This window comes from Sciurus vulgaris (genome assembly GCF_902686455.1).
Source record: "Sciurus vulgaris genome assembly, chromosome: 5".
Lineage (NCBI taxonomy): Eukaryota > Metazoa > Chordata > Mammalia > Rodentia > Sciuridae > Sciurus > Sciurus vulgaris.
The window spans coordinates 130378413-130450501 of record NC_136465.1 but is presented as its reverse complement, the minus strand read 5'-3'; the positions used below and the strand labels follow the sequence as shown (position 1 = coordinate 130450501).

General features: G+C 37.7%; 1 protein-coding gene across 1 annotated transcript; it reads left to right on the top strand.

The window, feature by feature from the left end:
* Window positions 1–20523: 20523 nt before the first annotated feature.
* On the top strand, window positions 20524–53338 carry MDM1 (Mdm1 nuclear protein). Its single transcript, XM_079142811.1, has 15 exons — window positions 20524–20663; window positions 21644–21758; window positions 25089–25459; window positions 26523–26657; window positions 28842–29009; window positions 30161–30264; window positions 30343–30442; window positions 35850–35879; window positions 36206–36381; window positions 37489–37794; window positions 38555–38664; window positions 38756–38865; window positions 47488–47740; window positions 49683–49742; window positions 50972–53338. Exons 1-15 carry the CDS (start codon window positions 20646–20648, stop codon window positions 51082–51084), a joined length of 2169 nt encoding a protein of 722 aa, XP_078998937.1. The 5' UTR covers window positions 20524–20645; the 3' UTR covers window positions 51085–53338.
* Window positions 53339–72089: the final 18751 nt, after the last annotated feature.

Sequence of the window (72089 nt, the reverse complement as noted above, 5' to 3'; positions counted from 1 at the left end):
CGACAAAACACTGAAAAAATGCCAGTTGCAAGACAAGTCATTCATGGGAAGATGGTCCAGCAGTCTTAGATGAAAAAATTTTGGAAAGTAGCGCTGAGGTGTTGAAAAGTTGGAAATTTTTGTTTTTCTTTTTTTCACAAAGGAGAAACATAAGGCACTTCTTTGAAAGTTTTTTATTTTTTATTTATTTATTTTTTTATCCAGTGCTTCAGTGTACGGTGCTACCACTTTTTCCAAAAGCGATTAGCTTGAAATACTCAATGTGTTATTTGCTAGGAGCATCAATAAAACAGTCTTTATATCAATTGACAGTTCCCATTTTTGTTGCTTAATCTCTAAAATAAAATGGATAATTCTCCATGCTTCTTAGGTGATAGGAAAATTAATGAATAAATATCAAGATCTTGGGGAGGAATTGAAAAGGGAAATGTTAGGATGTGCTACCATTATATCTTCAGTTCTATTCTGAAGTCATAATGTTCTGATGGCGACACTCTATGCATCACCATGGAAACCAATGATATATGCCATCTCTTTCTCCAGGGCCTCTTTCCATCCTCCTGACAATTTCCACAGGCTGCTGTAAAAGTGATTTGCTCCTTGTACTTACTGTCTTTAAGTTCCTTCGCTAGTTTGCAGATGCCTTCACTGCTAAGCTCCCCTTGAATGTATCCCTCTACCTCCCCCTACATTTTCCTCTCTGTACTATCCTCGGCCCCATCCCCTCAGCTGAGGTTCTGCAAGGCATGTCTTTCCATTCCTCTCTCCTACCTTCTTCCTTCCTCCTTGCATGTGGGAACAATCTGTGTTTCCAGGTCAACAAATTGTTCTTTATCCCTATTAATGTCTGCATGGAGAAGCCAAGCCAACTTGGTGCTATTGGCTTCAATGCTGCTTCAATTACTAAGAAGTCACCATAAGTAGGTTTTTGTCACTGTAATTCCCAAAGACAGGTGACATCAAATCAATAACACTAATTTCCCATCTATGATGTATCAGGTGAATATTCTACTAGGTTGCCTCTACTAGTAAACATTTTGTAACTGAATTCAATTAGATTTTCAAAAATCAGATACTCTTCATTCTCTTGAGATATTTTGCATGTAAAGATAACTTATTATATGAGCAATGAAGCATATTCATTCCCTAATGAGTGTTTTAAATAAGTTTTTCTATGTTACCAAGTATTATTCCATTAAGTACTGCAGTGAGACCTGATCCCACAGTAACAAAACTTTCTCTCGCCTTGAAGAGAACATTCCAAATCGATTCTCTGGTAGTTGTTTGCAGTTATTTTTTCAGCATTGAAGTGTCTCCCATACTTCTTCCCCTTCTTTTGAGTCACTTAACATGAAAAATAGTGGGTAAAGTATGCTCTTTTAATGGTTTTCCCATTCTCCAAATAATCCCCTTTGAAGCATTTTTCTCTCACTTTAGTTTCTCTTTCCTAGTAGGAGGTTAAGCATTGAAGCCTTTGACGTTTCCTTGCCATGAAGTGGCTGCCAGCCTGTGAGAAGCACTGTGGATTTGTAGGGGTCATCAGTAAGCCTCTTTGACAGGGAGAAAGAGCTGGAAGCTGGATTGCAAGATGGGTGTCCTGGGGACAAGTATCTTATCTTTAGAGTTTGTGCCTGATGTGGTTCTAACTGGGACTGGAGCCCCAGTCTGAGTGGATATCTCTGCCAGTTCACATGTCTGTGCCAGGAAGTTTTGGGGCACCACCTTTCACCTTAATGGCTGAGCTGTGGCTCAAATTGAAGACCCTTGAGTTGACATCTGTCTGTGGGTAAGCTCCTGGGGTCTATAGGCACCCTTTCTTCCCCCTACCAAAGGATCTCCCCGTCACTCTTGGTTCACACCCCAATGCCAAGCTGGAGAGAGAGCAAGCTGTTGTACTCTTCTGTATCCCAGTATCCCAGCATTAATAGGTAGCAGATGACCAATGCCAGGTTGGCTGAAGCCTCATTTAGTTCTTGTGGTTTTAAACACAGAGGAACTAGAATAGGTTGAATCTGAGTCTCAGTGGTAATCTTCCCTTTTAGAATAAGGGACAGAGGAGTGACTGGGGTCCCCAGATCCTGCAGCGGCCCAGGCTCTTTCAGCATTTCCTCCATTACCCTTCTGCCTCCCTCATTGGCTTGCAACCCTCCAGACCAGACATTCTGTTTAGTGCTGTGCATGCATTACTCAATTGCATGCAAACTATGATCCTGTTATTACTGTGTTATCATTATATTTCTGCAGATAATTCTACATAGTACCACAATTTATTTGTAGTTCTGGTGCTGAGCTCAGAGCTTGATATATACTAACGGCTCAATAATATTGAACTGGAACTTAACCAGTGCTGAGTAGTAGGCTTTGTTATGGTGGAAACTCTGGGCTGGGATCAAGGAAAGTATTTTTTTTTAAGAATGTGGAGATACTGATTCATGATTAGTCTCTAGGATGTCTGTGAGTCTACTTTTGTCTTCGATACCATAACAGATCAGTCTTCCTTCCTTTGCTGCTGTTTAATTATAAAGAGGCAGGAAAAATTCCTCTTGATTAGTCTGTTATGCTCAGATATTTTAGGCTCTATTTCAGCACACCCCATTATATCAACAGGTATAGCTTGTAGAGAGGCTGTCTGGCCCAATACACTGGCCCAATACACAGGGAAGATGGTGTCTTTACTGCATGACTTACTTCCACCTTTAATATGCTAATGTGCTTTGGGAATCCCTGAGAGAGGGGAACAAATATTTCATCAATTCTAAGCAGCACTTTCCTTCTTGTTCCATCACCTCTAAAGCTATGATGCCTCTTAAGGTCAATGGTGTCTTACGGTGGCTGTGGGTCAGGCATGTGACTGGTCATAGATGTTCCTATTGTCATATTAATTGAGTTAGATGCATTCTGAGCACAACATATCATGATGCTTATTGCTATTTAAAATGTCTTCATAATGATCACACCATAATTTGGCACTGAAATGAAAAATTACTATATACAGTTGTTTTAGCTTTTTTGCCCCTATGACCAAAAGACTTGACAAAAACAATTAGAGGAGGAAAAATTTATTTGGTGCCTTCAGTTTCAGAAATCTCAGTCCATAGATAGCTGTCTCCATTGCTCTGGGCCCAAGGTGAGGCAGAACATCATGGTGGAAGAGTGTGTGGTAGAGGAAAGCAGCTCAGGACAGAGCCACAAGGAAGGAGAGAGAGACAGAGAGGGAGAGGGAGAGAGAGAGAGAGAGAGAGAGAGAGAGAGAGAGAGAGAGAGAGAGAGAGAGAGAGAGAGAGATTAAGCTCTAGTTACCAGCAACAAAACAAAAACCTCAAAGGCACACCCCCAGTGACCCCCCCCCCTCCTCCAGCCACACCCTACCTGCCTATGGTTACCACAGTTAATCCATTCAACTGGATAAATGCACTAATTAGGTTAAGGCTCTCATAACCCAATCATTTCATCTCCAAATTTTCTTGCATTGTCTCACATATAAGTTTTGGGGGGAAACTTAATACATAAAGCAAAACAACAGTGAACATCATGGAAACAGAGCAGTGGGGTAGATGTGTGTTGTTACAGCAGTGAAAACTCCTCATTGCAAGGATAGCTATATGTCTCACTCTGTTTAGGCTGCTATAACAAAATGCCATAGACTGAGCACTTAAAAACAACAGAAATGCATTTCTTACAACTTGAGGGATGGGAGAGTCCAAGGTCAAGGTCCTGAAAGGTTTGGTGACTGGCAATGGGTACAGGTTTTCTGGTTCATACATGGTGACTTCTGGTTGTGTCCTCACATGGTGGAAAGAATGAGGGATTTCAGGGTGAAGACTAGTAGGGGCATGAATTTCATTCATGAGTGCAGAGCCTAATTACCTTCCAAAGACCCCCAACTCCTAAAACCATCACCTTGAGGGTTAGAGTTTCAATATATGAATTTCAGGGGGACACAAACACTCAGATCACAGCACTGCAATTCCATATATTTTTGCACAACAATAGCCAAGTGCTTGGGAGAACTTTAAAAAGGAAGATACCCAGTAGATGAAACTGTATTTTGTTATTGAAGGAGCTGCAAAAGGATTGCCTACCACATGCCAAGGGGGCAATGAAACTAAAGTCAGGAAAATTGCCAAATCCCCAGGAAAGCATTGTGTCCTAGTTTAACTGCCACTGTTTATCTTTCTTGTTGGTATATAACTGATAGCTTTGAAGATTTGATAAAATATGTCAGTGTGAGGCTTTTTTAATATTTTGACCACAGGCTCTTATTTCCCCAGGAACATCTCCTAGAATTAGTGTTTTGAAGACTATGCTAATACTTAGCACTTATGATTAGCCAGCCACTATTTAGCTTTTTCACCTATTTTAGATAAGTGAATTCTCACAATATCTCACAAGGTAGGTGTTATTGTATCCCCATGTTGCAAAGGAGGAAACTGAGATATGAGGAAATTAAGTAAATTGCTTGCACTCACACAGCTAGTGTAGAAGATCTAGGATTCAAACCCAGAGAGGTGGCTGGCTCCAGAGTGTGGCTCTTCCATGCTTAGGTACCCACTTTGGGAAATGTGGGTCTAGCCACAGGTTAGAGCAGGGGCACACTGCAAATCTGACTCATGGTTAAAAAAATGTTAAGTGCCACAACACTCACTGCTTCATGAAATATTCAGCAGAAATTCCCAGGGGAAAATAAAGATTTCCCTGTTCTTTGTTTATGTTGTATACCTTATGTTGTGTACACCTGAGTGATTTTTGCTCCCTCCAGTTATGAAGATAAGAAAGGACTTCCCTTTCAGTGGAATCTGAAGCCTTGTAAATTTAACCTGAATAAAAATACCAGAAACAAGCTAGATCAATGTCAGCCCAACTCGGGCACTATCAGAATGCTCCAAAAGACTCCATTACCTTACAGGTTGCTGCTGAAAGGGAAGCTGTTGCTTTTATTTCTCACAAAGTTGGGGAGGGGTACTTATAGAAATGAGATCACTTTGTACCCTTCTTCCCATTTTTGGACTTGCTGCTCTTTGTGAGATAAATTTCAGGGAACCAGATGGACTTGCTGAGAGAGGTAACAATCTTCTATTAGCTCAGCCCCTGGGGAAGAAGCAGGTGACAGAAGGACTTAGGCAGGAAAATGAACCTGGGAACAAAAGGTGGTGTCATTGCTTGGAGCCACAGTGCTTCAAGTCCCATGGCTCAATTTCTCCAGGCAGGTGACCCATGAGGATGATTCTGCCTACTTTATATCCTTATGAGGTTTTGAACTCTGCAAAAGGGTTTCTCCATATGCCAGGTGCTTTTTGATATTTGTTTGGACTTCCTGAGAGATTTCTGGTCCTATAAAAACTGCAAGTAATACAACTAGCACCTTACAGTAATTCAAGGAAACTATACTCTTTTTCAGACAAAATGCTGTCAGTTGCTATTTACCTGTGCCAATTGGGTAAGAAAGGAAAATGACTCATAGTCCAGTCCAGTGGGACCAGTGAAGGTCTTGATTACACCCTGGTTCCAGGTCATCTTGTGGAGAAAATGCTTTGACATTTGTAGGTTCTAGGAGGACTATAATGATTACACTTACAGCAGGATTTAGTTTGGGAATTGACTTTTAAGAGAGAGAACACACAGGTGTTAGACTAGGTGTAGACAGGGACTTTTTTGTTCTTCACCCAAGATAAAGATATGGCTTCCAGTTTGCTATGTAAATTGCAACACCAAAGAAAGCAGATGGCCATGGCTATCTTTACAGCAACGGACTAAACAGCAGCTATTGAAATTAAAAAAAGAAAGGGGGGCATGAAATGACAATTCCCAGGGCTAAGAGAAAAGTAGGTAACATACAGAAAGTTCCAATGTGTTAAAATAAGTCACCCTTGTATTCAATAGCCACTCTTTACATTCATTATGGTATAAATGGACTAGCAATGAAGTTTTGACAGGGTTCCTTATGCTAAGTTTATAAATCAAGTTTCTGGGCTTAAGCATTCTTTTTTCTGGGAAAAAAGACAGTACTTGATAAGAAAGTGCTAGAAAGAGTCCAGCTGTTAGCTATTATCATGTTTCTTTTGAACATATTGTACAAGGCATGTGTACGTACAGAGAGAGTATCTGAGGAGATTAAAAACCATGGTTACGTTGGTGCACACCTATCTCAGGGGAACTGCACCGACTTCTTTCTCAAAATGCATGCACACTTCCTGCAGCTTCTCTGCTTAATCTGGCAGGCTGCGTTTGGAATCTGTAGGGCCTCAATCTCTTTCAGCAGTGTTGGAGGATAGAAACCATTAAGGCAGAATAAATGCTAGGAGCAAGACAGTTAATAATCTACTCGAATGTCAGTCAAGACTGTGACTTTGAAACATCCTCTTGCGCAAATATTTTGCTGGAGGTAGGATGACATGTAGGTAACTGCTGTTTTAAAGACATGTTAATTGAAGTCTTCCATCCATATGGAAATCATCTGAGTTTAGGAAAAACATCTTGGAATACCAGCAAGGTGGGGAAAATGTTAATTATATAGAAACATTTCTTAATTCTCATTTCACTTAAAAAATCTCTGTAATAAGTAAACATTATCATTTCAAGGGGTTTTTAATTGGATGGAGGCAAACAGGACAGAGACCCTGGAGAGATGGCCTCTCACTGGGTAGAGTTTTCTGAGGTAACAGGCCACTGTTTTCCTCTCCTTCTCTAGCAAAAAGCCAAGAGGCACAAATACCTACTTAGGTCACAGGAAAGTGAAGGATTTGTTCAGCTGTGTGACTCACCACCTCAGTCATTCACTGGAGACTGAGCGAATGACTGAGAGACTGTTGACTCTCCTTCACACACGGGAGGTAATGAGCGCTGGGCAGGAGCCCCATGTGGGGCTATTCCTTGGGAGGCTAGTGTACAGGCTGCTCAGCAGTCCCGGGGTCGCAGTCCTTTCACAGTGCCTTCTGAAGCTGAGACCCCAGAGCTCAGGTAGGTAAGGACAGGCTGCCATTTGTGGGGAATACTTGACTGATTTCAAAACAAGCACCAATTAAAATAGTGGTTCATTGTATATACACATCCCAAACTGTTCTTGTGACAAGGGACGGAGAGAAGCAGGTGACTTTCAGAGCACACTGTGTCACACGTGTCTTTCTCTAGGGCAGGGCAGGTGCCAATTTATAGTTGTTTATTTTCTAACAGACTGGTTGATGGTTGTGACTGGGTGAGCTCTCAGAGCAATCCTAGTGACCTTACCTAGATATTTTTCAGGGTTCTTTTGATTGATTTAGAATTAGAGAAATAAAGAAATGACAAATTGCATCTTAAAAAAAAGGTCATCCTCCTTATTCCTTTCCCCTCACCATCCAGAAAAACAGCCATTTCACATCACTGAAGTGAGGGTGGGTCCTTGGACTTCTCTTCCTTGGTCTTTGATGTATTTTTTTTTTACAACATAGTCTTCCTAGGTTTTATTTCACATTCCTCCCAGTGTGTGTGTGTGTGAAGACTACTGCAGGTAGGTGATCAATCACAGGCAATCACTTAACCTCTGTACCTCAGTTTTCTCAATTATCAACGTGGATAATAACATTTCTGCTTTATAGAATTATTGTGAGGATTAAGCAAATTAATATATGTAAAATTCCTTTTAAGAGTTCTCAGTGTATACTATGGTGTGTTTTGTTATTACCATTATACCAAAGTTTCCTGAGTCTTTTCTTATCCCTGGCAGCCTAGGGGAGGGTGGATCAGGCTCTGAAGTTTAGGAAACATCACAAACTTTTAGTACCTTACAATCGAATACATTTAAAAAATGGCTTATAATGAAACAACATGGATTACTGTGCTAAGTGTGTAATCAGGATCAAATGTGGTTTCAGGTGCTGGAGTCATAGAAGTCAAGCGGGTTTGTGTACCTTGGGGAGAAAGCTAAACCTGAGGTAGATGGAGATAGGTGGAAAAAAAGGGAGGAGGGCGATTCAGATGAGAACAGCATGCTAGAAAAGAGAGGCCAGAGTGTGACGTGGCCTTGGGACAGTGAGGAGACAGCTGGCCCTGAGGAAGGAAATGAGATTGCAGAGTGGAGCCACGCTGTGGGAGTTCTAAAAAGTCTCTCCACCTGGAGGATTTTTCTCCTGAAGGAACTGAAAGAGGGAATACTGAAAACTACTGAGTGAGAGAAAGAATAATAATTGGGGGTGAAGGCCTGAGGCCATGGAGACTGACTGACTGACTAACTAACTAACAACTAACTAAGAGACTGTTGCTCTGGCTTTCCTAGTGTGAGGAGATGGGGGCCACGCTGGGGCATAGCAGAGGGAGGAAGAGGAAAGAGAAAGATTTAAGTGACATTTCAAAAGAAAAATTAGAAAAATTGGAAAGCTCTATCTGCTGACAGTTTGGATAAAAGAGTTCGAGGGCAAATCAAAGGTTACTACAAATGTTCAGTTCCATGGTTGTGAGAATGAGAGAAAGACAGGAAGAGAGGGAGGAGGAAAGCAAATGAAGAGTTGGGTGTCATATTGATTGAGTCTGTGGTGATAGTATGATCTCCGATAATGATAGTCAATCTTTAGTGTTTTCTGTGTGTTTTACACATCTGAGCTCATTTCATTCTCATGGAAACTGATTGCAATAGGTGGTATTGTAATACCCATTTTACAAAGGATGAGAAGCTCAACATGACTCTTAAACTGGGGTTTAAACTCAAGCCAAGGATGTTCTGTCTCAGGTCCTTTGCATGTGCCGTTCCCCCATACTATGATTCATTCATTCAACAAACGCTTCTTGAATGTCCTACTATGTGCTGGGCACTGTTCTAGGTGGTTGGGATATATCAATAAAAGGTGGACAAAGAACCTTGACCTTGCTGTGCTTACATTTCCAGTGCATCTGTATCTCTTACTCCCCTACTCAAATGTCACCTCCTCAGAGAAGCCTTCTGTGACCACCTGATATAAAAGGGCAATCCTTCCACAGTACCCTATTATCCCTATTCCTTTACCCTGGTCTATTTTGCTTAATAACACCTATGTGGCCATCTGCCACATCATGTGACTTTTTCTTCGTTTATGACCTGTCTCCCCCAGGTGAATGCAAGCACCATAGCCAGGGCTTTGCCTGTGTGAGTTTTGCTATAGTTCTGGAACGGCGCTTTGCAAATACAAGTTTAGTGAATGAATTAGTGAATGTGCTGAATAAGCAATTTTATTCTGGAAATGTGTGTCTTCAATTCTAAGAAGACTCCTTGCATTGTTTCTTTGGTAATTTCCCTTTTCACATTTTTGTTCTATTTTCTTTTTATTTTAACTTCTATTAAGATATCATATTTTGAACCTTCTCCATGATTGTTGACTATTTCTGTCTTTTGATTTTTTCTTTGTGTTTTAATTTCTCTATTTTCTAACTCTGATGTGACATTTTAAAATTCTGCTAAAATATTTGTAGTTTATTAGAGTCATGTTATGTTTTCCTGCTATTCTTTTTATATTGGTATGATCACCAAAAAGCAAGACCGGATAGGGTAAAACTGACATCAACTTTGTTCTTTCCCTATTAATTGCCATTTCTGGATGCAGTCTTAGCTAGGTTTCTATTGAAGTTACTCTTCAATAGAAAAAACAAAAAACAAAACAAAACAAAATTTTTGGTCACTCTTGGTGAAAACAACAGCCTCTTTTTAGGTGACTTTGAAAGTTCCCCAGGTCCCTGTTCCTCCTCCCTTCTGTCCTCACCTCCTTTTGGACTCCTTTGCTGGGAGAGAGGCATGCTTGACTTCTCTGCTTCTCGCCTTCCACATGTTCTCCTCTTCCCTGCTTTCTCTTACATTTCCAGAGCGAGGTTCAGGATGAGAGGGGTTAATGAAAAAAGGCCTTTTGTGGTTTATGCAGTTTGTAATCTGATGATTTCCTCTGAGGTGGCAGGTGCACAACTGCCAGCCCTTTCCCTTGAGGGGTGTTTGGGAAGGTTGCCCACTGAGGATCTCTGGCTGTGACTCCCTTTGTGTGGGTGGGGCTACACCGTAGGGGCCACCCCCATCCCACTCTCAGCACCTGGACTTCTGGCAACCCACCCTTGGATCACATTTCCCCACCGGGCGGTAATCTTAGGTGGGATCAAACATGACTCCAGGTTGGCTGTCTCCCACTCTCCCAGAAGGAGACATTCATGACCAACATTGGGCAGAAGTGTACGTTGTTCCTAATGTACCTGCCTCTCTTCATTCTGCCACGATCTTTCCCCATTGTGTTTCCCCAAGTGGGAATTAGATAATAGCTGTTGTTTTACAAAGTCCAGGGGGCATGGGTTTTGCTCTCCAAATGCTTCTCACGCAACTTGAGGTGATAGAAAGTGCATCCTTCCCTCTCTTCATGTCAGACAGGTTACTTAATATCTCAGAATTTTATCTGCCAAAAAAATGTTAACAGGGTGAGGAGTGGGGAAAAAGGTTCACTCATCCATTGCTGGTGGGACTGCAAATTGGTGCAACCACTATGGAAAGCAGTAAGGAGATTCCTCAGAAAACTTGGAATGGAACCACCATTTGACCTAACTATCCCACTCCTCAGTTTATACTCAAAGGACTTAAAATCAGCATACTACAGTGAAGCAGCCACATCAATGTTTATAGCAGCTCAATTCACAATAGCTGAACTATGGAACCAATCTGCCCTTTAACAGCTGAATGGATAAAGAAATTGTGGTGTATGTACACAGTTTTTAAAGAGGAATGAAATTATAGCATTTTCTGGTAAATGGATGAAGTTGGAGAATATCATGCTAAGTGAAATAGCCAATCCCAAAGAACCAAAGGCCGAATGTTTCCTCTGATATGCAGATGCTAATTCATGTTGGTAGGGGGGTGAATAGGGAAGAATAGAGGTACTTTGGATCAGACAGAGGGAAGTAAAGGGAGGGGGAAGTGACATGGGGGTAGGAAGGATAATAGAATGGATCTGACATTATTACCCTATGTACATATATGACTACAGGACCAGCGTAACTCTACATCATGTTCAACCACAAGAATGAGAAGTTGTACTCCATCCATGTATGATGTATCAAAATGCATTCTACTGTCATGTATAACTAATTAAACAAATAAAAAATAAAATAAATGTTAACAGGAAAACTTACCTCCTACGTCTTAGAGTTGTTCATGTGCTAGGTGGCTTCTTGGTAACTAGAATTAGCAGGATCACTCCTATCTAAGACTGGGGCCTAACTTTCCCAGAATTCCATTTATATGTGGATCCCGGTTGGATTTTGTGAATCAGATTTTGAGTTTGTGACTTGTGCAACCCTTAGAAGGCAGAAATGAAGGGTGACCATTCTTGGGGTAATGGTTGCTGAGGGCCTCACCAGATGCAGGAGCTATAGAAAAGGCTGTGTAGTTACATCAGGATTCTCAGACTTCATCCATGAGCTTGAGTTTCTGCTCCTACCCTCCAGGCTTCGGGCTGACATCATCAGGAACTTTTTTCTGCAGTCCTCTGTTGTCACCTTCTCGACTTTCACTCCCCTAGCTTTTCTCACATCTCATGTAGCTTTCTTTTCTGTATGAAGCCCCCATGCTTCCATTTTCCTGATTGAACCATTCTGACATGGCATATATAGTCTTGAGACATGTAGCAAGTACTCCATAAATGTTAACCAGTAGCAATAATAATCAGAAAAGGCTCTGTTGAAAATAAATTTGAGGCTAATAGATAATAATGTTAAATTTTGTGCAGTGGTACAAAAAGGGACAATTCTGAATTCTCACTTTACACTAACACTCAGGCTATCTCTAGAGTTGCAGAGTTTAACTTAACAGTTGAGTTGAACACACGCTTTAAGATATGTATAATTCAGTGATTTGGGAGGCCGAGGCAGGAGGATCGCAAGTTCAAAACTAAACCCAGCAATTTAGTGAGGCCCTAAGCAACTTAGCGAGACCCTCAAAATTAAAACAAAACAAAAAAGAATCAAAACGTGCTGGGGATGTGGCTCAGTGGTTAAGCGCCACTGGGTTCAATCCCTGGTCCAAAAAAAAAAAAGTACAATTATTTATTGCACTGGTTGTTATTAGGCCTAAATGGTCGTAGCCCCTTTCTTATTTTTCCTCTTAGTTTACCAATTTCCCTTGGTTGACAATTTCCCTTCATATTGCATAGTGTGTGTGTGTGTGTGTGTGTGTGTGTGTGTGTGTATTATCCCTAAAGGTAAAAAGACAAAAACCTTGGACCAGCTCCTCCTGTACGGTTCCTGTTTTCCTTGCTCTCCTCCAGGGCTGGGATTCTTCTGCTCTTCTTCATCCCCAGTTCCCATCCTTCCTTTGCTGTGGAAGTTATAAGCAAAATGTCCTGGGCCCACGAATGGAGCTTTCTTAGTTGTTCAAATAGCACCAACACCCAGCAGCATCTCTGGAAGCACAAGGCTGTGAACCATCAGATCCAGGAGCCCTGCCTCCAGGTAAGCCCAGGAAAGGAAAGTCGACATTCGGTTCTGGAGTTTTGTCTCTAGGAGTTTTTAATCAGAACAGGGGTTAGAAAGGTTTAGGGTAAGGAATTCTGTCTAGGATTCTGGTGGCACTAAGAATCAGTTCTTTGTTAAGGCAGAACCTGGAAAGGCCAAGGCCATGTTCAATCCAGGACTCTGTTCTGTGGCGAAAACTACCAGTGCTGACAAGTATCATGTATCATGTATCATGTACCCTCCTTCATGCCTAAAGATTTGGGGATCAAACCTCTAACAGTTGCTTTGAGACTAATTCCCAACAGGAACAAATTTGTTTTTAATTTTTATATTTTTTATTTTTTAAATCTATGGCTTCAAATACGTTCTGCGTTAAGAAAACTGACTGCTAGCTGGGCACACCTGCAATCCCAGTGATTTGGGACTTGCTAAGCCTCAGCAACTTAGCAAGACCCCTGTCTCAAAATAGAAAATTAAAAAAGGCTGGGGATGTAGCTCAGTGGTAAAGTGCCCAAGGATTCAATTCACAGAACAAGAAAAGAAAAGAAAAGAAAATTGGCTTCTTAGTAGGAACCTGCTATCAATGATGCACCATCCATATCTTAATTCAAAGAAAGATATGTTACATTTTGCTACTTCTGGAAGAATTCTCTGCTGTCAGCCCTGGTAGAAGGTTACCCACTTCAGAGGCCGAGGTCCTGGCCTTGGGAAGGAGGACTTTTTGGCCCAAGGCAGGACAACTTCTGAAGGCATATTAGCTTGAACTCCTTCTGGGGCTGGCTGAGGCTGTCGTCAGGTCTGCCTTGTAGTTTCAACTTCTCCTTCTATCCAGTTTTGCTCCTGTGCCTTCCTTTCTACTGGTGTCAATCCCAAGTACCCTCACTCGTGAACATTCAGAACGTTAAACTTCACCTAGGAGTTTACTTCTCACAGAATTCAATCAATAGCAGACTCTGCTGTCCACGTCACCAATATTTGTTGACCTATTTTGCAGTTGTCTTTTCTGTCATTCTCTCTGACCTCACTTCTGTATACCTGTTTTACTAATTGACTGTCCTTTTATGGAGTTTAAAGAGGGAACAGAGACGAATGGATGTGTCTGACCCAGAATTGTATTGGTCAGAGTTAAATTGCAAAGAATAGAATTTATTCTAGGTATTCAAACAGAAAGGATATTTTCAGGGTATTCAGTAGTGACTTTCAACATGTGACTTTGCAGCTCCTCCCAACAGAATGTGGTAGAAATAAGGGTGTGTCATTTCTAAGCCAAATCCTCAAGAAGCCTTGCATACTTTGCTCTTAGGATCCCTTCTTGCCACGAGAACAATCCAGGCTAGCTGTTGGAACATAAGAGCTGATGTGGAACGTTGATGAATTGTCCTTGCTGAGATCAACTGAGACCAGTCAGCCTCTTCGCTAACCATCAGCTGACCATAAATACTCGAGCAAGTTTAGTGAGATCAGCCAAACTCAAGCTGGATCAGCAGAACTGACTAGCAGACCCATAGATTCAAGAGCAATTTTAAATGATTATTATTTTAAGCCACTGCATTTGGGGGCTTAATGTTTGTTATACAGCATTATCGTGACAATAGATAAGTGGTACAACTGCCTTAAAGAATCATTACGAGGGCTGAAGAAGTAGACTTTAGGGCCAGAACACAGAACACACTCATAGTCAGGAACTTACAGAAGCAGGAAGCTGCCTTCTAATCAGAAAACCACTGCTACAAGCCCTGGCTTCACCTCTGCCATGATCATGAAGTTGCTGATAGAGCTGCCGATTCCAGAACTCTGCTGCTGCTGCCGCCACCACCACAATTTACACCATCACGGTAGATGCCTACATTCTGCTTTTCTCTATAACTCAGTTTATGCAAGTGCTTCTGCTCAGCAGAATGTAAATTATACCTGAACTTCTGCTGCACACAAGTCTGAGGTCAAAGGATATTCAGCTTTCTAGCTTCTGCAGTAGGAGAAGGGAGTTGGAGTAGATATGGACTAAGTCAGTCTCAGTGTTTGCCATAACTATGATGAACTAAAATAAACTCAAATCCTAAAATGTATTCCATAGATGGTCCTCAATGATACTGAAACTATGTCTTTAAATTTATATGTGCAATATTTTACAATTGGGCATATCACTCTCCATTCTGTCAAACATCATTAATTCAATTAATAGAAGCTGAGAAACCGAGGATGAACAACATAATACTAGGATTTTATGAACACATTGCTCCAGCAAAATACGTGTAAAAATCTCTCAGGGTAACCAATAATTAAAAGCACGAAGGAGAAGAAACTGACTTTATGTTCTGAAAAATTCTTGATTCCTTTTTGATACTTGATAAGGCATTATGAGAAGTTTCAGTGATTTCAGAAAGAATAACAATAGCAATCTGATCTGGACCTGCAGACCAGATTATTTAGTGTATGTACATTAACTATGTGACAAGAAAATATTTCAAAATTTATTTCAGTATAAGGGTAGAGACTGACAGGTCACTGGGGAGAGGTTGCAGTTGCATAGCATCCTCTGCTCTGGTCTTAAAACATGGCATCTGTTTTTATGTGGTCAGAGAACAAATGCTTCCAAATCAGCAGTTAGCAATTCTAGAAAAATCTGTGTCACTGTCGGTGCTTTGTAAAAGAATGGTGATTTAAGACTATGACTAATCAGTGAAGAAAGGGAAAAGCAATTCTTAGAAAGCAGAATCATGGACAACGGAGGCTTTAAAAAGACAGGAATTTTGTGCCCCCAATTTTGTTCCCTGTGTTGTATTCAACTGAGGCCCAACATTATTATTATGGTATGTGAGGCTTGCAGTGGTTTATGCCTTACTAAGAATTATTTACTCAGCCATGGCCTTGTATGGTGAGAAATCCCTCAGACTCACTAAAAGAAAAAAATGAAGTCCTGTTGTCAAGAGAATCTGGAGTCCCTCCAAAGCCCTCAGAAAGGTGTCCCCCACTCATTCAAATGCCAGAGACACTTCCTGGTCAACAAAGACATCCTACAACTAAAAATCTGGAGGGCAAATTGCACTTGGCTCCTGTGTGAGTTTTAATCACAGACCCTGCTTATTTAATTCTTACTGATATTAATGTGAAATGTCAACAATTCTGTGTCTGAGACAATGAATTGATTTAATTGTCATTTTTTTTTTAAAGCTGTGCAATTAGAAATTCATTCATATAAGGAAAAGTCACTTTAGACCTATGGCAAAAGGCAAAAGAAAGTGGTTGTCAGACTGACCGCTTTTTTGGCAAAAGGTGAAGTCCAAGATTTACCAATGAAAGTTACAGAACTCAAGAACTGGCAGCCTGGAAACTGGAATTTCAGTTTCCTTTTATGGTATTTTAGAGAAAATTACATATTTGCAAACATAAGGCAGTTGTTATCACTCTGTTGATAAAATAGTAGTTTCTAAAAAGCTTTACTCTGACTTTTGAAGCAATGGCGGGGGGGCAGAGAAGTGTACGTGGGTGTGGGGAGAAAAGGCAGCACAATATCATGGTTTACCTTTTTGGGAACTGATCTGGAGCAAATGTTAGTTGAATCCTCCCAAGGAAGGTCTGCCCTGGATTCAGCTACTCAGGGCAGAACAAAGAGAAAATGAAAGGCCCTAGATCAGGTGTTTTCTAGGATGAAATTTAGAAGCAGCTCCTTTATCTCGCCTGCTCTCAGGTCCCTTTTTGGATCCAATTTTTTGGCACTAGATTTAAAAACATCTCTAGAATATCCAGGTGCTCCCATGGAGCCCCTGCCTTGCTTCCTCATTTCTTTTCATCTCCTGTTTTCTTTGTGTGTCTCCCCACTCCTTCCCCTCTCAGGCTGAAATTGTCTTTGAAGACGGGATGATGTCTTACTCATCTTTGTATCACATTTCTTCAAGACTTGTCATGTGTATTGATCGTATTTAATTTTTCTGTTGTTAAATAAAAATAAATATAGTTAGAGGCAAATACCAATTCTCCAATGTTTCAGCTGCTACCAAGGAGATGACAGGAGATTGTTAGGTTCATAAAAAGATTGACTTCTTATTTTGAATAGAATGAGTAGTATGTGAGTGCGTTTATATTTCAAGTGCAAATAAAAGTTGCTTTAAAGGATTTTATTGTATTTGTCTTTGAAAGAAGCAACATCCTTGTTTGTGATGTACGAAGATTAAGATTACTCTAGAAAGGACCATTGGAAGTGAAGATCCCTTTGAAATAAAAAGCTCTGAAGTGTTTTAACTCCCCAACTTCCTCAGGCTGAAAATGGAAACTAAAAAAAAAAAAAAAAAAAAAAAACTATCTCATGGTTGGTCTGGGTGGAATCCAAGCAAACTAAAACTGACAGGTTCTCTGGCTAGCACAGCATAGCTAAGTCTGTATATGTATATCTCCTGGCTTTTTTTTTTTTTCTATGAATTATAAATGCTTCTGTAGGACCAGCATGGAAACAATCTAGCTGCTTCTCCCGAGTTTGGCCAAACTGCAGTAAATTAACTTTTTCCTTTTTATAATGTTTGCTTATTTCTTATGTGAGTGAATGACTGAATCCAGCCAGCTCAGATCAAGGCAAATTCCCTGGTTTGGCTGCCCTAACAGGAGTTACTTTGTGGAAGAAGAACAACTCTAATGGTAACTATCAGTATCTTAAGGCTTCCATATCTTTCTAAGTAAGCTGAATAAAATGCTCTTCATCTTTAATAGCTGCTGCCTAATGGAGTTAGATTCATGAGTGAGGGAAAAAGAACCTGTGAGTTGTGACATTAAATGATAGTATATGGCATTTTTTCTTTCTTTTCTTCATTTTTCTTCCTTTAATCTCAACAGATGGTTGCTTTTTCTCTTGAGTCTTCCATGTTAGCTTACGTAGATGCCTCTTCCTCTTCAAGGGCTGTATGGGTGTATGCAAGTCAATACGCTGCTGCCTCTCAGTTCCTGTCTCACTCTTCAGACTGCAAACCACAGGCCTGCTCCCTGTGAGGTTTGCCAGGACAGGATACTGGACAGAGACTGGAATGCTCTCTTTTGCTTGCTGTTCCTCCCAGGAGTACCTAAACAGTGACCTTTTACCCCATAGTGGCAGTTGATTGCAGTCTCCAGTTTTCCTTTTTATGGCATTCCCAGAGGTAACCTCATTCTGTTCTCTCAGAGGCACTCACGCTAGCTGACCAGTGACCCTCCCTCGAGGGTTCTCCTGAAAATCTCTGAATTCTAGTAACCTCAATGTTTTCCCTTTGTTCTCTCAGTTTTGGGGCATGAGTTGCTTCCTGGAGTTACTTTTCCCTTTTTCTCCTTTTAGCTGTTTGAAGTTCTCAAAAGCTAAATAGCCAATAGCTTATATTAAGTTCTCTTTGTGGAAATGCCTAGGTAGCTTCTGTTTTCATGACTGGACCCAAACGGACACAGTACTTGTTACCCGAAAGGGTTCCAACCCATCTGAACATGCTGGGTCACAAGGGCCTACGTAGGCAGCAGCCTACACGGCCCTCTGGACCTGCTGCAGAGCATGTTCTTACTCTGGGTTTTGGATGAACCAAAAGTATTTAACTAGTATTTACCTAGTCCCCTGTAGATAAACAGTTAGGTTGTTTCCCAGCTTTTGTTGCTACAAACAATGCCTTAAATAATCTTAAATAAAATTTCTCCCTGTTCATGAAGAGGAATTGCTGGGTCAAAAGGATAGCCCTTTGTAGAAGCAATAGGCAGAAATCTAGTTGTATGAAAATCAGAAATAACAAAGGGAAGAGTGAGGAAGGTATGATACTCTTGTCCCAGTAAGAGGGCCTGCTAGTGGAAGACAGAAGCATAGTGTGACATCTATCACTGAGGAATCACTTTCTGACCTAGGCTCCATGGATTTCACTTTGAACCCTCTGGAGATAAGTAAGGTTAAAACACAAAGAAAAAAAAAAAAAAAAAAAAAAGAGTTCTCTATCTCTAGGACACATATGTGCTCACTTAAGAGGGTAACATAAAAAGGGGAGAAAAGTACTTTGTCACAGATTACCCCCAGGTTTGGACAATTTGGGGAGCATCTGTGTCCACTGAAGTCTTAGCACCAAACTGTTGTGGCCCTGATGGTTGAACACATAGGGATCGGTAGCCAACGCCCCTAGGGATGTGTGGGTAGGTACTGGAACAAGGGGCAGTGCTGCTGGATACCCTGTATATTGTAGCTGAAAGCATATGTGAAACATCTACTAGGGAATTCCAAAAAACACTGAAGTGGAAATTTGTAGGGCTCTGGGTTTATTTTCCACAGTAGCAGAAAAACTGATAGAACACAGGCTACAAAACTCATTTACTGAGGTTGTCCCTTTTTTCATTTCTACACCTTTGCCTCATAAACTGGGGAATGGCTTTTGCTTAAAAATAGAGATTAAAATATCCTTCTTCCTTGAGTCCTTATAATATATCTCTAGCAAACCTTGGGAGTGACTAAATTATTTTTATCATGTGCCATTTGGTTTTTCTGTCATTCTCTGCTAAGCGAAACTCTATTGCAGTCATCATTGCCTTGTTTAGCAGACAAGCTACATTTTACACATTTGCTTTTGCTGATTTTACCTTAGCATTACATGGTAACAAAGCTGTCTGTGCAACCAGAGTGGGGCTTTCCTACCCTGTAAGATCTGGGCTGTCTTCCTGCAGAGGACTTTGTTTTATGTTCCACTGTGTCTTGTTTGTGCCATTCTTAATTTGCACAACAGAGCTGTTGTCATCACCAATTAACATTAATCAAGGGCCCCCTGGATACAGGGCTGCATAGGGGCTAATTTAATATTCTCTTTGTTTCAGATATCAGGTGGCTCCTTCAAATGAATTTTTAAGTATCTCAGTGATGAAGAATAAGAGCAGAGACATCAATTAGGAATCAGAAAAACAAGTCTTGACAGAAAATGCATAAAGGATAGTGCATCAAGGGTTGGTGCTAATATTTGGACATTTAAGAGAGTTTTTTTTTTTTTTTTTTTTTTCAACAAATGACAAAAGTAGAAGGTACTATATTCATAGTTCCTGGAAGAAGTCTGGTGGCATTCCATCCAGATACCTGCCCTTTGATCATACTATTTCTCTCTCTACTTATTGCAGGCCTTCTAGTCTTCAAGACTGAATCTGAATATTTCCTCCTGAGCCTTTTCTAATCATTTCTGCCCTCAGGGATTACTGACTCCCTGCTTCCAACTTCAGTTACCCCTTTCATTTACACCTCTTATTTAGAAACCCACCACATGACACATTACACTACTATTGAATGAATATATGCACATCCTTCCCAAGTATACATCATTAAACTCTCTGGGCAATTTCTCTCTTTCCCAATTCTCAGAGTCAGCACAATGTTCTGTCAAGAAATATATATTGATGATGATGGCCATAAGAGTCTTAAAATCAAATGGAATTTTATTTTTTAAAAAAGACAAGGGGAGAAACAAGGCCAAAGGTTTGGAAGTTGAGACAAACATCTTTAATAATAAAGGTTTTTAAATCTAAGAACTGTATGTTCATTTAGCTTTGGAGGCAGGCAAAGATTGGAGGAAGACATCGATTTACCTTTTGACTTTCAATAAAATTTATTCTAACCTGCCTAAGTTTTATCTATTTTTTGACCCTACCCTTTTTGATGTGACAACAGTGTAATGTAGATAATTTTTAGCTGTATAGCCCCCAAAATCTTTTCTGAAAACATTGTTTCATTAAACATCCTGCTTCATCATGGATTTTGGAACGAAGCAAACAATTTCATGTTTTATGATGTCAAGATCCAGGGCCCAGCGAAACCGGCTACACCCGAACCCCACCAGCACGCCCCCTATTGTTGCGCAGAGCGGGATCCAGGACCCGAGAGCCCTCCTAGAATGAAGCGCCCGCGGAGCTCCGCCCATCCCCATCCTGAGAGCCTCATTGGCCGGCCTTCCGCCCGCCATCTCTATTCGCCCTCTGGATTTGGCAAGGGAGGTGGGCGGCTCCCTTCCGGGCACTGATTGGTCAAATCGTAAAGACGGCGAGGGCCTCTGCGAAGTTTTATTGGTTTTAAGGCTTCAAAATGGGCGGGGAAAGGCAGAGCGACAGGTCTCAGGAGGGAGGCGCGGAGTGCGCCGGCGCGTAGTCGGGGACGCCAGGCCGAGGCATTTGCTAGGGAACCGACTGTTGTCGCCCCGCCCCCCGGGGCTTTTTGTCCCGTTAACTGTCGGAGTGGAGGGGCTCCAACGCCCGCCGACATGCCAGTGCGCTTCAAGGTGAGGCCGGGGTCTCCGAGCCTGAGGGCGGCTGGTGGGAGCCGCGACCGGGCGGGTGCGGGGCGCGGGCGCCGCGCTGGTTTCCTGCGCTGCGCATCTCGGCCCCGCAAAGGTTGCCAGCCCCCAGCCTGCCCGCTGTGGCCCTAGTGGATGCTCACTCCTCTTACTTGGCTCCCTCGTGGCTCTCACACACTTCCCAGTTACCGTGTGTGGGGATGTTAGGTGATATGAAGGCAGATTCATTCTGGGGAATTCAGAGGAGCAGAGACAGGAGGAAGACACCTTATACTGGGAACGAAAAGCGACTTCAGTTTGGGACACTTGGACCCATTTAACAGTTTATTTCCCCTTCCCTTTAAAACCGTAAAGTGTATGAATCTTTTAAAGGCTTGAGAAATGGGTAATTAGTAAAAAGAGAGTTTGGGCAGTACACTGTTTTCATAGTTGTGCATTTGTTTTAGGATTTAAGTTTCAGGTAGCTGTTCAGGAACTATCACTCTTCAACATAGTAGGTGACCACAGTGTTCCACAAACCCTGATTATAGTTCTTTTAAGGGCTTGTATCCAAAATGGGAGGAAGTGTGTCTTTCTTTGGTTGATTTTACTAATACATAAAAAGGCACTAGGCATGATACATAATATTGTGTACTGGGGCGGGGGGACTTGGTAGTGATGAGGAGTTAGGTTGTCACGGGTTATCAGATGCACTGACAGTTTGGAATCAGGGAACCAGCCAAAGGGGAATCTCTCAGATTCCCACTAGTACCTGCCTCAAGTTGTGAGGATTAAAGGATATAACACAAGAACTCCTTAGCACAAGTCTGGGTGAACATTAACTATTATTATGGAGCTTGTCTGTGTTTAATTATCAGTCTTGAGTCTTTCAACTCCTCCGTGTTTTGGAAATAATTTTTATTGATGCCTGCCTTAAAACAACTTTCATTAACTGCACTATACTCAAATTGTACTTTGCATTACAGGGACTAAGTGAATACCAGAGAAACTTTCTGTGGAAAAAGTCATATTTGTCAGATTCCTGTAATGCCTCGGTGGGGCGAAAGCACCCATGGGCTGGACTTAGATCAGATCAACTAGGTAAGTGGAGCAAACTAATAGCCATTATAACTTTAGTAAACCCTGGGCTCATTTTACACAATGATTTCTTTAAACTCCAGATGGTCTGACTGACTCATTCATTTAGTTAACAAATATTCATTGAAGGTTTACTATGGCTCCAAGTATCCCAGTATTTAGGGTTATATCCCTGAACCAAAATTCCTTAATTGTAGAGATAATATGTAATTAGTAATTCAAGAAATAAACAGAAATTTCAGGTTATATATGAAATAGTAGGAATGTGGGATAGATAACATGGGGAGAGGTGGATTGGAGGGAATACACTTTAGATTTGATAGTTGGGAAAGACTTTTCTAAGGAGGTGACATTTGAGCTGGAAACAGAAAGCCGAGAGAGGGGATAAGCCTGAGAAAGAGGACTCCCAAAGTCTTGAGGAATGGAAGCTCAGATAGATTGTGTCTTTCCCCAGGTTCATAGTAAATGGCAGAGCCATGATTTCTAATTAATCTGTTTTGTTCAGAGCCCATGAACTCAGAGGTGACATTTTTATTACATGTGTTGCATTCCCATGTCCCAGGAATTCTGAGCCCTGGGCCATAACAGAAAAGAGACAGACTGACTTTACTGTATCTGCTTGTTTAATTTCTCCCTCACTAGAGTATAATATCTCTGAGAGCAGGGCTCTGTCTTCTTGTTTCTTCTCAATTCCTAACTCAGGGCCTTGAAACACTCTACTACTTATTAAAACTGATTTTTGAATGAATGAATAAACCTGAATTTAAATCCACAGTAGTTGTATGATCTGGGTAAATTGAGCCTGTTTTGCCAAGTGAAACTCAGCCCATGGCACAGGATTGCTGGGAGGTATTAAAGAAGATGTTGCTTTTTAGGGCATTTGTATATGTGCACAGATCAGTGCTGGTGCCTCATGGGTGACGTGTGAGAATGACCGACATGTGGTATGTAAGTTCCTTAAATATTAAATGTTTGAAGCCAGGAAAAGGAAAGACTTATGGGCAGAGTACAAAGCCTGGGAAGTTACTGAAATAGGAAGAGTGTTTCTAGGATTAGGTTTGGGGAACAAAGGAAGAGTGGGCTTGAATGTGTGGCTCTTAGGATTCTTCTGAATTGTTAGGATGCTCAGCCCAAACATGACTTTAGAGATGCGGGTGTCCCTTGCTCCTCGGGCAGGGTGTTGGGAATACCCTTCTGCTCATAATCTTCTCTTTTCAAGTGATGAGGAATTCCATATTTTCAAGGCTCCATTAGATTTAGAATGCAAAATAAATCTTAATGTATAGCTATCCCACTGAAGGCCCAAAGGGATATGACGAACTGAACAATTGTTACCCGGATAGTTACCCCCATAACATTTTAACTTAGATCAACTACATTTGAGGGGACAGAGATGAAAAAAGATAATGGGAAAAAAGCCACTTTTGAGCAGGGTATGTTTGGAAGGAAGGAATGGTCTAGGGGAGGAATGTCAATGGGAATTTTAAGTAAGGGCAAAGGGTGAAACCAGAACTTCAGGGTGCTCAGAAGTGGAGGTGGGAGGTTAGCAAGGAACCATAGTAGTTTTACCGAGGACTGACTGTACTTTCTCTTAACATAGTGTGTTTATCACCCTGGGGATTTGCTGGGAGACAAGGGGCAGACCACTTGAGCATCTTCCCTTTGCCTTTGGTATACCTACCCAAATCCTGACTTTGTATTAAAACAGAGAGGAGTCCAAGGCAGTGTTCTTCAAACTTTTTTGCTTTCATACTTCCTAAAAGAATTTAGACAATCTTGATATCCACCCCTTATACATTTTAAAATTGATATTATTTTTATTTATGTTTTTATAGGTAGTTTATAAGAATGTACTTTCTGGCATATTAGATATTGGATAGATGCTTTATGTATATTTTGTTAAAAATATCAAAGCTGCCAACTTAGTTCATTCAATTTATGGAAGATGTTAATCATATAATTGTCAAAGTCATTTCTCACTGGCAAGCTGACCAGCCAAATTAGTTATTTTTATGAGAAAAAAATCTAACTATCTTTTAGTTCAAAATTAACATGCATACGTGCATTTCACATGACATCCCTCTCATGTACCTGAATTTTGATTCTAAGATAGGTGGATGGAAAAGATATGAAACTGTATTTAATAAGGTGCCATTCCTTTGTTATTTCAAGTCTGTCTTTCCTGTCAGCTGTTCTCCCTTAGGAATTGTGCTTTCTTGAATTGTCCCATTGTTTGTCTCCCCACCCTCTATATTTTCTTATACCTTGGGGTGATACACCATAGTAAGTATCAGGTGGGTTGAGAGGCATGCCTCTTTTGTAAAGTGGGAATAGGGTGATTATCAAAGGGGTGGTGGGAATGGAACTGCAGATGGCAGACGCAGCTCTTGGCAGATAGATCAGTGTAAAACAAGAGCACAAATGGAGTTAGGGATCTGGAAGATGTTCTTTTCTGTTTACTCCCCTGGGAAGTCTTAACCTTACCCATTTGAAGACCACAGGTCTAGGGAAGCCTGTGAGGATGGGAGCTCTGGGTTTGATGGTCAACACATCTGTGATAGTGGTGACGCAGCTCTTGGTTTTATCTTATCACCAATTTTCTGTCTGCCTTCCCTTTTCTTCCATTTCTGGCCTTCACACTCCTCCTCACTCGGCAGCAGTCTTCTTTCTCTTTAAAGAATGGCCCCAAACTGGGCCATTGTCTCAGTATTGTCCTTTGCAGAGCTCCTCTTACCTCAATAGACCATGAAGTTTCTGGACATTTGCTTGCCAGACAGAAGTATAGAAAAGTCAACTCTTGTTGAAAGGATTCATTATTTCTGATTCTCAGGAAATCAAGGCAAAAGGAGAACCAAGATCCAGCATAATGACATCTCATCCCTTCTCATCTTGGTCTGCTCTGCATAAGAGAAGCTTTGTGCAGAGCTCCAAATTTGACAGACCAGGGCCAATTGTTCTGTTAAGTAGAACAGGAAAGTAATTAGAGACTGAGGCAACGTGTCCTCCCTGGCTTGCCGTCTATTCATCTTGTAATTCTAGTGACTTGTGTAAAGATAACCTGAGCATTGTGACCCCAATTTTTAATTTATGGTTATGGTTAAGCTTTTAATACTTGCAAAATGGGGATAGGGTGATTGAAGAAAAATTAAATATTTTATGTTGAAAATGTACTTAGCTTTTTATCCTGAAAACACAGGAAACTGTGTTTGTGGGTGTATGTATATATATCTTCAACTGAAATTTTAAATTCTGTTTCTCCTTTCATAGGTGTTATTACAGTTTTCTTTGTAACTTTGTGGTTTGGTAGCTATTTTTGTATGCTATGTTTTGTAGGAATCACCAAAGAGCCCAGTTTTATTTCAAAAAGAAGAGTTCCTTACCATGACACACAGGTTTCAAAATCTCTGGAGTGGAATGGAGCTATCTCAAAGAATGATGTGGTTGGATCACCAGAAACTAAAGCCCTAGAAACACCAACATCGCAAGAGGTGAAACAAAATGATGTCAACCAAGATAGAGTTCTCTCACTAGAGGGCTCCAGGGTTCCCAAGAGAACAAGATCTCATTCTGCAGACTCCAGAGCTGAAGGGGCTTCATGTACTGTGGAAAAGAACGAGGATGTAATAATGAACCATGTACCTGTTAATGAGAATGTGGAACTGGAACATTCTACCAAGCTTCTTTCTGAAAATGTAGATAATGGGGTAGGCATAGTCACTGTACTTCTTTTCGAAGGCCTAGACTTCTTTATTGGTTTCATCATCATTTCAGTAAATGTTCCTGTTTCACGTCTGTGGTGTAGTTGATAAGGAAGCTGCTGACTTCAGTTATTGTGAATGGTTCTATTCTTAATACTTAATTTTTGTGCTGGTTTTACTAAGATATGCCTTCATTGGGTGGACAGCCTGCCTCTGGATTTTAGTCATCAAAATCAGTATCTGAGTCCTAAGGGAGAGATCAAGTTGAGACAGAAAGGGAGTAGGCCATTACTTCTGGCAGAGGTGCTGAGCTGACTTCTACCCATCCCCATTTCAGTTTCTTATTGTGTACCAGCAAGAAAACAAACAGAATCTCAATTGACCAAATGCAAAAGGAAGGAGAGTTCTGGCTGGCTGTCAAAGATCTTGCAGTTCTGCTCTCTTTTGTCACAGCTGGCCTGCCACTGGTCCCCGTGAGCACATAAGCAGAGGCTCAGGGGCTCCTTTGTGAGGATCTCATTGCCTCCAATCCATGGCTCCTTCCCTGTTTCATGTCCACCACTGACTGGAACCCTGCAGAGGTGACTTCAGAACGCTGGAGAAGAATCTGTGGCTTGTTGAGAAAGCTAGGGGTGCAAGGGAATCAAGGAAGGTGATGTGTGAGTCTGGTGGGCAGGGGAAGGGGGTGTCCATATAAGCAATGTGTGGATTAGGCAAGGTACTGTATTTTTTTATTTGTTTGTCTAGTAATAAATTTAATTATGAGTGATTGGAAGGAAGGGACTGAGAGATGGCACCTTTTTCTGGGGTGCATAACAGTCCCTTGACAGTACTAAGAAAGTATTAAGAATGGAATTTGAAATAGTTTAACAGTTTAAATAAGATAATTTAAATGTTTAAAAAAGCTTGCTGTGCAATAATGTGCATAGAGTTAGTGATACTGTGAAGTTGCCCTCAAAATTTGTTAAGAGGGTAGATTTCTTGTTATGTGTTTTTAAGCACAATTGAAAAGAAAGCTTGAGTAGAAATTTTTAATGGCTTTGAGTGGTGTTTTTTTTTTTTCTAACAGTTGGATAGACTTCTACGTAAGAAAGCTGGATTGACAGTTGTTCCTTCACATAATGCCTTGAGAAATTCTGAATATCAAAGGCAGTTTGTTTGGAAGACCTCTAAAGAAACTGTTCCAGTGTTTGCAGCCAATCAGGTAGTTTAAAGGATGTAATACATTTCTAAGTATCATCATCTGATGTAGTGATGTAGAATTATACAGAACTAAAAGCTAAAAGAATTTTGGTACTTAAGTAGGCCTGGAGGCAGGTTCTAGAAAACTGAGAATGAGAGTTTTACTAAAATCCTCTTATTACTTATGATTTATAGCAGTAATATTACTGTCCTAGGCTACTGATGATCATTGTTGCCAGATCCATCACATACACTAAATATGAGACAGGGTAATGAAAACTTGGGGAACTGGTAAGTTTTTGCATGCTAAAAGATTTTTTTATTAAAAATTTCATTAAATGGGTTTTATTCTAAAATGTTGTGCTTAGTTTACTACTATTTTTGCATTTTTCTGTCTTTTAAGAAAGACATAACTAGTTTGGATATATATTTTAATAAATATAAAATACATTGAAGTAACACAAGAAATGTAATTTTGTCTTTTTATCAGATGAACAATAATAATTACTTCCAGTTTATAAAATTCAAAATGTGATACTAGATTTCATTATACTTTTGTACAATTTTAGATATTCTGCTATTTTATTACTATAATCTTCTAGATATTTCTTAGGCTCTGAACCCTGGTTTATTTTCTTAACCATACTTCAAGGCCTAGGTATGAAATATCTCTACTTTTAATGTCTCTAGGACCCTTGACACTTAGTCTTTTCTATTTCCTGGTCTTTGTGCTTTTCTTTATAAACACACATACTCCTTCATACCCTGTCACACTCATTTTCTCCTGTACTTCAACATGCACTAGTATACTTTATATACCTTTAAAGACTAAGAGGATAGTTAGGTTCTGCAGGACAATGATGTCATTCATCTTACACGAGGTAATAACACCAGTAATTGCATAAATTGTGGCAGCTTTGGGCTTATCTGTTATTGAAACCTAAAACATTTTAGGAACATATTAGCCTGTAAATAGGTTCAGTACTTCTTTTGCTTGTTCACAGATATTCTTGGATTATAAGTACCTAAAAAAATTACTTTATTGTGATTGTTCAGTTTTCATGGAGTATTTGACCCATAAGCTAAAGCTGATTCAAATCAGAACCATATTGACAGATTTTACATGTCAGTGAAAGCATTGTGTAGAACTGTTATTTTTATAGTATTAAAAGTACAATATGAAATAAACCACTAACAATATCTTTACTAGTAATCTTATTACTTTCATTAGTGTGGTTTTAAAGACTTCTTTTGGAAGCAAATGTGCTTTGTAAGTTCAAAAGCATATCAGTTTCAGGGTCTATGACTTAAAGAGCTCTATGACAAACTTTCATTACTTGATGAGGAACCTGTAATAGAACTGTTCAGTTTTATTTTATCAGATACCTATCCTCTGAAAGGATGTCTTATATTAATATATAAAGGAGTCAGAACAGCTTTTGACTGAAAAGTCCTTGAGATTATATTGTATTTAAAAAGGTGTACTGTTTGGATTAGATCTGCATGAAGATGTTCCGTTTAGTATTTTAAAGCAATACTGTAGACCTTACTTAAACTGCCTATCTTTTCCATTTGACTTCCTTGCAATCAGTGGCTGTATACCATAAGATGGAAACCATATGGTAAAACATTAAGGATAAAAAGAACCATTTAATGTAATTACCTGAACTTTATTCTTACCTTAATGAAAAAACTAAAAATAAGGAAACAAAGGAAAAACTAGATCAAACACATCAGGTATTCAAAATATTAAGAATTTTACCTTGTTACAGGAAGAAAGAAAATTTGTCAAGGAGGGAACAAAACCTGTAGAGCTGACAGCCTAATTGCCTTAATACAATTAATGCTTATTTATATTATTCAAATATTTCTGTTTTACTTATTCCATTACCAAACGGATGGGAGGTTGGGTGTAGGTAGCTGGGGAGAATAGATGAAACATATGTGTGGCTTATTACTTATTTTGGCTTAAGCATTATTTTGATTGCAGTTACTATTGTTCAAAACATAGTAATGAGTATAGAAAATTTGACCTTTGGATATTAATTAGACATATGAAGTGAAATTACAAATACTCATATATAATTTTGCTTTTTTGTATCCTATAATTCAACTTTATATATGATTTTTTTTTAAAAAGCAACTAAAGATCTGAGTTCTTTATTAATTGACAAAAAAACTAAACTAAACTAATTTTTGTTTTAAGGTTTTCCACAATAAAAGCCAGTTTGTTCCACAATTCAAAGGTAATCCAATTGTCCATGAAACTGAATACAAAAGAAATTTCAAGGGTTTATCTCCAGTGAAAGAACCAAAACTAAGAAGCGATCCAAAAGGAAACGGAAATCTTGAAACTATATCTCCTGAAAAGAAGGTATTCATCAACTCTACCTACAAACAAACAAATCCCCATGATTTTAGACTACGTTTTATTTCACTATCACATGAGATGTAATTCTTCCTTCCTTCCTTCTTTCCTTCCTTCCTTCCTTCCTTTACTAGTGCATTTATTCTTTTGTTTGTTCATCATATGCCAGATGTTCATCAAGTACTTACTTGGAGCCAGGCACTGGGTCAGTGCTGAGATTACACGATGATAAGCACCAAGCAGCTCTTAGGCTAGAGGGAGACATATATAAGTAATTAAAAATAATGCAGTATGATGAGCACTTAGCAATACAGCACTTAAGTCTGTATCTGATAGCAAATGATTGTTGACCTTACAGTAATGTACGCTGCAGGTGTAATAGGAATGATAGAAACACATATTTTAAATTAAGTAATAGAAGTTAAATACAAACACATACATATGTATTTTACACCAAAACCTTAGCATGCCAAATTATAACTACTATAATTCATACAACTTATATACAATATAATAGTTGCTTCAGTGTGTGAAATTGTACCTGTTTTAAGTAACAGCATCAGGGCTAAAATCATAAATGACAGGAAAATGAAATATAAATATTATTTTTGAGTCCCCTGTAATGTTGATAACTTGATACTTTATGGTTTCTAAAAATAACGAGTATGTGACTGAAAGTAAAATTGTGTGTGTGTATGTATTTGGGTTTCTTTTAACTGGCATTCTTGGGGAAAAATGTTAAGGTACTCAGTAAAGCATTGTGGTAACTTATTCATCAGAACTTTACACTTAATTACTGAAACAAATGTAAATTTAGAATGTCAAAGGAAAATCTAAGATCACTGTTCAATATGTAGTAACATTAAGTTCGATTATTTAGATGTGTATTTGTTAATCTTCCCTAGTGAAGGCTCTAAATTCTTTGTTAGAAAATAAAAAAAACTATATCCTGAGTTATATTTCTCAAAAACTAACAAGATTTACTGGTTTCAAAACTTATCTATTGATTTGTTGTGATTTCTGTTATCTTTAGTAGTTAAAGCTTATTCTAAAAACAGAAATGGAATATAATGTCCATGTCTAACTTTATAACATCTGTTTCTACTTTAATGTATAATATATTTGAAGCATAAAAACTTAAATTATTTCCATTTTAGTGTAATAAAACAGATGACCCTTTAAAATTAGAAGCAGAGATGGCCTCAAAGGACTCAAACCAGCCTAAAAAGAAGCTTACTCCTTGGAGACATCAGAGGCTTGGGTGTGTATTTTAGAAAACTATCATGGTATTTAGGTGGTCAACATAGCAAAATATTTACCTTCATTTCCTCTCTGTTAGGAAGGTGAATTCTGAATATAGAGCAAAATTTCTGAGCCCAGCTCAGTATTTATATAAAGGTGGAGCTTGGACACATGTGAAGGAAAATGTGCCAGATCAGGTGAGTGTGTGCTATTTTCCCTTTGTTTTCAATCTGTATACCAATTTAATTTCATAATGAGTTTTATTTAGTAACTGAGACTACAGCCTAAAGGTATATGCTATGTAATAGCACTAAAAGTATCAGGAGCTGCAAGCCATACACATTAGAATACGATTTACCAATGTGTATACTATTTTTATACCAAAGTCGTCTTAGGGATTAGTATTTATTATTAAAATGTTTAAAGTTAAAAACTTTTGTTTCACAATAAACCACTTGATTGTGTTAATAAACTCAATTTACAGAATTATAGCATCATAGATTTGATTCTTTTATGACAGTCAAACCTCCAGTCAGTGTGTATCATTACTGTCTCTAGGCAAAAGGAAGGTGCAGCCTGAGTTCTTAGAAGTTAAGTTCTAGTGTTGGGTACCCTGATATAGGAGAGAAACTTTGGGGATCTAAAGATAGGTCTGAGGAAAGAGTAATTATTCCCCAGAGCTGAGAATTGTTACTTCACTAGAGTTTCTTATAGGCAAAGGATAAGCAATGGAGCATTTTTAGTTATCATTTAATCAGCATCTTTAAAACCATATCTTGAAAGTTCTTTTTCTTTCTTTTCTGTGTGCATAAACGTAATTAAAGATATTAGTAAACATTCTTCTCCCATCATTCTAAAGAGAGGGATAATTTGGATGGGGAATGAATCTCTTACTTAGCTTGGTACTTAAAACCATTGCCACGGGTTGCATGCCCTTAGCGAAGGTGCTGGCACTTTGAGCTTCTGGCTCTTTAAGCTAGCAACTCCCAGACACATTTCTTGGCTGCTTCTGGGCTTTGAATAGTTCTAGGAGGTTACTTGGTTCCTTCTACTGTGGTTGCTCTTGGTGCTTTCTACCTGAGCATGGCTCAGAGTTAGTATAGGCAGAGTAAGAGACAAATCTCCAGCTGTCCCAGATTTTATCTGGGGCAACATTCATCAATTCACCTTAGTGAAATCAAGTTAAAAAGTTGAGCATCAAAAGCAGCCCTGATGGAAGAAAGAAGTCAAATACATTCATTTTTATTGTTTAATTTTTTTATTATCTTCTTTTATTGGTGCACTCTAATTACATAAAATAATGGGATTTGTTTTTACGTATTTATACATGTATACATTATAGCAATGCAATTTGGTCAGTTTTGTTCTCAGTACCTCCCTTCTCCCTCCTGTCCTCCCTCCCACTGGTCCCCTTCCTCTACTTTATTGGTCTCTTCTCTGTTTTCATGAGATTCCCCTCCCACCTCCCTCCTTGCCTGGCCCCCTTGCTTTTTTTTGCTCTAGCTTGAGTAATGAGCAAACCTTGACTTTGAGAATTTGGCTTATTTCACTTATTGTAATGCTTCAGCTAAACTCTTGAGCTGCTTATGAGTGTCCCAGATCTTGGCAAGGAACTGTGCTCTGTGATAGGGCCAGGGGAAAAGCCAAGGACATAGACAGAACATAGTTGGGTCACTGAGGTGGCCACTAAATAGGGTTGTCTGCTGACCTGTCATGCTTGGGCACTTTACTAAGGGGAGATGGTGAGAAACTCTTGTTTTGAAAAGATTATTTCCTAGTCTCTTCAGACATCTTTACACTAAGGTGAATTGATGTTTAGGCCTCATATATAAACATTTAATGGACTGAGAAAATTATTAGGTTGAAGTCATGATAAGAGGAAATTCCTGATACTTCCCCAATGGTAGAGAATATTGTTGTTAATTTAGATGTTTTTTTCAAGGTTTCCTATTGTGATATCTTGTAATCAATTATTTAATTTATTAATTGATACTGGTATTTGTAAATATCCAAATTAGAAGTATAGTTTGCCTTAAGTTCTTTTGAGAAAAATAATTTTAAAAAGTAAATTGGAATTTGAAAATAATTAAAAATTTACTCTAAGAAGTCAGTGTCAGTGTTATTAGTAAGTTTTTGTTAACCAAGTTATAGACATTTAACAAGGGCCATACTTTATTTAGATCTTGGATCCCTCCTCTCCTTGCCCAAAGACATTTACAGTATGTGACTGATAATGAGGTACCTAAATATAAGGCATTCTGTCACTTCCCCCTCCTAAAATTTAATGAAGGTGTATATTCATACTCTTTAAATGCACTTTGACATCAGTGAATTTTATCATGAAAATATTGTCACTTTTTGAGTCATGATACAGTTTTCTAGTCCAGATATCAATCTTCATTTTCTTCTATATTGTTGAAACTGGTACTTTTGGAATCTATTTATAGTCAAGTCACTGGGTATTTTATCCTAAGGCCTCAGTACCTGTTCACTAAGTGGTTGCCTTTGTCTGGTGGTTTTGTCTGTCATCTCTCTAATATAACCACTTGTACAATTGTTTTATTTATTTATTTATTTATTTATTTATTTTTTGTAAACAAATGGGATACATGTTGTTTCTCTGTACATGGCGTAAAGGCATACCATTTGTGTAATCATAAATTTACATAGAACAATGTTGTTTGATTCATTCTGTTATTTTTTTCTTTTTATAAAGTGCTTACTTACAAGATTGTTTTAAATAACAACCAAAAGTTGCAATTGTTAGATCCCTGTTCTCAGAAAAATTGCTGAATTGTGTTAAATTTATTTTTTGCTTGATTGTTAGGTAATCTTTCAGTCCTCCAAAGCATCGGTTGAGGTATCGGCTGAGGTAATGGAAAGACACATTAGAATAGGACCCATAGAACTTTGTTTCAATATAAAGTCTCACGTTCAATAGTCATAAAATTCAACAGACTAAGGACTAGGTATAAAGTGACTCCTCTTTTTTGGGGGAATGATTTATTTTTATTTTTACTTTTTTTTTTAAATTTTGAGACAGGGTCTTGCTAAGTTGCTCAGGGCCTCGTTAAGTTTCTGTGGTTGGCTTTGAAAATTTGCAATCCTTCTACCTCAGCTGAGCCACTTGGATTACAGGTGTGCACCACCTTGTCCAACTGAGGCACGATTTTTGAGAAAAAGATTTTTTCCCTTCAGTTTTCTGAATTTGATTTTTCTGCATATAAACTTCAAATGACTTTTAATTCTTGATTTGGATAAAGTTTAATTCTTAGTTTGGAAAATGTAATGGAATAATGAAAAATCCTACTGTAGCATTTGTATCTTAATCTGATGGCCTTACTTAACTGAGAAAGGTTTGCGTATATTGTTTTGGGTTGGAAATGACTTATATCTCTCCTTTTTAGTGGCTCTAGTTGTGGTTGTAGGGGTTGTTCTTAATCTACACTATTCATTTTTTTAATCTTTACTTTGGGAGATGTCAGCCTCTTAAGTTCTCATCTTAGTTTTAGAATTCTGGAAGTTTAAAGGCCTGCATTTGTGAAAACAGAGCATTAGTATCAAGATTATTCAAAAAGATTGCTAATAAAGAAAATTTAATGCATCAAGTTTTAAATGTCAGTAAAAATGGAAAACTAAAATTTTACAGAATTTCTATGAAGTATCTTCTCTCCTTCCTTTTTAAATATAATTGGTATCAAAACTGGATCTTCATCCATTTTCTCATTGAACAAGCAATAAGGTGCTCCCACATGGGAAGAATGCAGCCTCCTTTACTGCTCCTTCACACTCTGCCTAACACACAGGGATGTACTGATTGGATCCCCTTTTGAACCTCTTCTTAAGTTTATAGCTCACTGGTTTATTGTGACATAGACTGTGCCAGTATTAGAATGTTTAAGTACAGGTTAATTGGACTAGAAACTCACTGAGTACCAGGGAGTTTCTTGCTTATCTCTGACTGTTAGGTAGCTCTGCAGCTCAGGTCTACTTCTTTGTCCATATTCAGAAAAGGTTATGGAGTCAGTGCTTATCTGCTGCATTCCCACTCACCTCAAGGAGTTCATAGGTTAGTGGAAGAGGACTTTGAGAACACAGAGGGAGGGAAGTGATGCTAAAGCATATGAACTTCGTGTGGGTAATAGAGTGGCATGAAACGTGGAATGTGGGCACTTCCTAGACATACAATCAGGAGTATGTCAAGGCACTTTATAAGAAGGTTCCTGTGCATTCAGAATACACTGGTTGAACATTCAACAGACAACCCATGTGTTTTAGTTCTACCAGTTAAATACAAAACCCACTACTAGACATTTTCTGTCAAGTGTAGCAGTTGAAAGAAATGAAAAACAAGCATATTTGGATTTTTTTCAGGGGCAGGGAAGAAAACAATATTTCAAAATATCTTTTAGGATTTTTTTCACGTTTAGCTCAGAGTATTAGGACTTTGTAGGGATCATGTGGTTTCTTATGCCCTTTACTCTATATTCACCTTTCTTATAAGGTGCTGTTTTTTGCTTTGTCTATTTCCTTAAAAAGTACCACTTTAAATCCCTTTGCTTTCAAAAGAGTGTCTTGTTTAGGAACTGAGGATGTTCCTTCAATGGCTTTTGCATTGCTAAGTTTCATTTCCTTTTTTTTTTTTTTTTTTTTTTGCCTCTAAGTGAAACAAAAACAATTCTGTAACAATATCATGATATCCTTTTAATGCTAATGGTCTACTTTTATGATAGAAAATGTTAGAGTTTTTTCAAGAATAAAGATTTTTAAGCAGAATTTTAAGGGTAAAGCTTTGATTTATGTATTTTTTTACATTGTGCAATTGTATTTAGTGAAGCCAGTAGGTGGCAATATAACGTATAAAATAAAAGGATTTCAAATGGGTATAAGGCTTCTTTTCATAGGAAAATGTTATTTGCACATTAAGGAATTCAAATTATCGCATAGTTATCAGAATATTCTTTTTATATCTTGTCATATTGTTGAATATATTTTAATTATTATTTTGTTGGAATTTATTTTTTTAATTAGTTCTTTTTAGGTATACATGACAGTGGAGTGTATTTGGATATATTATTCATACATGGAGTATTACTTATTCATTCCATTCTTGTGATGATATACATGATGTGGTGGAATTTCTTTTTAATTATGTATTTAGTATATATTTTTTTTTAAAAAGTTGAGATTTCTGATTTTAAGGGAATTTGAGGGATTCGGAGAGGGAAATTCACAACTCTCAGTAGAGTCTTCTATAGTAGTAGCAGCTGTATATAAAGCTGGAAATAAATCCATAATGGGAGTTTCTGGCATGTAAGTACTTTTTCAGAGGTAGGGAGATAGGAATAGATAGGCATCAGTTTACCTGTCACCAACAGTATCCCAGCCATGCAAGAATGTGGTTGGTTTTCAAGATAATACTAAGATACCATGGTTACTGAATTAATCATTACTAAAAATGTTAAGAAATACTGTTTGATAAGTTTAGTATGTATGTATAAGGAGGAATAATGATTGCAATATTTCATTATTATTCATCATTTCATTAATATTCAGTTAAGGCACTAACCTATCATTAAGTATGTTTCTGTATTCCTCCCCTAGGGTTCTCTAAATGCCATGTGGTATGCAGAGGTTGGTTGCTTTTGAGTTTTTTAAAACTGTAATAATGCATCAAATCCTTGTCTAATTTAAGTTGTAATAAAAAGTAGTTGTCAATATTTTTCTTAGTTCCTACAAATTTCTCCCTGCCTTCTGGTCTGAAATAAAATACCTGCATCATGCTTTAGCTTGATTGTTTTAATTTTTGCTTAAGTGCACATAGTCTGATGACTGTATGTGGCTATTTTCACCTTCTTTTCTCCTTGGTCCCTGGCTGTATTTGTGCAGTGTTTTGCTACTTTGTGATATTTATAAAGGAGCATTTACAATAATGGATATTGTCTGAATCTCCTGCATAGGTTAAAGAACTCCGAGAAAAGGCTGAGTTTTATAGGAAACGAGTTCAGGGAACACATTTTTCTCGGGACCATCTGAATCAGATTCTGTCTGATAAAAACTGCTGTTGGGATGTCTCCTCAACCACAAGCTCGGAGGGAACCATTAGTAGCAACATCAGAGCCTTAGATCTTGCAGGGTGAGATTTCTTTGTGGATGGTGAGAAAGTATGTTGTAGTTGATGTGACTCATGGAGTGATATAGGAAGATGACATGCCTACTCAAAATTTGTCTTTTGGTCAAATGAAAATATGTCCACCACTTATTTCATTATTTTAATATTATTTTCTGTGTAAAATAAAGATACATATATATGTATACATAATTTTACATATAATTTTTTGCACACACATGCGATTTAAGTATTTGCATATAAATAATACATAATGTAATTCTGGAAGGCTGGATTTTATAATATTCTTTGTCACAGTAGCAAAATTAGAATGATTATATGGCAGATATAAAAGGACTTTAGAAATTATAAAAAAGAAAGGCAACAACAGTAAAAACTGAGACAATATAAGCTATTAGTACATATCCATTATCATTCTTTAATGGATTTTGTGACTAATATGGAGCTTGGCCCCTTATTTTATGGAAAAATTCTCTGCTGTTTTAGGTTTTAAAGTGAACATGATTTAATTATTTGGAAGAGAAATTACATATTGATTTATAGTAAATAAAATAGCTTTTAGTTATTATAGTATATCAATATAATCATGAATACCATATTAATCTGTAAATTCTAATTATACTACATCTGATTTAAAAGTCTAGTCTTTAATCATAAAATCTAGTCTTTAATAATGTATCAAAAAGATGAATCTAAAGTATGAAATTTGAATCAGTGTATTTGGTTCCAAGTATACTTGAATTTGTGCATAACACTAATTTAATAACTGAACAAGTAATACCATGGGGGTCCTAGTGTATGCAAGAAAATTCCAGTTTTGGGGCTAAATATGACTTTTGCCACCAGAGGTGCAGTTATTTTGCATGAAGGTAGGAGTAAGGGAAGAGAAATATTTTGAAATATTTTAATAGGAACTTGAGATGGTAACTTTCATTTATGATATACTCTGAAATGAACTCTATTAGAATTTTTGTTCAATACCTGGACAAGGCAGTATTTGTGAAAAGCATACAGTTGTAAACAGTGGAAGGAAATGATGATCTCACTGTAATTAGTATAAACTGGAAATCTCAAGCTACTCAAATTTAAAATAAAACTTATTTTGTTATGCAGAGATCCTACAAGTCATAAGACTTTGCACAAATGCCCTGCTACAAAACCAGAAGAAAAAAAAGACATCTTGGAAGAACAGCCCCAGAAAAATACCACAGAGGAAGTGGGCATGTCAGGTTCTCCCACCATGCCTGTTAGAAGGCGGCTGGCTTGGGATGCAGAGAATGCTGGTGAAGACATACAGAAACAGCCCAACGGGGAGGAAGAGCAGGAAGAGGAAAGGGAAAGAGACAAGCAGGTGTACATGGGAGAGCCAGAGAAGATGGACATGCACGAGGCATCTAAGGCAGACAAGATAAAAGAAGGGTGAGAGTTTTAAATTTCTCAGTGTATAGAGTATTATCATACATGACTAATATGTATTTGTTTTGTTACTAAGTATAGTGGTTTACACTTTTAAACTTGTGACTAATAAAGAGCAGATTTAAATACTTTAATGTTACGAAGTAGTCACTGCTATATTGTTATAATTTGATTCACTCAGATATTTGAGTCACCACTAATTGGTAATGAACACTTAAAACTCTGAGCTACTTGTGGAAAAAGTAGGATTATTTTATCTGTGTCCTGGAGTTTTTGTCATATTTGCAAATGTGTCTGGAAGAATGACTTTTTTGTATTTTAAGTAAAAAGTGCATGTTAACTAATATCAGATGGTTGTATGAAAAAAGAAAGGATAATGTTTTATAGAATTTTTTTTAAAAGTGACTTCTGAAGCCAGCTACTTCCTGTTGTTTTACTTGCAAATTGTTTTGGGGATTGGTTCTGCACCATTGGTAGTGATGCTTTTGTCTCTAGTCCAAAGCCCTTGTTCCTTCGTGGGTATTGCAGCTAATGTGGGGCCTGGGTCCTGAGTTCTCAGCTGTGTTGTTGTTGACTTGCAGTGATTTCCCCCGCCCTTTTCTAGAATTCAGTCCCTCTTAACTGCATATGGACTTGTTATTTTTTCAGAAACAAAATGACCTTCTCTTATGTTTTGTATTTTATTGTTGCACAATGCTGAAAACTATTTTTTAATCATATTTTCCAAAGGAAATGCTTCCTAATAGATTGTTCCAATTTGTAGGTCGAGTTCTTCTGTATCCTCAGGAAATGGAGGCAGGCTTCCTACTCCAAAACTGAGAGAACTTGGTGGAATCCAGAGGACTCATCATGATCTTACTACTCCAGCTGTTGGTAATAGGCGAGCACTGCACAGTTCTTGTTCCACTACTTTTTCTAAGTATTAAGGTAGTTTAATTGAAACCTGTCTTCTGCATTTTTCCAGGTGGAGCTGTTTTAGTGTCCCCAAGTAAAGTGAAGCCTCCAGCCCCAGAGCAGAAGAGAAGAATGTCCTCTCAGGATTGTTCAGAAACTTCAAAGAATGATTTTACTAAGGTAAATATTTATATCTGAGGGAAGAACATATCTTGTAGCAGATTATTTTTGTCACATGTAATAAGTGAATGATAGGTATTGAGTGGCAACATTGCGTTGTTGCGGATATGCTTTCAGATCTTCTTAGTAGTGACTCAACAGGAAGAGAGAGAGAAGAAAAAAGGTATTATTTACTAAGCACCAACTGTGTAGCAGTTGTATTCCAACTATGTTCCAGGCACTATATTTTAGTCTTGGAGATATAGCAGTGAAAAATAGCAGAAGTCCTGGCCTCAATGAATTTGAGGGAAGAGAGACAAGATAGCTAGGTAAAATATATAAGTAGTGATAAAGGCTAAGGAGAAAAATAAAGCAGGGGAAGTAAATGACACGTGGCCAGGGAGGTCTTTCCTGAGAGTGAGGGCAATAGAGGAAAATGTGAAGAAGGTCAGGGATTGACTCATAAGTATCTAGAAAGGAATTCTAGGCAAAGGAGAGCAACAAGTGCAAAGTCCAGAGGTGAAAAGATGCCTGGTTCCTCCAGGGCTAGCCAGGAGGTCATGTGACTAGAACATCGTAGTTCAGAGACACAATGGCTTGCTAAATTGTGTAGGACCTTATAGCTCATAGGAAAGACTTTGAATTTTATTCTTAGAGAGAAGAGAAACTATTGAAAGGACTAGGAGTGATATGATTTAGCTTAATTTTTCCAAAGTCACTGTAGCCACTGTGTGGAAAATAGACAGTAGGTGAGCAAAAACACGTATGTGAAACCCATTAGGACTTAATTACTATGTTCAGGTAAGAGGTGATTGTTGGATCGTGGTGGTAGTAGTGAGGGTCACATGATGGTGTTCAATTCTGGATATACATTGAAGGCACAGCTGACAAGAATTACTGACAGATCAGGTGTGGGGTGGGAGAAGAAGAATCAAGGAAGAGCCAGAATTTCTGGTCTGGAAATAGGATGGAGTTGCCAAGTAATTGAGGTAGGGAAGACTATGAAGAAAAAATTGGTCAGGAAAGATTGAGTTGCATTGGAACATGTCAAATTTGAGAGCTTATTAGTTATATAAGTGAGCATGTATCTGCAATTTGGACTGCAGATACAGATTTGAGACTCTTTATCATCTAGGTGGTAAAGGCATTTAAAGTCTCAAGACTGGAGATCATCAAGGGAGGGAGACAGAAAAGAACAGGTGATATTGGGAAGTTGAGAATTATCCAGCAAAGGATACAGCAGAGGAATAGCCAGTGAGGTGGTGACAGACAGGAGTGTGGTATCCTGAAGGTATCAAGGAGGCAATGTCAGTCCTACTGAAGAGTCAGTAAGGCATGAGAATTGATTATTGGATTTTGCAAGTTGGAGGTCATTAATGACCTTGATAAATGACAGTTTGGGTGGAAGAAGGGGCAAAAGCTTAAATGTAAATTGATTCAAGAGAAAGATGAGGAAAGGGATTGGAGACAGCCATCACAGACAATCCTTTCAAGAGTTTTTTCCAAAAAGGGAAACAGTAATAGAATGTAGATGTAAGAAGTGAGATGAAGATTGAAAAGGTAACAGCATGTTTGTATGTTGATAACTATAATTTTGAAGACAGAGGAGTTGAAGAGGCTGGAGTATGGGGAAAATTGTTCAAAGATACTAAGTAGGAGAAAGGGGTTGGGATCTGATGGGGACTTGAAGGGTTGGTCTTGGACAGTCTGCCCATCCCTTCATTGTTAGAAGAGGGGAAGCAGAATTCCTGGGCACTGCTAATGAACATAGGAAGATGTGATGGAACTTTCGGAAAACTTCTGATTATTTCTCAGTGATGTATGAAGAATATCCTTGTAGAGAATGAGGCTGGGGAATAAAATGTTGGAGATTTGAAGAAAAGGAAGGAGTCATAAAATAGTTTTATCAGGGAAGGGGAAAATGAGTCAGGGAAATGTGGAATATTGCAGGCAGTGGTAAGGGTCTAATTTAGGTTAGTGGTCATGGATTTGATATAAAACAAATGGGACGGGTTGTGTGTTTTTCTTCAGGCATATTTTTGGTTGCAGAGATACATGATAGGTAGAGTTGGATTTAACTGTGATTCGTAAATATGTTTTGTTAAGAGAGAAAGACAAAGTGAGCAACAGGCTAAGAAAGTTAAAGTATATATAGGAAAGTGATTTGTGATGATTAACTGTGGAAGTCATTGGGCAGGGACAGCAGGACTTGAGAAGGTTATGGAACATGCAAATGTGACAGGATCAATGGGTGGAAGGTCTTCATAGCCTTAAACACTTGTTAGAATCTGGGTACTTGTGCAGATTAATTTTAAAGTTAGGTGGTATTGGTCAGGAATAAGATTATGAAGAGATTGCGGTTACCAGTTATGACAAGGCTTCACACATATTCATGGGTATATGGTTAAAGTAGAAGAGAGAACATTCAGAGAAAAGGTAGAAAATCTGTGTGACATTTTGTTAATGGCTGTTCATGAGTTCCAGAGTGCACAGTAGGAATTTTCAGGGAGAGGTGGGAGTGTGTATCAGAGCGCACCTTAACCCCAGGGCTCAGAACAGAGCCCAGCTGACGGCAGCTACTTATTAAATACATGTTGAATGAATGTCATTTGAGTGATAGAATATCTGAACTATTTCTTGTTGCTTATGAATGCATTGGTTTATTAAATGAAATGTGATAATAGGAGGATAGTCAGAGGAATGATCAGAATAAAATGCTAAGAATCATTTGCCCCCATGGACTGTTCTGCCCCTGGAAAATGTAAGCTTTAAGCATCTGTGCACACAGACTCACTCTGCCACAGTGGGTGGATATAATCCTTATTTGCAGTGGATTTGTATGTATTATTTTCACTTACTGTGAAATTAATTTCTTGAATAATATAAATAGACTAATACTGGCCTTTGACATTTTAATGTCAGTCGCTACCTCATGGGTTACACTTTACAATTGTAATATTTTAATTACAAACTTTTTTGAAATAAGGAAGTTTCTTATTAATAACTTGATTAGAAATCCCTGCCACCAGAATTTTCTGCCACCAGCAACACCAGGGGCTGCACTAGGAACTAGTTGTGGTTATTTCTTATTATCTGTCCCTTGGTTGCTGTTGGTAGAGTCGTTAAGCTTGAGTCATTAAACTTGATATGCAAAATCAGTTTTTTTCTCCTTTCTTTTCTTATAAAAACCATTGTTACATACAAAATTAAACCCACAAGTCTTTTAGTTTCCAATGAATTATTCCCATTATTTAGTTACCTTTGATAGCACCTTACATCTCTTTTTGCTACAGGAATTTGACTGTGTTATAATATTAAGGAATTTTTTCACCATTAACTTTTAATCACATACCTTAAATTGTGTAAGAATTATAGGACAGCAATAATTAGGGTGACTTCACCCTAACTTGTATAAACTCTGGGAGGTGTTTTTATGCTCAATTAGATGATGAAACTGAGGTCACATGGTCACCACATGGTGGAATAGAATTTGACTTTGTTTTGTCTATCCTCAGAGCTCATGATTTTAATCCCTAAACAACACTGACTTACAAAACTTTAGAGTTCTCATGATATTGGTTTTGTCCTCAGGCAGCATTTTCAGATCTTATAAATAATATTAAAAATGCAGGTGTGTATTGCTGTTTTCAATCAGCAGGTGTTTCTTATCCATTTACACACATGCTAGATGCTATGGCTATGCCAGTGACTAAGAACAGTTATGATACAAGACCTTGTGGAACCTATAGTCTTGTGTGGAGACAAACTAATCAATTATACCAAAAAAAGAGAGAGAAATTAAAACTAATTAGGGTTTCAAAGTCTGTAATACATAGTACTATTCTGGAAGGAATTGGTCTGATTTTAAAGGTCAGGAAGCATCTTGGAATTCAAGGATGCCTCTTAGAGGAAATCATAATTCACCTGAGATAAAGAGGAAGTGGAAGCCCTAACCACATATAGAGGGTGTGGAGGAGGAGCATAGCATATACCAAAATCTGTGGAGAAAAAAACATAAGGTTCTAAGAAACAAAGAGCAGTGCAGTGTGCGATGGGAAGTATGGTGGAACATGAGGCTGAAAAGAATGGCATTAAAATTTCTGTCATTATCTCAGGAGCAATGGGAAGCCATCAAAATATTTTAAATAAGGGAGTATTGTGATTATATTTTGCAAGTTCTTTGTGGTTACACTAGAAAGGGAGAGTAGACTGGGTTCTTTTAAAGACCATTGTGGTAGTTCAGGTAGGGGATGTTGTCAGGATGTCTTGGGTTAGTGTGAATGGACATAGATAGAAGTGGATGGAACTGAAGTGGAAGAAACTGTGTGAGGGGAACAATGTCAAGCCTTGGTGCTGCGTCAGGTAATGGGGAATGAAAGACCATATGGATGACTTCTAGGTCTGACTTTCCAACAGGATTAATGGGGGGGTATGCCCCAAGAGAACTCTGGACAAGGACTCTCTTTGGTGGGGAGTATCAGGAGTTTCATTTTCATTCACTTGATTCCATATTCAGTGGGCTCTTACTGGGTGCTAGGCACTGTTCTAAGCACTGGGGACTCCTTGATTATCAAGACAAAATACCTGTCTTCATGCAGCTTCCTTTTTCACTGGAAGAAATAGACAAATAATTTATTTAGGAAGGTAAGTTTACATAGTAGGAAGTGCTGTGAATTAAATAAAACTTCAGAGGACCTCCAATGGACAGGTGAGGCCATCAGGATAGGCATCCCCGAGGAGGTAACTAGCTAAGAAGGACCAATGAGGAACGTGTCCCTGCAGGGATCTGGGATAGAGATTGTTTTCCAAGTAGAAAGAACAGCAAGTTCTTACCTAGGGCTGAGTTTTATTCTTTTAAAGAAAAGAAAAGATATTTTTTAATGTTTCTCTATGATTAAAAATGTAGGAGACAATTCCAAAACTTTTTACAAAACAAAATCACTTGCTGATGAAAAGCAATTTCATCCCTTAAAGTTAATTGCCAGTACAAAGTTGGAGGAGTGGAGTCAGAAGTGGCATCATTAAATACTGTAATATGTTCCAAACTCAAAGATTTCTTAACCATTCTGAATAATCATAACATCAATTATATGATATGCTAGCAATATGAAAAATAACCTAAGTTACCTTTGCCTTTTGTCTTAGTACCAAATCTTATTTGAGAAAAGAATGTTGAAAACTATAATTTTGACTTGTGAGTTGAGGATAATTTATATTAATTATAATATTTTGAAATAAAAGAGTGGAATTGGTTAGACCTTGTACATCTGTATTACTTTTAGAAATTGAAAGAAAAAGGTTACCACCTAACAATGCTATTAAAACTTCAGTTTTGTCATATAATCATTAGAAAGTAAATACACATTTTAAAGTTATTTTAATTCCCAAGAGTTGAAATGCAGGCTGCTGATGTATTCTACAAGGCACGATGTTTGTTTTCATAAAAAAGTTTTACTTCGAAGTCACCTTTAGTTTTTTGTTCATTTATACAGAAAGGAAATAAAGCAAAGAACAGTAAAATTATGATCTTGTTAATTTACAGTATTACTTACTTTTTAGCTAGAAGAGCGAGGCACACATTTTATTTTTAAAGAGAGTGAAAAGGCCCTGTGGCTGGAGCCCAGACAGGAAAGAAGAGAGGATAGGAAATGAGGCTAGAAAGAGAGGTGAAGTAAAGAATTTGAATGTTATTCTAATAACACTGGGGAGCCCTTGGAAATCTGAAGCAGCAAAGCAAATAGGACCTGATTTACAGGGTATATCAAGTCACCTTGGCTACTCACTTGGAGAACTATTATACACAGGGCAGAGTGGAAGCACTGAGACCAGTAAGGAGGCTGTAGACTCAAAAACAGATCATGTCATCAGTTATATTAATCCCAAGAACCCCATGTGTTCAAATTATTTTGCAGGTTATGTTCAGATTTTATTTAATAATGTAAAACTGGTTTGACAAAGAATCTAAACTTCGTTGATATACATAGTAAATGAAAAAAAAAAGAACAATTTCCCTTTGGAGTTATTTTACTGTGTTAAATAATACAGTTAAAAAGGGAAGCAAGTTGGGAGATTATGGTTTTATCCGGAGTCTTGATTTAAAATGTGTTTGTTGGTTGAGAGTCCGTGCCATCTCCACTTTGTAGGAATCATATCTCCAATTGCAGCATGTGATACCTGAGGTTAAAAAGCAGTGTTTTGCTTAGCATGATATTCTCCAACTCCATCCATTTACCAGCAGATGCTGTAATTTCATTCTTCTTTAAAGCTGAGTAATATTGTATATATATGTACCACATTTTCTTTATCCATTCATCTGTTGAAGAGCACCTGTTGGTTCTATAGTTAGCTATTGTGAGTTGAGGTGCTATAAACATTGATGTGGCTGCGTCAATATAGTATGCTGATTTTAAGTCCTTTGGGTATAAACCAAGGAGTGGGATAGCTGTGTCAAGGGGTGGTTCCATTCTAGTTTTTCTGAGGAATCTCCTTACTGCTTTCCATAATGGTTGCACCAATTTGCATTCCCACCAGCAATGTATGAGTATACCTTTTTCCTCACATCCTCGCTAACATTTATTGTTGCTTGTATTCTTGATAGTTTCCATGCTGATTAGAGTGAGATGAAATCTTAGAGTAGTTTTGATTTGCATCACTCTCTAATTGCTAGAGATGTTGAACATTTTTTCATATATTTGTTGATGGATTGTATGTCTTTCTCTAATATGTGGATGCTAATTCACAATTGGGGGCACTAGGAAAGAATAGAGTTATTTTAGGTTAGGTAGAGTGGCGTGAAGGGAGGGGATGGAGATGGGAATAGGATGGGATAGTAGAGTGAAACAGACATTATTATCTCAGGTACATATATGATTGCATGACCTATGTGATTCTACAATATGTACAATCAGAAAAATGAGAAATTACATTCTATTTACATACGAGTTATCAAAATGCATAAATGCATTCTACTGTCATATATAATCAGGACAAATTTAGAAAATTTTTAAAAAGCAATGTTTTGAATATTGCATTTATAGACTCGAAGCTAATTAATGAAAGCAACAGGTATGAGGAATGATCAGGAAAGTTTGGAACTGTATTTAATTTTGTTAGTTTACATTCACTTAAAATGTACAATCATCAGAAATTTTTAGGATAATGATACTTTGTCATTGTGGAACAGAAAACTGACCAAACCAAAAAATAAAATAAATGGTCTCACCCTTGTTCTCTAGGAACATTCACTACTAAATTTTTGAGGTATTTAGCTGTATGTGTATATGTTAATAAATATAATACAAATAAAATTACACAATCTAGTTTTTCTTACTTTGTCCTGTATTGTGAGCATATTTTCATACCATTCAATGTTTGTTAATATCTTATTTTTAACAGCAATATTGTATGCAATCTATAGTTTGCTATAGTTTTTAAACTAGATTTTATTGTTGACAATTTTTAGATTTCTATTATTTCTTAATTTTTCTATTTTGAAAAAATGCTATAAAGAACTCCATCCTGCAGCTACATTATTGTTCTTATTGTTCTCTTTGTTTTTGTAAATATGTACTCCCCAAGTAGTGCTGCATGATGAAAGTACATAGGATTTTAAGACTTTTGCTGTATTTTGCAAAAACAACCCAAAAAGATTGCGTTCCCAGTTTGTCTATGGGAGAATGACAATTTTTCCACATCATTGCACACTCTGAGTATTGCTGGTTTTTTTTAAATGAATGTTTACAATTTAGTAAATAAAAAATTAGTATCTCACCAGAAAATTTATCTTATTTTATGTTTGCTGTGATAGGGATTGAAAGAGACAAATTTTTAATAAAATACTTGCCAACCAAATCTAACAATTTACTAAAAACAATGCAATATCTTCAAGTAGGTTGGGCTTATTTCATAGATGAAAATATTTTTCAACATCATATAAAAAACTTTTGATTAAATTCATCACATTAATAGACTAACTTGGAGGGAAGCAGTTGATACATTTTAAAACCTAATTTTATGTTTAAAACACGTATTAGGAAAATGTAAATAAAAGGAAAGTTACTTATAACAACCATTACCTTTAAAGCAAAAAGTTTAGATCATTCTCATTAAATTCAGAAACTGAGTAGATATGCTGCAGTTCAGCATGGTATTTGAATTTTTCATTAATATCACAAGACAAGAAAATACTGGGTTTATGCTTTTCAAGGGAGAAATAAAAAATTAGTCTCTCAATACATTTTATAATGTTTTGAATATTAGTGAAGTAGAATGTTTGCTGTATTTGTGTATATGAATTGCTTATTCATATTCTTTATGTTTTAATTAGGTTTATCATTTTCTCAGTGCTTTAAATATTTATATAGCAGTAATAATTCATTGTCAATCATATAAGTTGTATATTTTCCCCAAGTTTGCCATTTTTTCTTTTGATTTTTTTAAATGTATATATTTTTCATTTTTATACAGCCAATTCTGTTTATAGATATTGAGTGTTATGCTTATAACACTCCCATGGAGGTTACATAGAATGTCCCCTGTTTTCTCCTGTTAGTTTTATGGTCCTTCAATTTGGCTTTGAGTGTTTGGTTTCTTTATTTGTATATGATTACATGTGTATATAGCTCTTCTTTTTTCTGTGTTTAGAAAGGAAGTCGTGCTCTATTCCTACTGACTTCTCCTGCTGCTGGTATAAAAACAGTTGATCCTCTGCCTTTGCGGGAAGATTCTGAAGCTAATAATGCTAAATTTGCTGAGGCAGCTCTGCCAGTTTCAAAAATTCCAGAATATCCAACGAACACCCCCAGACAGTCACCTTCTCCAAAGTGTGTTCCATCCTATTGGCACCCTGCTCGTCGAATTCAGGGCTCTCTGAGAGATCCAGAGTTTCAGCATAATGGTAATTATTTTGGTTAACTTTTTGCAATTTTTTTGCCTTTTAAAATGAAAGTGACACAGAGAGGTAAAATGCTATAAGTGTGTACTATATATTAAAAAGTTGTGGTAGCTTTTTTTTTTAATAATAGGAAAGATCTCTTTGGGACACTGAGTTGTGATGCACCTAAGCTCACTTTTCACTTTTATACAAGTGCAAGGTGTGTCTTAAGTTCTTACTCATACACATGTGGGTAACCCTCCAGATACCAGTAGCACCTCTCCTCCAGACTCAACAGCCAAAATGTTTCTGGACATTGTGCATGTTGCCTGGGTAGAGAATTTAAGATCAGAAATTATTTTTTATTTAGTAATATTAGGCATTACTCTGCTGTTTTCCAGCCTCCACTGTTAATCTTGAGAAGACTCGTGCTGTTTTTATTCTTCATCTTTTGCATGTGGTATTTTCTTTTCTGGCAGCTTTTGAAATCTTCTCTTTTACACCCAAATGCCCTGGTATTTCACAATGATGTGTTTGAAGGGGTCTTTTCATTTATTTTACTGATATATTGATATTGTAGTTCTTTCAATCTGGAAAATTCTTACTATGGGGAAATTTTCTTAGTAATTTCCTTCCCTCCATTTTCTCTTTTCAGCACCAGTTACTCAGATTTTGGGCATGGTTTTTTTCTTTTCCCTCTTTTTTCTTCTCCTATTTTCTTTCTGTCTTTTTATTTTAATTTGGTTTTTATCCTTTGCCCCTTTTGATTTTTAAAAATTGCTATAATATTTAATTTCAAACAACTTTTTTAATACTGTAAACTCATTTTATATGGCATCCCATTCTTATTTCACAGAAGGGAGTGTTTTATCTTCGAAGAGACAAGTTTTAAAATATAAATATACATGTGGGTTGTGTGTATAAAAAATCCTGTTTTGACTGTGGCGCCCTTGCTCTCAGGGTGTCCTTTGAGTCATAGTAGTCTGATGAGCCTTTTGAGATAAAACCTCCATTATTCCTTTTGGAGAGAAATATTTATGTCACTATGTAATTTAAAGAAGAATCTGAGGGGCCAGCTGTTTTGCAAAAGATTTTCAGCTGGTTTCCTGGTTCATTTTACCTTCACTACAGCTTTCTGTGAGACTCAGTACTCCCAGACCCCTAGCCATGGAGCAGAAGGTGGTTGCTTCTTGTTTCACTCCTCAGCTGCTTAAGAATTCAACTTGCTTGAATTACACACCTCATTCCCCTTTTGTTTGCCTTCCAATTTCCAAAATTTTGTTGCTGTTTTCTTATCTTCAATGTCTCTATTCTCTTGGTTTATGTCATTTTTATAAATGTGTATAAAATCTATCATCTCTAAACAGAAGCCTACTATGTTTCTTTAAAGTTAGATCAATATTATTTTTGAAAAGAATTATAAGAAGTTATTCATAGTTTTTGTACTTGCTATGTACATTATAAATTAGTGAGTACCCTTCGATAGTAATTTACACCAAGATATAAAAATTTAATAAAATTTCTGATCATCAACTTTCTTTAAGGGTTTAATATAATCTCTTAGTTTGTTTTGTGCTGCTATATTAGAAAACCTGAACCTGAGTAATTTATCATGAATAGAAATTTATTGGCTCATGGTTCTAGAGACTGGGAAATGCAAGCTAGAGGAACTATCATTTGGTGAGGGCCTTCTTGCTCTCCATCATCCCGTGGCAAAGGGCAAAGAGAAGGCAGGAGAAAGAGGAAAAGGGGGCAAACACCTAACTCCTGTGCCAGCAGCATCAGTCTGTTCTTGAGGTTGGATCCTTTATAACCTGAACAGCTCTGGGAGGTCACACCTCCCAGTGGCATCTCAATGGCATTTCAATTTTGACATGAATTTTGGAAGAGACATTCAAACCATACTGTTGATATATATGCTATTTGGTGGTTTTGAAGGATAATGTCTTCTTTTTTTTTTTTTAAGTGGGTAAAGCAAGGATGAACAATTTCCAGTTACCTCAACAAGAAGCCTTTAATGATGAAGGTATTTCAGTCACATAACATAAGATGAAAATACAGGTTCTTTTATATGATTGTTTATATATTTGATTAGCACTTTATAGTTTACAAAGTATTTCCACAGATGTTTTTTCATTAGATCCTTAAGACAGTGATGGGGATGAAATTATCCCCATTTTAAAAATGAGTAATTGGGGCCTAAGCAGTGAAGAGTCTCTGGCGAACAGGTGATAAGAGGTTGCACCTTGCACACAGTAGGTGCTCTTTCTGTTTTTCTACCCTAGCTCTGGGCTCAGGAATTTGGTCTAGTATTACATCCATTACAAATGCCTGTATATTATCAATTTTCAGTTCTTGAAAAATATTTGTGGAACTAGGGAAAACGAACTTTTTTTCTCCTATTCAATTTCCATTCTGACAAATTCATTTGCTTCTTATAGTAGTAGGAAGAATTTTGAATCTTTACGTGAACTATTGAAATTATTGTATTGATTCACCCTAAGAAGTGTGGAATTACTGAATTCATAAATTTCGAATTGAGAAATAAATTTGAACTTAATACTTATATATTAGAAGATTAACATATGTTAAAGTGTTTTCTTCCTTTAGTAAGTCTGGAACTTTTTTTTAGTATTCATTGAGCTAGAAATATAATTATGTTTTGAAATGCAAAATATCTGGCAATTTTGAATGCCATTCTCTTTTCTTTATTTTAAGGGAAGAACAGTGCTTATAAATAAACATATAGTAGATTTACTTACTCAGAAATGGGGAATTTCAATAATAATGAAGAGTAGTCAAACATTATTTCTGTATTTAGTGAGATTGTTTTAGAAATATGTTATAAGTACAATGTTAATGTATGGCTTTTGTTTTTCAAAAGGTTTAGAAAATCTTTTTTTTTTTTGCCCCAAATAACTGCTTTTGAAAGTAGGACAAAACAGTATCATGATGAATTGTTTCCAGGTAATACTGAAATCATCAGCTGTGTTTAGTTAATGACATTGTGGGGAAAAAATGCTCATTTCACATTAAAATGTTTGGTATCTATATAAGACAAACTTGGAAAGTTACCGTGAACCATCAAGAAAATGTTAAAATCTTACATTTAATACATTACTATATTTTTCTGATAGACCCAACATTGATATAATGCTTGATGTTTTTAATTTTCTGTTAATGTTATATAAAACATAATATTCATTCAGGAGATATTTTTGCACTGAACATAATCTTGGGATTCTTTCATTACAGATGACGACAGATTGTCTGAGATTTCTGCTCGCTCTGCTGCGTCTAGCCTCCGGGCGTTTCAAACTCTGGCACGAGCTCAGAAAAGGAAGGATAATTTCTGGGGAAAATCATAAACCTTGTTGTTTTTATCTAGGGAACCATTGGCATAATTTTTCTGTATTGCTCACCATGTTTAGATTTTTTGAGTGTTTAAATTTTCTTCTGACATTTCCAGCTTAAGTGATTCGATTTGTCAGTAGTTCCTTTTACTTGGAAAATTTTAATACATGCTCATGCAAATTTAGCTCTTAAAGAATTCTTTGACATCAATCCCAAAATACAAAGACATAGATTATATAGTTCTTCACATGTTTTGTCATTTGTGTTAGATATCAAGATAACTGGTGAATTGTGAATTTCACCCATCGAGAGAATATTGTAAAGAAATAAAGTGAAAATTAAGATTCCAGTGTGGAGTACATATTCCCCTAAGATTGGCTCTATGTGTTTTTATAATTGTAGATGTCATGAAATGAATTTGTTGTTATTTTAACTTTTGTTTTAGTATTTCTTTAATACCTTCTATATGTGGTTGCAGTGTTAAAGGTAATTATACTTTGAAAATATCAGTTGTATATATTTTCTTATTTATATAACAAAGTTTGCTGAGAGAATATGTATATTTTTGATCTTTGTGTGTATTCTATTTGTATGATAACTTTGGCTTATATTTGAATAATGTCTGGATTTTGAAAAATTATTTGTATAATGAAGAATTATAACTTTGTAGACATTTTGAAATAAAAATTGATCAAGTGTGTTTGGCTTCACCAGAAAGTTAATACATGGAATGAATAACTGTCTTTTAGAAATATTCTGCTTATCACAGGTTAATCAAAAGTTGTACTTCTTTTACAGCTGTCAAAATGCAATGAAGCTGAGTCTATGTTTGCACAAATGTAGGATAAATTTAGAATTTTCAAAGCAGACTCATGTTTTTAAAATTTAACAAGCTTTTTGATTCTATTACTCTACTTACAGGACATGTTCAGTGTCTTATTTATCTTATAAATCATGATAAGTGTAAATTTCTAAAATGGGTTTTATAAAATATCAAATCTTTACAATATTATATAAAAAGTATGAAAGATAAAATATACAGAATATTAATGTCCATTGGTTAGAAAACAAGAAAACAGTCTGTTCTAAAGTGCTTAATTTGGTCAAAAGTGCTTTTGCAATCACTGGTTCACCATAAGTTAATTTGTTAAAGATTTTATATTGTGAGGTTGTAAAGAATTGTAGATACACAGATATTTGCTTTCATTACACTGACCTTTTAAAATAATTTGTTCATAAATTTACTGAAGCATTAAACATGGAATTAAAGCTTCAATTTAGGGAATAGCTGGATATGAGAACACAAATTAGCTTCTATACAAATGTGTTTTGAGACATATTAGTTGTAAAATAAGTTTGGAACTTATTGTCCCTTTAGAAGCTTTAAGGTATCTATCATTTTCTTCCTCCTTAAAAGTTGGTTGGTTTGGTTGTTTAAAACAATTTTTAATGGCTGATCACTGATACATAGTAAAGAAAGAAATTGTAGCTAACTTTCAGGGAATTGTGCATAATTTATAGTCTGTTACAAAAAGTACAGACTATAATATCTGGGTGTACCCATTTCAGTGAATCATGCCACATGAACTTGATCTACCAGGTATCAATTAGATTAGGTTATGGTTCTTATGGAACCAAGGTTGTTACCCTACTCTGTGTGATGATTTAATTCTGCAGCACACTACTGACCACACCTCTATCTTAAAACTACCTAGAGGCCCAGGGGAGAGAACAGTGTTGAGTGATCATTACTGTTCATCTCTTATACTAGAAAAGCAATTTGAAGGATATGAATTTGTGTTGGTGGGTGAATAGTCTAAGTTAAGTGAGACTTGTCCCTACTTTTTAGGAGCTCAGTTTGCTAATTCAATTTTTGTTAGTTATTAAGACAAACTTTTATGTATTAAAAACTGAAATTATTAAGAAAAATTGTAGCTCAGTGAGTATGGACAGCTGTATACATTTGTGAAGCCAATAACATGGTGAAGGTATATTTCCATCACCCTTGCAGTTTCCTCATTTCCCTTAGCAGTCAATCTGTTCTTCCATCCCTGTCCCCAAGCACTCACTAATCTGTTTTCTGTTGGTAATTTTAGTTTGGAAAAAATTTATATAAATGAATCATCTTTTATGTCTGTCACTTAACAATATTTTTTAGAGGCATTCATGTTTTGGTGTACATGTTCCCTTTTAATTTATTCTTCCCACTGGTGGACTTTTGGATTGTTTGCAATTTGGAACTATAATGAATAAAGCTGTGAATTACTATTTGTGTGTGAGCTTTTGTGTTGACATAACTCATTTCTCTTTGGAAAATGCCTGGGAAGTCCAATCTTTATTCACCTTTAATATAATTCTACTTTAGTGTGTGTATACAGGTATAGTATACCCACAGCAATATTATGAACTAGTGGCTTGGTCTTTTTGTCCAAATATCTCAAAAGTCAGACTGAGGAGTGAATATCAAAATCACAATGGAAGGATTTTCTAAAATGCACACTGCCACTCCCACCCCCCATCTTTTTTTTTATAAAAATTTTTTTCAAACATAAATCTAGGGTAATAATGTCTGTTTCAATCTGTAATAATGTCTGTTTCATCCCCACCCATCCCACCCCTCCCCTCATGCCCCTCTGTACAATCCAAAGTTCTTTCATTCTTCCCTATCCACCCCCCAACTATAGATCAGCATTCGCTTATCAGAGAAAACATTTGGACTTTGGTTTTTTGAGATTGGCTTATTTCACTTAGTATGATATTCTTCAGTTCCATCCATTTACCTGCAAATGCCATGATTTCATTCTTCTTTAAGGCTGAGTACCCAGATAAAAATGCACAGATGTACATGAGAGATTTTGCATGTTAATTTTTTGTCTCATCTCTGGATTCCTATGGGAGTCTGAATTCCAAGCTAAGAACTCTTGAAGGATGATGCTGAGAATTAAGGATAAAGAACATGATAAATATGTTAATATGGCAGGCAATGTTACCATACAATTTGAGCATAAATATCTTTATTTTATAGACTAAATGATGGGACCAAGATTTCAAATTGAAGTGTTCTTTCTCAAAATTCACCCGTACTACCTCTTCTGGAGTGTTTACACTAAAATTTAAGACCTACCATGATTCATTTCTCTCTGGTTGATTTAGTTGGAAATTAAATTTCCCCTTTTCCTTCTTGGAAGATAAATATCTACCTTTCTTTTCTAGTCAGGAAAGCAGAGAATGTGAGCATTGAATTGTATAAATGAATTCAACCAGAATGAAAGCAAATTAACACTTGAAATATTTATCCTTGCATAGAGCGAACCTGAGGTTGGTTACCTAAGGAGCTCTAGGATAGATTGTTTCTTTGTTCCAGTTTTATATTCATAGAGTAGATATTAAAAAAAAATATTCTGACTCCTGGAAGTTTACCAAAGAAACAAATATTCTAAAATGGTAGTAGATCCTAGAATCATTTATATTTGGTTCTGGAATATGCTTCTGGTACTGTTACATGTGGTAGGTAGTTGTTAATGTGCTCTTAGGTAGTTGTCAAACTGCTGTAATCACTGTTTCCCAAGGTGATTTTGTTGCATAAAGGCTATTCTAGGCAAAGAACAGTCCGCCTTTGGACAGTGAGGGTCATGCACCACCGTGTTTGGTCACAACTTGTGTCTCCAGTTTACCTCCTGGATTAAAAGCAGGCCAGTGGTTTCTTCAACTCCGTGTGGTGGATTTTTAGGCTAGAGTTGACCTTGACCTCTAAACATGTGTCTTTTTCTTATAGTGACTGGAGGCACAGAGAGACACAGTCCTTGGTTCTCAGGCATAGAGCCAAGCTTCCATAAGTCCTGTATTTTATTTTTTAAATACTCTTTAGTTGTAGGTGGACACAATGCCTTTATTTTATTTATTTATTTTTATGTGGTGCTGAGGATCAAACCCAGTGCTTTACATGTGCTAGGTGGGCACGTTACCACTGAGTCACAAACCAGCCCCTCCTTCAGTTCCATTTTATGTTTCATTCCCACCCTGGTGTTCTCAAGCAGGGGGCAGCTCCCTAGCCTACTACAGCTGCACATGACGAGTAAGAGTGTAAAGATGGCACCCATTTCTCTTCCACCAAGGGCTCCATTCATCATGCCTTCATTGTGCCCCAGACCTCTATCAGAGCTTTTCCCTGGAAACTGAGTGAGATGAGGACTTGCAGGGCACAGAGCTGCCCTTGGAAGTCATAGTCTAAAGCCGATCCGTAGAGTGATATTTGAAGAGTTCACATCAATTCAAACCACATATTGGATGCTTTAGGTTTTGCTGGGAAATTGTTTAATTCCCCCTCTATATTCTATACCCAGTAGCTTGCTGGAGCTGGCTCATGGGCACACTTAAAAATTCAGGGATTTTGTGAGCTGGTTGCTGTATCCTCAATAGTTTGGCCACAATGGGAGTATTTACACCACTGAAATCAGCAAGCACTATGATTCAGGGTTGCTCCCGGCTCTCCACCACAGATAATTTATAAGCCCACTACTATAGCCACTGAATCAGTCTCTCCTATTCTTTTTATATTTTTTGTCTAATGGAGAAAACAATCTACTTCAGAAAGGAGATAAGAGGCAGCTCAAGATAAGTTACTAAAAGAGTTATTATATCATTCACATCTTTCTTGGCTTATACAAAATATAGTTTGGTTTAGTTTCCTTTCTTGACAGAAATTCATATAGATTTTTTTTTAAAGTTGCAAATAGCAGGTAATGAATATATAGAGGGAGACTATCCATGATATCTATGTGGAACTGCCCAGAGACAGGGACTAGGAATCTATGTATAATCTTCCAGGTGATTCTGATAGTTAGGTAGTTTAGAAAACATTAACTTTGGGGTTATAATAACCTGTGGTTTAATCCCAGCTCCTTGAGCAAGCCTGTTAAGCTTCTTTGAGCTCATGTTTCTTGTTTTGCAGATGAAGATAAAAGCTCACCAATTTAGTTCTAGGATTAAAGAGAATTAAACAACTTCATATATGCTCTTCCATAGTTTACTTGATGCAAAATATTAGTTTTATTACGTTGGCAAATTTTTACTAAAACAACAGGGAGAAAACAAAAAACTTGTTTCAGAGTGGGTAAGGTTAAATCGAGCAAGCAGAAGACAAAATGTGGTGAAATCCTGGCGTCTCTCATCACAGACCTCTTTTATGACCTACATTCAGCTTGCAGAGGCAGTTTTGGGTAGGGGTGCAGAAATGATCTATTTCCTTTATGTGGTGAAGCAAAAAAGATTCTGACTGCAGTGTTGTGACTCAGCAATTCTAGAAGGTGGAATCAATTACCTGATATATGCAAACCATTTTAGTGTAACCATGAATTGGAGATGTTATCAGACTTGAGACAGGAAATGCAGAGATAAAGGACCCACGATAATTACTGATGAAAGATAGGAAAGGTTGGTCTGTGAATGAATATATGCCCAATATCAAAGATTTTTCTATGTTTGCTGCAAGATATTTCTCTTCTAAGGTGAATTAAATACAACTATTTTATAATTTCTAGAAAATGAAAACTAATCTAGAAGTATATATTATGGGAAAATGTAGATCTCATTCAGGAAAATTTTGCCCACAATGAGTACTTTAGTACTGTTAAAAAAGTATTCAGGTTAAAACATTGGAGGTACTGGGGAAACCAAAACAAACTGAAAATAGGTTGTGTGACAAAATTAATACTCCAGTTCCATAAAGAACTGATAGTGCTATGAAGTTTACCTTGTAATTTTGCAAAGATGAAACTTCCAAAGAGCTTTAGAGAATTAATACCTGGCCTAAACACTCTAAAATGCTCATTTGAATTAATTTCTGAGAAACATGAGTGCCAAGACTTTAAGAGTATTATGAATCAATGTTCTAAGAACACATCAGTTTCATTTATCAGAATCAAAATTATGGGAACCAAAAAAAATTCTGTTCACATTTATTTTATAATTCAAATATAAAAATATGTAATAATAGAGACTAATATATCAACATGTACGATTCTTCAATAAACTTAAATAATAATAAAAGAAGAGTAAAACTTAGCAATGTGATATTTTTGGTTGGAGAGGTTTCTAGAAAGACTGATGATCCTCATTATACAGATTTAGTAGTTATTTTAATTAATTAGTTCAAATGCATGCAAAGATTCCACAGATATTTTTTGATGCACATAACACATTAATTTCAGTGTCTCTTGGTAGTAATTTGCTTAAACAAGTCATAGTTGCAAGTTATAAACCAATTTGCTGGACATTAAGCTATTATTCTTTGTTAATTCCATATAAGGAGAAAGATCATTTTCCACTCAGTCTTTATGGATTTTCAGATTTTCTGTGATGAGTAATTTCCGTTTCCTCCTTTTCTCTAAAGGACAGCAGAGCCAGCAAGTCTTAATTTTCCTGTGTCAGGTTCCCTTTGTTAAATTCTTTCTCCTAACTGCTAATAACAAAAAGTCCACGTAGGCTACAATAATATGCATGTGTGGTTTGTGTGTGAGTACATGTTCTCAGGTGCACAGGTGCATTAGTGACAGCACCAACACTCTCATTTTGTCATTTACTACTGTTCTTTTATGTGCATAAAGAGTAAGATAAAAAAATATAACAAATCTTGTAGTCTTTCCCCTCTGCCAAGCCAACAGGCTCTAAAAGCACATGTGCCCTATGTTTGCCCTTCTGCTTTCCCAGGAGAATCCTGGAGCTTGTTCCCTTCTGGATCCAAAGGTGTGAGTTGCTCTGGGACTCAAATCACCTTTTCCTTGGGCTCCCAGGGCACATGGAATTTAGATTTGACAATGACAATAAGTCAAATGCATTTAGAATATATTAACTTGCCACATTTTCTCTGGGCAAACGACCCAATCTCTGCAAGTCTTCCTTTAGATTTTCTTTTAACAACCTTAACAGACCACAAGGAGTTGAGGAAAAGAAGCAGCAATGAATATTCATTAATTTAAAGAGTTTTATATCCTTGGGTCAGACAATAGGATGTTTAAATCTTGGTTCTACTACTTGGTGGTAGTGTGATTCTGGGTAAGTTACCTAACTTCTCTGGACTCTAGTAGTTGAGTATGTCGAATAGGGTTATAAGCATAAGTTATTTCAAAATATATGATAATTAAATAGTTTCATGCATTTGAAGCGCTTAATGCTGGCATATAGTTAGAATTCAATAATTGCAATATCATTATTTTATTCTCTGTCTTATACTCTACAGAAAGCTTTATTTTACAGGAAGTGAGGGATGTTGGGAGAAATAAAAATTAGTATTTAAAAAATCTAATTAGCAAATGAGGTAGTTGAGGAAGTGTCCTAAGGAATAGGAAGGTTACCCTCTAGTGGTGCACGATAGCACTCTGTTGTCCTTTGGTCTGGCATCTCCTGTAGCACACACATACCCCAACCTGCTGGGGACAGGGAAAGGCTAGGGATGTTGGTATAGTCCTTGGCAGGCAGTATCAGCGGGGGTGTGGGAGATGGAAAGGGAGTGGGATGTCCATGATGTAGTGAGATAATATTTTTAAAAAAATTTTAAATTTTATTTGTTCTAATTAGTTGTACATGATATTAAAATGCATTTATACAGTTTGATAGATCATACATAAATAGTATGTAATCTCTCATTTTTCTGATGATGCATATTGTAGGATCACATCGGTCATGCAGTCATATATGTACATGAGGTAATAATGTCTGTTTCACTCTACTATCCTTCCTACCCCCACACCCCTTCTCCTCCCTTCACTTACCTCTACCTGATATAAAGTAACTCTATTCTTCCCTATCCCCCTTCCCCTTATCCCCTTCTTATGAATTAGCTTCTGCATATCAGAGAAAATATTCAGCCTTTGGTTTTTTGGGATTGGCTTATCTCACTTAGCATGATATTCTCTAACTCCATCCATTTACCAGCAAATGCAGAATTTTACTCTTCTTTAAAGTTGAGTTATATTTCTCTCCCTATATATGTGTGTGTGTGTATATTATTATATATATATATATATATATCACATTTTCTTTATCCATTCATCTGTTGAAGGACACATAGGTTGGTTCAATAGTTTAGCTGTTGTGAGTTGAGCTGCTATAAACATTGATGTGGCTCCACCACTGTAGTATATTGATTTTAAGTCCTTTGGGTATTAAACCAAGGAGTGGGATAACTGGATCAAATGGTGGTTCTATTCCAAGTTTGCTGAGAAATCACCATACTGTTTTCCATAATGGTTGCACCAATTTGCATTCCCACCAGCAATGTAGGAGTGTACATTTTCCCCCACATCCTTGCCAACATTTATTGTTGCTTGTATTCTTGATAATTGCCATTCTGATTGGAGTGAGATGAAATCTTAGATTTTGATTTACATTTCCAGGATTACTAGAGATGTTGAACACTTTTTGAGATATTATTTTGATATAGTAAACATAGATTCTTCCTACCTCATCCCTCAACCTGATATTTTCAATTAAACTGTTTCTATCTCCCAATTCAGCATGAGGCCATAAGCCTTTATTACCTACTACATTATATAATTCATCAAACCACAGAGTTTTTTGTTGCATAATTAAAGAAGTAGAGAGTCAAGCTTTTAAAAAGATTTTGTTTTCAAAAGAAGAAAGTTGAAAAAAAGATAAAAATTGGATGCCTATGTCATCAGGAAAAACCAATGTTTCTAAGTCCCCCGGAGACTAAAACTGGCCAGACTGGGGAATGAAAGGGGAAGGAGAAGGAGCAGATATTGCTGGTTCCAAGGAGGGGTTATCTGAGTTTCCTAACTCTAAACACAGGCCTGGGTTCACTGAGTGAGGACTATACACCTCAGCACATTCTGTGCTCTTGGGTTGGTTGTTTGAAATTGGCCATCATGGGAGCATTTATACTGCAGAATTTTCAACTGTTAGAAATCAGGGCTTTTCCCCTAGAGAGCTAAACTGTTAAGTATCTATAACACACCACTGGTTTGGAAGCTACTGAGAAGAAAGGGCACCTCTGCCTCATCTCCCCAGTGGAGTCCAGAAAGATGGACTTTCTATTGTTACAACAAACTACACAAGAAAATCAACTTAAAGGGAGAAAGGTATTTTTGGGTTCACAGTTTCAATTCACAGCCTATTGGTGGCACAGAGCATTGCGGTGGGAACACTTGATGAAAGAGGTTTGTTCACCTCTGGCTGCCAGAAGGCAGAAAGAGAGAGAGAAGAAAGGGCCAGGGTCCCAATCCCCTTCAACTTCCTCCCACTAGGCCCCCCCCAATGACCTAACTTCCTCCCACTAGGCCCCACCTCCTAAATGTTCCACCACCTCCCAAAAGCACCACAGGCTGGGACTGGGTCCTTAACGCATGGATCTTTGGGGGACACTCTAGATCTTAACCACAGCAGCTAAACCTGAGGAGAGCTCCACTCGTTGCTCCATGGAGCCTGAGGCCGATCTGCCACTTGTCATCAAATGTGGAGATCTGGATAGCCATGTTCAGTCTAAGGAGCTTGTCCTTTAAGTACAACCTTAGCACATCACACACAAGATAGGGTTGTACCAGGAAGAGTCACTTCTCTGAACAGGTTTAAATAATAAAAGAGGCCTCAAATGATTAGATTGAACCAAAGGAAACTGCCATTTTTGCAGATACAAAATGGTCAAATATACCACAATAACTGGATTCAGTGAGTACTCTTGTTGTTTACCCTGGACAGGTTTATCAGTTCACATAAAATAGCTTTATTAGATTATAAGATCTATGGTTTCAGGTGTCTGTTCTTTATTACTAAATGCTGTACATAAATGATCTCGTTATCCATGAAGTAAATGCTGCTGTTTCCCTCAATTTTCAGAGGAGGACCCTGAGGTAAGAGAGGTTCAGACATTTTCTGAGAATCACACAACTAGTAGGGCTCAGAGAAGGAATTCGGAATGACATAGGTCGGGTTCTGAGCCTCAGTGTGTAATTACGATGTTGCTCTATGTCGTTCCCATTGCCTTTTGCACCCTGCTTTTCCAGATCAAAGTAACCTCCCAACCTTCTGTAAGCACTTGATAAACATCCTTGCATGCACATCAATTGCAAATGCTGTTGATTTTTGAGAGTGCAGCATTGCCAAAGTGTTTGTGAAACTAGGCCAGTCCAGAATATCGTTTCCAATAAAGGTCTTACTAAATTTGATTCCTCCTTGTAAAACTGTGAATTGGCTGTAGAAATACCACTAGAGTTAAGTGTACTCCATTTCCCTAAATTGGATTTTCAGACAATCATTGGCCTCGTAGGGCTTGTGATGTCTCAGGAGATTCCAGACAAACGCCCCTGCACTGATGTGGTAATGAAATGATTTTTCTGGGTAGTGGCTCAATTCTTTGTCACCGAGTACTGTATTCACTGAATCTTTTCTAAGTTACAGATATTACTGTTTTCATGAACAAGGGAATGAGAAAGTGGAGGCACCACGATGATTATAAAACAGCTACAGCGAACTGGCTATTTGGTACCTATATTGAGAAGATTTTCTGAAGCCAAATGATTTAACTGGTTTTAAAGGATTCACTGAGCTCAAGCAAAGGTGTTTAGCCTCAGTTTAGATGTTCTCTCCCTCGTGGTTAAACTGCAATAAGTGAGGGGCAGCCCTCTAGCCTGCACGCAGAGAGCAGGTTCATTAGGAAGACTTGTCCCCCGACATGCACGTGACACTAATAGTCACATGCAAATGTGGGCTTTACTCTTTTCAACTTGAAATATTAGTTGAAATAAAAAACAATATTCCATAGCTCTCATTCAAAACTACAGTGCCCGTGCATGATATTTTGCCCAGTGAGAAACAAAACAACAGGCTCCCTTTATTACATACTGAATAATAATGTCAATGGCCACTATTTATTTAGCACTTGCTATGTGCCAGCCATTGTGCTGAGTATCTGTATGTGGATAATCCTATGTGATTTTCCTTATCATTACCTGTGTTTTACAGATGAGGAAACAGGTTTACAGAAACTGAGCTACCTATCCCAGTTCGCCTTCCATGTAAATGGTATATTTGAGGCTGAGGCTCATGTCTTACTGACTTCGGAGACCTCCGTCTTGAGTACCCTGGCCGAGTGCCTCTTTAGAAGATGTGGCCAATGAGCACCTCATGGAATCTACCAACTGCCATCCCTTGACTGCAGAGTCCTGCTGCACTCAGCTCTCCTGCACAGTGCAGACCAGATTTGCTGTCTCGAGGGATCATAGTGGTTTATCCTCAACCACACCTAATACTCTCATGTCCTGCCTCCCTTCAAATATGAAGTCTGCCTTTGATCCAACTAGGAAAACTGAGTTCTGCAAGCCATGGGTAGACCTTTACCTGAGGGTGTTATAGTAAGGGGAGGAGACACAGAATGTTTTTTTTTGTTTTTTTTCTTTTTTTTACAGTTAATATATCTTATTTTATGCCATTATGATTCTATAAAATTTCAGCTCCTTTGTTTGGATAAGTAATATATTCAGATGGTTCAAAATTAAAACAACAAAGTGATTTTATGCATACATATAGGTATATATAAATGTACATCTATATATATACAAATGTCTTATTTCTACCCTTGTTCCCATTCATTCTGTTCCTCACTCCAAATTAGTAGTCATATTTATTATTCTTATGTTTTAAAAATGCATATATACTTGTATTCTCTCTCTCTCTTTTTTTTTTTTTAATGTGAAAACTATACCTTTCAACCAATCCCCTTGTTTCTTAATGATATATCCTGGTGATCTTTCCATATCATTCCATAGACATCATTCACTTTTTACTTAACCTCTGCATAGTATTCCATCCTGTGGCTAAACTTCAATTAGTTCTCATTAATGGAAATTTAGGTTGTTTGCAATTGTAATTACAGACAACATTGAAATGAATAAACCTGTACAAATGACATTTTTCCCTATGCAGTTGTATCTGTAAGATTCCCAGAGTGGGATTGCTAGGTCAAAGGGTTAAAGCACTTTTGATGGTTATTGTCATTGTCCTGCACAGGACTCTCCCACCAGCATGAGATAAGACAGCCACCTTTTCGGCTGCCTGGGCAATAGAGTACGTTGCCACGCTCTTAGATTTTTGCCAATCTGATAGGTGAGAAATTGTTTCCTAGTGCAGTTCTGACTTACATAATTTAAAAAAAATGACAGAAGTTGAGAGTCTTTTCATATGTTTAAGGGCATTCCCTTTCTGAGAAAAATATACACTGGGGAGATTACATTGCCTGAAATGAGTTACAATAATTTTGCCAGTTTGCCATATATATATATATATATTGGTACTGGGGATTGAACCCAGGGGTGCTTAAACACTGAGTCATATCCCCAGTCCTTTTTTTTTAAATTTTGAGACAGGGTCTCGCTAAGTTGTTTAGGGCCTCGCTAAATTGCTGAGGCTGGCTTTGAACTTGCAGTCCTCTTACCTCAGTCTCCTGAGTCCAGTTTGCCATTTTTGACTTTGTATTATTTTTATGATTAGTTTGCCATTAAGAGGGTTTTCACTTGTTTACATACTTAGTGCACCATTATCCTCAAATGACCTCTGGATTCTGAGCCATAATTAGAAATGCTGCTCCTTCTCTGATGTTACAAAGAGATTTACCTGTGTTTTATCCTATTTTCCCAATTTCTCCCTCCCCTACCATGTTTACATCTCTGATGTATTTGGAGTCAATTCTGATGAGCGTTGTATTAGTTATGGGTCCAAGTTTGTCTTTTGTAGCTGACTATCCAATAGTCCCCCAAAAAGTTCATCTCTATTCCATTGGCCAGAGAGGCCATCTTCATCATATATCAATCCCTGTAGGCATTTGGTTCTAGTTCTGACTTTCTATTCTTTTTCCATTGGCCTATTTGTGAACTTATCTATTAGTGCCACATGACTTTAATTATTGAAGTTTTATACTGTATTTTGATAATGTGTGATATTTCTTACAGGGAAGAGAGGAAGTCTTTTTCTCTTAGGACTTTCATTGAGAAAGAAAGTTGCCCTTGTCAATTATTTGAGTCTAAAAGTCTAAACTGCTTTACACATCCATATATATTAATACCAGAATGCATCTGTCACAGATCACCTTGCAAGGGCAGCAGTAACAGCCACCCAGGTGTCTGGAACTGGATGTGATGAATGATGCTTTTTCTCACATCCTAATTTGACAAAGGCATGAGGAGTTGTGGGGTTGTGGATGAGAGGGGACATGGTTCTCTGCTTTACTTGGATGTTCGAAACAATTCCAGCAAAGGAAGCTCATTGGAGGAACACTGAGAAACCAACTGGAAATATCTAATTACTACCAAATGATATTGCTTGATATCTATCTCTTGGATTTCTAAACCTTTCTGCTCACTGATTTTTAGAAAGATACTATTAATTTAGAACCTATAAAAGAAAAGAGAGCGGCCCCTGCGCTTTGGCTAATGAACCTCCTATCCCATCTCTTGTCTACTGTGTTCTCAAGAAACAGCCCCTGTGTGGGAGGTTCTCCAGCATCCGCATCACTCAATGATTCCCATTCCATGCAAGGCTACGGAAGGGTGTTTAATTAAGAGAAAATGTACATGTAGCATAAAATAAATCTGTGAACTTCCCCAAGGCGTATGCAGCCTGAGGTTGCCTTTTCATTCAGCTACCATAATAATAATTTATAGAGTCTACTGCTGTGCTTGAATAGTTGCACGCATTGCTTCACTGACTCCTCAAACAGCCCTGGTGAAGTCAGCTCCTAGCGGTTTAGTAATTTACAAACTGTCATGCAGCAGGAGAGTGGCAGAGCCACTTGTGCGTGCTTATGTGATTGGGAGCTGGGCCAGAAGGTGGAGGCAGGAAACCTCTGTTCTTGATACTACCAATCTCTGAGTCATTTTCTTCCTCAGTAGGTGCCTATCTTATTAATCCCTAGATTATCTGTGGTTGGTTTTTAGCACACTTCAGGCCCCCACAGTGGGAATCCCTCCCTATTTTTTCCCACCACCTTTTCTTTCTCCTACTTTGTATTAGCAATTCTGTCATTTCCTAGTCTTCTAGATTCCTCTGGTGTTTGAAGAAACCTTCAAATGGCTATTTCAGGGTGTGTCCTCACAAAACCTCTACATGTTGGTCAAAGACCCGCTCATCTACTTAGACATGTTTCCCAATCCATTTCTAACAGCAACAAACTTTGCCCTATAGGCATTAAAAGTGCTTCTTCTATTTATTTTGCTCTAAACAAAAGTAATATAGATATATTAAATAAAATTCAAACACTGCAGAAATGTCTACTGTTAAAAGCAAAGTTCCTTTGAATCCTACCTGGCAGAGAAAGCTACTTTAACTGTATAGTGATACTCAATTTTTTTTTTTCAATATCAGTTGTATTATTTTTATTTTGAAAACACAGGATCACTCTGTTTTGCATTTTGCTTTCTTCACTTGGGAAGCCCACCAGGCTCTCCACATGCTGAAAACCCTATTGTAATGGTGAATTAAAATGTTTTTGCTCCCACTCATTTCCACGTATCTTCCATCTTTGACCACATGGTATAGAAAAAAGGTGCACTGAAGTAAAAGTGAGAAATCTTGGTTTTCTAGCATAATTCTGTCATCAGCTAGTTGTGTGACTGTAGACAAACTGCTCAACTTCATGATCTCAAAGGCCCCTCCCAGCTGCACCAGACCAGACTCGCTGGAACAGATATGGATTGAGGGATGTTCAGGCACTCTTCTAGGTGCCGAGGAAGCGGCAAGAGAAGAAAGCCCCACCCTCACAGAACTTCCATTACAATGTTGAATATGTCTCCCTGAACAGCACAGCTAGACTACCTAAAGCAATCCTGTCTCCCTTCTAATTCTCCATCTCCCAATATCCTCCAACCCATAGCAACTATACCCTTGCTTCAACAACTCATGGAAGTGCTCTAATAAGTGATAGTAATTACCTTCTACAGACGATATCCAGTGGATTCCATTCAGCCCTCATTTTACTTGAGCTTTCTGTGACATATGACTCTTAGTTCTCTTAGTTTTCTGCTTTTATTAATAATCTCCTCCTGGCACTGATATCTCAAGAGAATGATCATTCCTTTCTCTGAATGTATGTCTGGTCAATGCTTTTTGTTTGAGATTCTGTATTACCTCTGCTAAAATTTATTTGTAACTCCAAAATCCATACTGATAGGGCCTTTTTGGTGATTTGCAGACCTGGGTGGAGTAGTGAAAACTTTGAGTGGCCCTATGTGCACATTCTTTGATGAACAAGGTGACACTCTGTTTGGCAGCCAAAACTATAAATGTGTTTCCTTATCAGTTTTCCCATTTTTGTGCTGTTTGTTGATGACTTTATTATTTAAAATGGTGCACAGGGCCCCATGCAGAGTGACAAGCTGATTTCCTAAGTACAAGCTGATCTGGGCTTTATGGAGAAAATAGGCTTGAGGTCCTCTCCTTGCAGTCAATCTTGTACCCCCATTCCTATACCTTCAACCGTCTTCCACACTGAGGCCAGCGTAGGAGTGCCAGCAATGTAATAGCTAACGTTTTTTTCATGTCAGTCACCCAGGCATTGTGTTAGAGATTGGGCACATTTTATCTATAATACTCCATCTACACAGTTATCTCCATTTACATCAAAGGAGATTGAAATATAATATTAAGTGAAAGAAGCCAGATTCAAAAGAGAATATTTTATATGATTTCCTTTATATATGACTCAAAAGCAAACAAAAGTCATATTTAGGCATTCAAAAAAAAAAAAGAAAGAAAGAAAAAAAAAAAGGAGACCGAGACTGATAGGTGATAATGAAATTCAGTTCCTTAGCATGGAATGATTATAAAACCTCTCATGACCCATCCTCTGGGTACTCTGTAAGTTTCACGTCTTGAAAAAAAAAAAAATCCTCCTGCCTCTGTGCACCCCATGCTCCAGTAATTTAAAACTACTCATGGTTTCCCAACATTTTGAGCTTCTCCACATCTCCACACCATTCTTTAGCAATACTCTTTGCTTGCCATGATCTTTCTTTCCTCACCTACATAAGCAGAACTTACTCAAATGACCCCACTCAGCTTATGAATCATTTCTTTTAATAAAACTTCCAGAACTTTCCAAGCACAGCTGACCACACACTATTTTTTTCTGTTCCTGTTGTACTCTATAGGCATTTCTATTGCAGCATTGCTTTACCACACTTACTGCTTAAACGTCTTTCTTTCTCTCTGTGGACTCTTCTTTACACGCGACATCCTTTCTCTGGATGAACTCAACCTTGCTCATGACTTCTATGACAATCAGTGAGATGATGAGTCCCTTTCAGTATTGTAGCTCAGGGGCCTCTGCTCAGCTTCACTCCATATCCTTGTCTCTAACTACTTACTGGACCTCTGTGCCAGAATGGCTCAAACCAAACCCGTCATTTTTTCCTCTACTTTGCTCTTCCTTTAGACGCCCAGTGAATGAAACCCCCCCAGCCTGCCCTTTGAGCCAGACGTTGGTAGCGTTTCCTCTGCCTCTATGGTCACATCTCATCTGTCTGAGTTCTGCTTCTCCTAGGCCCATCCTTGTGATATGTTCTGCGATCTTTCCACCCCGTCAACCTCCTCAGATCACTGTCTTCTCATTGTTGCACAAGCTGGTTAACTTGTTTTTCTGCCTCCAATCTTACCAAAACTCTTCTCCTTACTCTCCTCAGAAGGCCATTTATAAGGAACAGAAGGGATCTCAGTGGCTCACTCCACTATAATCCTTTAGTGCCTTGTCATCACCTGTAGGATAAAATATAATCTCACAGGAGTACTGAGTCCTTTGTATATTTCTCTCCAGCCTTTCTCTTCCTCTATGTCTCCCTGTCACACAAAGTAAGTTGTTTAGTTTCACCTAACAACTCACAATTTGGGCATGTTAAGCCATCTTGGACCAGGTGAATTGCATTTTCTTCAGGACGTAACTCAGAGGCTCTCCAGTTTGCAGTGTCTCCTCTACCATTGAAAAACACCCTATCTGACTTTGCACATCATGCTTCAAACACCTGGAAAGCGGGAACTGGGTACTACCCTCCAAACATAACCTAGGTTCCATCATGGAGAAAGTGAGGTTTGCTGACTGAAGAACTTAACTCCTGATTTTGAAGGCGTTGACTGGGGTGTTGTTGACAAAGTATACTTTTGACTAGTCAATGGGTAGTATTACAATTCATGGCAGTTACTCATTCTTCTGACCACACTCACTGGGGGCTGTGATCCCTGGAAGAACAAATTATGGGACTCTTATAGATGTTCTTCCTTTCCTATGCCTTCAGAGACACATCTAAGCTCAGCCATGCTTCCTCTCATCCTCTGAATTTTAGCAACATCAACCATCCCCAGCACTGAAGAAAATTGCAAATAGCTTTCAAGTAGGCAGTAAATTGCCTTTTGCCTAATACTTGCATAATGAAAAGTGTTTATGTCAATTTTGTTTCATGGAAAAATTATATGATTACTTATTGCTACATCATTTTGACTTACTTGTTTTAATTTCTTATTTAATCTTCTTCCTGGTAAAGTTAAGCATACAGTCAGAAGACTTGAATATCAAGTGCCATCCTGTAATAACCTGGAGTCACTGAGGAAAGAAAATATTTCTTTTTAAAAATATTTTTAAATGGTTATAAGTGGACTTAAGTAGGACTTTTAAAAAACACATATGTCGATTAAACAGAACTTTGAAAAATAAAAAAACAAAAAGGAATGTATAATAATTTTGGTATCATGACCTCATTTTTAGGAAATAAAAATAATCTAGTTAGCAAATCTTGGAAAACAATTGGACGAATATACATTAGGCTGTTAAAGGATTATAGGGAGCCTTCACAAAATTTTAACATTATTTACTTCTGGTGTTGCCATGCAAAATTATACAGAAAACTCTAGAAAAAAATTTTATTTATAGCTTTAACCTGGAGGTTCTTTTCTTCTTCCTCAGAGTGGAAATGCTGTCTAAAACAATTAGTATTTAGGTTAATCACTGTCACTGTCATTATTCTGGTTTCCCACAACACTGGGAAGAATGTTTCCCAGCCTGGTCCTTCTCCATGCAAATGTCACCAATTTCTGAAAAAGGGACCTGTGTACCAGCCTCAGAATGGAGTCCGGTTCATCATGTAATTTTTGTTCAGATATTTGGGGATATGTAAATCTCTAACAATGTGATTCTATTACCTTAGCTTGTTATCTGTTAGTGAATAATGATTTCCTTAAAAGTTAAAATTTGTCAAATATTGACAGTAAGTAATTTCTAAGTTGTGAGGCTACTTTGACAATAGGTGGAACTCTGGGGTAGGGTTGGGGGACATCTCCAGCAGTGAGGCCCACAAGGGATTGTGCCATCATGATGTGGGCCACAAAGTCAGAGTCAGAAAGGAGCTCAGAGGAGGGGAGTTCAAACGCCCCGAACAATGAAAAACTCCCCTGGATCATGTCCACCTCTCTTCTACTCTCTCTTTCCTTTCCCTCTCTTCCTCTTCCTCCAGATCTCCCTTTTCTTTTTCCTAACAGTCCCTCTTCTTCTTTCAGGTAATTTTTTTTTTTTTTTTTTTTTTTTTTTTTTTTTTTTCCACAAATGAGACAACATGCAACTCTTGTCCTTCTGTGAACACACTCTTTGCTTCTCTAGGCCTTCCCCTGTGCTAACTCCTCTATCCATAATCCACACTGCTTCACCTGTCCAGGTACCCTGCACCACTGCCATCCTGGCCACCGCATTAGCTTCTTGTTTATCCATCAGGTCTCAGCTCAGATACTGCCTCTTCAGAACTCCTTTCATACCCGCCCAGTTTGAGGTGAGTGCACCTTCTGTGTGCTTCCTTGAGCTCCTGTCATAACACTTGACACAGGTGTGATGATAGCTTTTTGGTGTCTTTTAGATGGACTGTTCTCTCCCTGAGGACAGGACCGTAGCCACCACAGCGGTAGCCACCAGACACAGCAGAGGAAGTGGCACTTGGTAGGAATTTTTTGCACCTACCAAGGGCATAAATCTGTTCTGCTTCTGCCTGAACAAGACTCCCCCACAAAATAGCACTCACATAGACCTTTTGAGTCCCAGTTTTCTCTCTCCAAAATACCTCCTTTGGAGATCACAGATGGGCTATGTAAATTGCTTAGCAGAGTAAGTTCCATTCCATTCCATTTCACTATTGAACAGTTCTGTAAGAGAAAACTCTTGTCTTGAAACTGAAAAACTGGGGATAAATACCTTCACTGGATAGGACTCATTTTAATTTTTTAAATCACAATTAGAGGGAAATTTTAGGACACAAGAGAATAACACCAGTTAAATCCATCTGTCCTTTCCTGAGGTTTATTGTACTATTTTATAAATAGTAAAATTTGCCCTCTTTAGGAGTACAGTTCCATGAATTTTGACAGGTGCATGTAGTCTTGTTACCGTCACCAGGGTGCGGGGATTTTCTATTAATTCTTTGTCGGTAACAACTCAAAGCAGAATACAGGTTTTACTCACGTTATTTCCATTCACTCTTTGCCAAAATGGAATTCTCCAGTTTCAAATTATTTTGGTTTGTTATTTCAGTGTTTGGGGTCTGGATACCCAGGAGGTGTCTATATTTTTGTCTGAGTCTCTGCCAGCCTGGAGGACTATCATTCCAAAGCCAAACCTAACATTAGCCAAAATGTTATTACATTGATTCTGATTCCTTTCATTATTGTCTTCACAGCAGAAATCGTGAATGGGTAATGATAACTCTTTAGTCTTATTTAGGACCCCGAAATTTATTTATTTTTGTTTCTAAAAAAAAAGCAGGAAAAGTAAGATGATAAGATTTTCTAAACAAAGGAATTTTAACAAGAAATTTGCATATGTACCTGTTTCTCACCCTGATCTCAATTCCTGTCATGATTGATGTTGGCACTCTTGTCACCTTAATGCTCCTTAAGTGCTTTTTCTTTGTGTCTGTCTCCACCAATCCAATTATATAGTGAGAAAGTTTTTCTTATGTTTCTTCCCTCTCGCATAATGAGGACTAACACAGGACCAGACACATAATAGACACTCAATAAATGCTCTTTTGAGTGGCTTTTGGTAAATTCATGGAAAGGTCCTTTCCAAATCCAGATCAGGATTTCTGGACAGAGCTTCCATGTAGAATGCCAGTTTCTTAGGATGAATGAAGCACTTGTCAGCTGATGGTGCTCTCACTAATTAATGAGATAGATCACCTAGAAACCCAGTATAGCAAGTGTAGACACATGGGAAGGGGATTATCTCAAAAGATCAAGGCAGAGTTTTGGTTCTATCTGTGGGTGCAGAGAAATGAAAGAAGGAAGCATTTGTGGCTCTTGAGGTAAAGTGATGTTAGCTTCCAGTTCTTTCCCCCAATCCTCCTCTGTTTAAAGTCATTGTCGAGAATACTAAACCGCCAGGGTGACAGAGGGGAATCCCATAGGTGAACATGACACTAGAATGTGTTCTCAGGTTTCTGGGAGAGGTTTCCTGGATATCCTTGGGGAGTTAATGGCTATCTTGTATTAAGTATGCAGTAAGGTCCCTGACATTGACCTGGTGCCAAACAACATGACCATCCATTCTGGGATCTTATGCAGAAAGTTCAGAAGTACCTTCTACTTTTTCTCAGTGGCAACAAACACAGTTAACCACAAATATTTCCAAAGCGGTCACAAAAATTTTACTGTTATGAGAAAGTTAGCAGGCAACAGTAGGGCTTAGCCTAACACAACGGTGTAAGATAGTGTAAGAGGGTCAGAAAACTACCTAGAGTCACTTATCCAAAATTTTGACTGTCTAACATTATAGTTTCATTCAAACTTTCCATTAGTTATTCCTTTGGGCTAAGATGCTAAAGAATCTTGCAAAAACTCCTATCCGCATGTAAGCTGTCCCAGCTATTAATGCCTAGGTAGGGGATTAGTTGGCCATCACAGTCTCAGTTACTTGGTGCCACCTTGGACAGTAGTAACACAGGCCAGGTAAACTTCTGATAAAGTTGGGGCAGGATGTAGGTTCAAT

Excerpts from the sequence above, each read along its gene's own strand:
- MDM1 (XM_079142811.1), top strand. Across the intron at positions 35,880-36,205 it reads ATGCCATGTGGTATGCAGAG|GTTAAAGAACTCCGAGAAAA; the intron begins GTTGGTTGCTTT and ends TCTCCTGCATAG. Across the intron at positions 47,741-49,682 it reads TCCAGAGTTTCAGCATAATG|TGGGTAAAGCAAGGATGAAC; the intron begins GTAATTATTTTG and ends TTTTTTTTTAAG.